At 40.5% G+C, this 72089-nt stretch overlaps 2 protein-coding genes and 4 non-coding genes across 6 annotated transcripts in view; 1 reads left to right on the top strand and 5 right to left on the bottom strand.

The window, feature by feature from the left end:
• Positions 1-686, bottom strand: part of LOC126020619 (translationally-controlled tumor protein) — a 772-nt gene extending 86 nt beyond the window's left edge. The window contains exon 1 of the mRNA XM_049782117.1: positions 1-686. This exon is cut by the window's left edge and continues 86 nt beyond it. Within this exon, the coding sequence (XP_049638074.1) occupies positions 121-639 (519 nt within the window). The 5' untranslated portion in view covers positions 640-686 and the 3' untranslated portion in view covers positions 1-120.
• Positions 687-12558: 11872 nt separating this feature from the next.
• On the bottom strand, positions 12559-12722 carry LOC126021557 (U1 spliceosomal RNA). The gene has a single exon (XR_007500062.1). It is a non-coding gene; the product is annotated as a U1 spliceosomal RNA (small nuclear RNA).
• Positions 12723-31676: 18954 nt separating this feature from the next.
• TRNAE-CUC (transfer RNA glutamic acid (anticodon CUC)) lies at positions 31677-31748 on the bottom strand. The gene has a single exon. It is a non-coding gene; the product is annotated as a tRNA-Glu (tRNA).
• A 1178-nt stretch (positions 31749-32926) lies between these two features.
• On the bottom strand, positions 32927-67447 carry LOC126020125 (Fc receptor-like protein 4). Its single transcript, XM_049781596.1, has 11 exons — positions 67372-67447; positions 66808-67059; positions 63766-64017; positions 61833-62117; positions 59107-59388; positions 47862-48057; positions 44837-44910; positions 44556-44621; positions 35216-35402; positions 35001-35058; positions 32927-33100 (listed from the first exon to the last, which is right to left on the bottom strand). The coding sequence occupies exons 1-11, from the start codon at positions 67445-67447 to the stop codon at positions 32927-32929; spliced, it is 1902 nt and encodes a 633-aa protein (XP_049637553.1).
• TRNAE-UUC (transfer RNA glutamic acid (anticodon UUC)) lies at positions 35442-35513 on the top strand. Its single transcript has one exon. It is a non-coding gene; the product is annotated as a tRNA-Glu (tRNA).
• On the bottom strand, positions 44317-44422 carry LOC126021628 (U6 spliceosomal RNA). Its single transcript, XR_007500128.1, has one exon. It is a non-coding gene; the product is annotated as a U6 spliceosomal RNA (small nuclear RNA).
• Positions 67448-72089: the final 4642 nt, after the last annotated feature.

The raw sequence follows: 72089 nt of genomic DNA, 5'->3' as shown, positions 1-72089 counted from the left end.
GTCAAAATAAATGAAGTGCTCGAGATGACATCGGTTCCTGTTGTCTGTCTTGGTGTGTGGATAAAAAGCAGCAGCCAGTAGTGATGACAGGTGATATATCCAAATTAACTGCCGAATTTATTAACATTTTTCCATTTCTAAACCATCTTTAAAGAAAATCATATATGGGGTCACACCATCCTCACGGTAGTCCAGCAGAGCAACCATACCATCTGGATTCATGTTCTCTCCAATAAAGAACTGGTAGTTTTTGAAATTAGCAAGGATGTGCTTGATTTGTTCTGCAGCCCCAGTCATAAAGGGTTTTACTCTTTCTGGTTTCTGTTCTTCAAGTTTGCCTTTAATTGATTTCATGTAATCTTTGATGTACTTCTTGTAAGCTTCCTTGGTGAAAGTGGTTTCCTGCAAGCGATGGTTCATGACGATGTCAACACCGGAGATCACTGTGTTTTCGGTTCCTTCGCCCTCGGGACCTTCGGCGGAGGCATTGCCACCAATGAGCGAGTCGTCGACTGACAACTCTGTCCGACTGACCATCTTCCCCTCCACCTCCAGGCACAGGCCGTCCGCGATTTCCGTGATCTTGTAGATGTCGGAGAACATCTCGTCACGGCTGATGAGGTCTCGGTAGATGATCATGATGGCGGCCGGGCTGGGCGAGGAGCGCTGGGGAGCTCGGAGCGAGCCGCAGCGGCCGACGGGGGAGAGGGGGCGCGGGCGGAAAAGCTCTCTTTCTTTTTCTTTCTTTCTTTCTTTCTTTCTTTCTTTCTTTCTTTCTTTCTTTCTTTCTTTCTTTCTTTCTTTCTTTCTTTCTTTCTTTCTTTCTTTCTTTCTTTCTTTCTTTCTTTCTTTCTTTCTTTCTTTCTTTCTTTCTTTCTTTCTTTCTTCTTTCTTTCTTTCTTTCTTTCTTTCTTTTTTCTTTCTTTTTCTTTCTTTCTCTTTCTTTCTTCTTCCTTCCTTCCTTCCTTCCTTCCTTCCTTCCTTCCTTTCTTTCTTTCTTTCTTTCTTTCTTTCTTTCTTTCTTTCTTTCTTTCTTTCTTTCTTTCTTTCTTTCTTTCTTTCTTCCTTCTTTCTTTCTCCCTTTCTTTCTTTTTATTTCCTTCCTTCCTTCATTCTTTCTCTTTTTTTCTTTCTCTCTTTCTTTTTGTTTCTTTCGTTCTTTCTTTTTGTTTGTTTCTTTCTTTCTTTCATTCTTTCTTTCTTTCTTTTCGTTCGTTCTTTCTCTCTTTCTTTTTTCTTTCTCTTTCTTTTTCTTTCTTTCTTGTTTCTTTCTTCCTTCCTTTCTTTCTTTCTTTCTTTCTTTCTTTCTTTCTTTCTTTCTTTCTTTCTTTCTTTCTTTCTTTCTTTCTTTCTTTCTTTCTTTCTTTCTTTCTTTCTTTCTTCCTTCCTTCCTTCCCTTCCTTCCCTTCCCTCCCTTTCCCTCCCTCTTCTCTCCCTTCCTTTTTCCCTCCCTCCCTTCATCCCTCCCTCCCTTCTTCCCTCCTTTTCCTCCTTTCCTTCCCCTCCCCACCCCTTCTCTCCCTGCCCCATCCCTCATTGCCCCACCCCTCCTTGCCCTCCTCACCCTCCCTTCCCTCCTTTCCCTTCCGTCCTTCCTCTTTCTTTCTTTCTTTCCTTCTTTCCTTCTTTCCTTCCTTCCTTCCTTCCTTCCTTTCTTTCTTTCTTTCTTTCTTTCTTTCTTTCTTTCTTTCTTTCTTTCTTTCTTTCTTTCTTTCTTTCTTTCTTTCTTTCTTTCTTTCTTTCTCTCTTTTCTTCCTCCCTTCTTTCTTCCTTTCTTCATTCCTCCTTCCTTCCTTTTTTCTGTTTCTTTCTCTTTGTTTCTTTCTTTGTTTGTTTGTTTGTTTGTTTCTTTCTTTCTTTCTTTCTTTCTTTCTTTCTCTCTTGTTTCTTTCTCTCTTTCTTTCTTTCTTTCTTTCTTTCTTTCTTTCTTTCTTTCTTTCTTTCTTTCTTTCTTTCTTTCTTTCTTTCTTTCTTTCTTTCTTTCTTTCTTTCTTTCTTTCTTTCTTTCTTAATCTCTCTCTTTCTCTCTTACTTTCCTTCCTTCCCTTCTTTCCCTTCCCTCCCTTTCTTCCCTTCCCTCCCTTCCTTTCCTTCCCTCCCTTCCCTCCCTTCCCTCTTTTCCCTTCCCTCCCCTCCCTCCCTTCCCTCCCTTTCCTGTCTTTCCCCCTCCCCTCCACTCCTCCCTTCCCCCCTCCCTCCCTTGCTTTTCTTCCTTCCTTCCTTGCTTTCCTTCCTTCCTTGCTTTCCTTCCTTCCTTGCTTTCCTTCCTTCCTCGCTTGCTTTCCTTCCTTGCTTGCTTGCTTGCTTTCCTTCCTTCCTTGCTTGCTCCCCTTCCTTCCTTGCTTTCCTTCCTTCCTTCCTTGCTTGCTTTACTTCCTTCCTTCCTTACCTTCCTTCCTTGCTTGCTTTCCTTCCTTCCCTTCCTTCCCTTCCCTTTCCTTCCCTTCCTTTCCTTCCCTTCCCTTCCTTTTCCTTCCTTCCCTTTCCTCCTTAATTTTCCTTTCTTCCCCTTCCTTCCTTCCTTCCTTCCTTCCTTCCTTCCTTCCTTCCTTCCTTCCTTCCTTCCTTCCTTCCTTCCTTCCTTCCTTCCTTCCTTCCTTCCTTCCTTCCTCCCTCCCTCCCTCCCTCCCTCCCTCCCTTCCTAAACATCTTTACCCCATTATGTCTTTTCCCCCTGAGAAGCCCCTTGATCCAAAGGATACCCAAGCCTTGGAGAATGAAACTGCCCATTATCATGACCCTGACCGGCTGCTTCAAGTGGCTGCACCATTACAGCCTCCTCCATATCCCCCTATTCAGGATTTTTGTGCCCCGACCTTCATTAATCTGCCGCCTTCTAAGGTTATAGAAAAGGAATTACTTGGCCATATTGAAGATCTTAAACAAATTTTGAGCCTTCAAGAACAGGTTGCTTCCCTTAATTTGCAAGTTTCTGCCCTTCAGGCTTTCCCCCGCCCTCCTGAATCTAAAGTTGTCTGTCCTATGCCCACCCGATCCCAAGGGCCAGGCCCCCCTCTTGAGAATCCAGAGGGACAGGCTGATGAGGGTAAGGCTGAGTGCTATAAGGCAGAAACCACTGCGGCACCTACAAATAATTGCAAGTGTGCAGTGAGCAGGAGAATTACAGAATATCAGCAGCTAAGCCATAAAACCTTACGAGATCTGCACAATGCTGTTAAAACTTATGGGCCTAATGCACCCTTTATTCAGTGCATTCTCGATGCCCTTTCAGCTGGGGGGCTGTTGCTCTCATGTGAATAGATTAAAGTTACCTGTGCTGTCCTCACCAGAGCTCAATTTCTTACTTGGCAGGCCGCCTTCCTGGAGCATTGCCAAGGCATCGCTACCAAAAACCCAGGGCCTCAGGGCACCCCCTGGACTTATGAACAACTAAATGGACAAGGTCGCTTCTCTTCCAAGGATATGCAGAAGTGCATGTCCATGGGGGTGTTAGCCCAAACCACCACCGCAGCCCTGGGGGCCTGGAGGGCAATCCCCTTTAAAGAGTTGGCTATAACCCCCATCACCCAAATTGTGCAAAGTTCTCAAAAGGATTATAGTGAGGTTATTAATCGCCTGCTGGAAGCAGCTGAAAGAGCCTTGGGGGAAGAGGCTATTGATAAGGATAAGATCTTAAATGAAATGATTTGAATGTGTAGTGAGGCCGACCCTTTTATGCATAAAATGTCTCAAGCCTTTCATATGCCTGTTGGTACTGCCCTTAATCATCCTGGCAGCAAAACCTACTTTAAGTGTGGAAAAACGGGACATTTTGCTCCCCTATGTCCCAGGGGGAAGGACCGCCCTCCAACCTTGCAAGCTGCTAGGCCCCCGTTGCCAACTTTGGTCTGCCCCCGCTGCAGACACGGCCAACATTGGACCAATACTTGCCGTTCTAAAACAGATGTGGCTGGAAATTCTCTGCCTTCCCTTCAGGAAAATGGGCAAAGAGGCCAGCCCTGAGCCCCTCTTTCCTGCTGGCCTCAGGGAACAGCCAGCTCAGGCCCTGCCACTCCCACTTGAAGCCTTTCAATTCACCTTGAAATACCCAAATTTTTTTATTCAAAAGAAATCTGGAAAGTGGCATTTCTTGCATAATCTTAAAGCAATTAATAAGACCATGATCCCCATGGGTGCTTTTGCAACCCGGACTCCCCTCCCCTGTTGCCATCCCTGTAAAAAATTTTAAAACTAGTTATTGATTTAACTATTGATTTTTTTCCCATTCCTTTACATTCTGCTGATTGTAAAGCAATTTTGGCCTCATGGTGATTAACTGTGCTGGCCCCTCCCTGCGTTATGAGTAGAAGGTTCTGCTTCACTTTGTCAGCCTTACACTTTGTCAAATATATGTAGCACAGGTGATAAATTTTGCAAAAAATATTTTAAAAAGGAACCTAATTATCTTATTCAACCTTATAATAAAACAGCATATTAATTGGCTGATGCAAAATACAAATAACTGGCCTTTGGCATGTGCCTCCTTTAAGGAAAAAAGTTGATATTCATTCCAGCAAATAAGTTTATACAGTTTTTTAAAAGATGCATGTTTGTATTTTTCCCATTATAACACAATCCTCTCCTATTAATAATGCAAATTTCATATTTATGAATGGGTCTTCTAATGAACATGCTGCCTATATAATTAATGATGTGTTCACTTATCACACTTCTGCACAGTTCGTAAAATTATGAGGTTTTAAAAGTATTTAAAAAAAGTCATATTGAGCCCTTTAATCTATGCAGAGGCAGTATATATGTGGCATATTCTATACCTGTATTTGAGACAGTAAGTTTCTGTGTAGTCAAAATGCAGAGAAAAATTTTGGAGAAAATATCACCTCCCCCTTAACGTTGGTAAAATTTGGCTTTAGTTCAGCAAAAATAGTCTGTGTGTGTCTTTGTAGATGCAAGTTTGATCACTCTGCTAAAGATGGCAGATAGCTGCAGAGATAAAAAAAAAATCAGCAGGACCTGGAGAAATAGTACAGCGGCGTTTGCCTTGCAAGCAGCTGATCCAGGACCAAAGGTGGTTGGTTCGAATCCGGGTGTCCCATATGGTCCCCCGTGCCTGCCAGGAGCTATTTCTGAGCAGACAGCCAGGAGTCACCCCTGAGCACCGCCGGGTGTGACCCAAAAACCAAAAAAAAAAATCAGCAACCCTGTTTATGTAAAATTTATAATAAGAATTATTTTCAGATTTGTTTGTAAATTAAATTATGTGGCATGAATGTGCCTTTTCTAAAAACATTTGTGTAATTAAGCTTTGTGCATTGGGTGGTGTAAAGTAATTATTAAAACATTGAAAATTAAAAAAACTTCTAAATTCAGGTCTGTAAGGGTTAAAAATTTCTCTACGGAGAAAGAGCAACAGAGAGATAAGGGCACTAAACTTTCTTTGTTTATGCCTCAGGAATTTTAGAGCAAGATAACAACTCTAACACTTGTAAAAAAAAAAAACTTTGGTGTTTTAAAATTCAAATAGACACAAAAATGTTACAAATTTGAATCTTTTATATTTCATTTCTTTCGAGGTGGGGAAGGGATCATACGGGGGCTGGAATCCAGGTTGCTAGTGTTTTGGCTAGAGGGCCCCAGCTTTGCCGATCCCATATAGTCAACGCAGGGTAGGATGCATAGCGAGTACTATGCAAAACTTAAAAGAGCTGAAAACCCAAAGCAGACACTTCGAAGACCTTGCGAAAACTTAAGCCTATTATTATAAACCAAGGAAATCAGTGCTAAATATTATCCAGAAAAGGGATTCTCTTAGTAATCTTCGGTGCTGGGATTTCTGAAAAGAATTTGATTGAGGCCCTATTTTTGCCTCAGAATTTACAAAGGAGAGATAGCCAAATAATGACAGAAAATGTAATACCAAGCATGAATTTATCTGTTTGAGAATTCCTCAACTATCCACGCAGGGGAAAAGGCATCCACAGAGGGCCTTTTGAGGAACCCCATAGGGAACACCTCAGATCTCCACATCAGGGAAATCCAGGGACACATCTGATGTACTGAGTTCTTCTAAAATGGAGATGTTTTTGCATGCCATGGCAGAATGATTCTCCAGGACCTCAACACTATTAGTATAGAAATATGATTTTTTTACATCCCATAAATGAGTGAGATTTTCTATATTTATCCCTCTTCCTCTGACTAATTTCACTCAGCATAATCTCCATATCCATCCATGTATAAACTAAACTTTAATTGTATATGTTTTCTTACAAGATTTTCTTATTTTGGGGCCCGGAGAGATAGCACAGCAGCGTTTGCCTTGCAAGCAGCTGATCCAGGACCAAAGGTGGTTGGTTCGAATCCCGGTGTCCCATATGGTCCCCCGTGCCTGCCAGGAGCTATTTCTGAGCAGACAGCCAGGAGTCACCCCAGAGCACCGCCAGGTGTGACCCAAAAACAAAAACAAAACAAAAAAAGATTTCCTTATTTTCTTAGATAAAATCAGAAATGTGTAGTGATAATGGATCAACTGCATAGAGATATTTTCAATTCATAGACAATTGAGTTTTCCCAAGAAACATCAAAATTGACACCTAAAATCATATACAGGCAGAGATAATATTTCAGGTTAATATGTTTGATTTTTATTCAGTTAATCAAAGGGGGATACGTACAATAATACATGGTTCCTTGAATTCTTCTAGGAGTGAAAGCTGAGCATGGAACGAGAAGTCAGGCCCGAATCATGTAAATTGTACAGGCCCCAACTCAGAAAACCATTATGCAAAAATAACTGGAAATGGTGTTGTCTAGGAGAGAAGGTGGAACATCCTTTAAGTAGAAAAACTTCCAGTTAGTTTCCAAAGTCACATGTCTCAGTGGCTTTTTGGTTTTTGTTGCTTGTTTGAAGTAATACCTGGCAGTATATGATGTCACATTGTTCCGAGCTCATTGTTCAGGGCATGTACCTAATTGTATTAAGGATCCATGTCTTGACCACTCAAAATAGCATCTGCCAGTGAGTTAGCACTCTGAACCGTTCTTGAGAAGTGTAGGAGATAAAGATGGTTACCTGTGTCATTATGTTATGATCGAAAGTAATGAGTTTCCCTGGTAGTCATGAGAACAGGTGCTTATAGGTCAGGAAGATTATTTGCCTGCTGGAGGTCCAGGTTCGATCCTGGCTCTTCATGATGCAGAACACCAGTCTGGGACTTACCACAGACTAATACCAATTATCTGCTCCCTGTAGCATTCAAAATTCCACTATTACTGCAGCTCTCATTTCAGGGGATAAATATGAAAATCAACAGATGACCCTGTTTGGGACACATACCCAACATTCTCAATCAAAAAACCAGAATTGTAATGGTGACATGACTCTATAGTTCCCCAAGACAGAAAAAGATCTAGTCTCTATAAACATGAGCACCTGTGGAAGATGCCTTGGAATACTTTCCACAAAGCTCAGTTGGTGATCAAGAAACCTATCCGACCAACAACCACGTACACAGCCACAGGTTCTGACCTGCTTTGCCCTTCTGGACCCTGGTGGAAAATGTTGCATGAACTGCACACCTCAGAAATGGGCAGTGGCAAAGAAACTTCCCTGTGCTGGAATCACACCATGCCTCAGCTGCCCAAGTACCAAATTCCAACCTCTATCAGGGGTCCTCAAACTTTTTAAACAGGGGGCCAGTTCACTGTCTCTCAGACCATTGGAGGATCTGACTATAGTAAAAATAAAACTTATTAACGAATTCTTATGCACACTGCATATATCTTATTTTGCAATGAAGAAACAAAACAGATACAAATACAATATGTGGCCCGCGGGCCATAGTTTGAGGACCACTGCATCAGGAGGAAATAAATGTAACTGTTGGTCCAATGGACTGTCCAGCACTCACAGCCACTATCCCACACGAGGTGTCCACAGAGTCACTCAGAACACACAACCAAGATGTGTGTTAGAAGAGGTACAAAGTCTCCTTCTGAGGTGACCCACTCATCCAAAAGAATCCAGGATAGGACTTTGATTTCCCATTCCCACAGCACTTCCATGAGCAAAGCCTTTGCAGAGACACTGGCTGTGGCTGGGATTTGCTGGCAATTGCTCCAAACATGCCTGGGTCCATTGCTGCTCTCTGCAGTATCTCATATCTGGATGAGTGTGGAGACTTGACAGGCTATTGGATATTCCCAGAGGGCAGGTTTGATGACACTGGGAGCTGATAGAGGTCATTAACATGGCTGGGCTGAGTGTGCCAGTCATAGATCCCAGGGAAAGAGTTGGCAGGGCTCTGTATGATTGTTGTTATGTGTGTGTTGTGTGGTTAAAGCAGGATTTTTACAGCAGTCACATACAGGAGTAGAAATTTCCTTCATGTGTTTGCTCTGACTGGGTATCCTTAGTGACCTCTGAGAATCACAGGCTCCCTGACATAGGAACTTTCAACCTCATGAGATGATCAGGAAGATTGGAGGACTGACCTTGGTTTTCAGGGTTACCTGCTATTCATGAGGTCCCCAGCATTATACAGGAACAAGAACATCAGGCCAAGCTTGACTCATGCTCTATTTCCTTTTGGGTCATTTGTTTACCTATTGTCTGTACTGTGATCACATTCTTCATGACCTGATCTGCTTAGCTCAAACTGAAATCATGTTTGAATGTTCTGTTATAATTTCCTTCTTTACTTCATTGCCCCAAAGCATCTAACAATCTGTAAGAATTATCCCAATGCCAAATATATCAGCTCCTGAAATAGAGAAATATTCTGAGTGATTCTTAGTGATTTTTCCCCAAGACTAATGTGTTACCAAGCCTACTTTCTTCTTTATTTGTGATTTCTTCTCATGCATACCCAGGAAAAGTGAATTTTAGAGTGAAGATGGGCCAGCCCTATCTAGTGTCACGATTTTCTACATGATCCTTCTTGGACTTTGGAGAGAACAACTTTCCTAGTGTGCATTTATATAACACAAAACATGTTATGGTGGTGCTCAGGGGTTACTCCTGACTTAGTGCTTTGAAATTGGTTTTGCGTGGCTTGGAGGACCATATAGGTTGCTGGGGATTAAGCCCAGACATGTCCCAGGTCTGCTGTGTGCAAGACAAACACCCCACTGCTATGCTATCGCTACAGCCCATCTCCAGATTTCTTGATGAAAATCATGTTGTATGTGCATGTATGCATGAACCTCTAAATCTTTTTCAGTCTCAACCTTCAGTTGCTTTTATTCCTGCTCAGAAATCTGCGGCTTTCTGGGGACCCCGGGCAGCAGGGTGAAGGGGATGAATGCCACGACTTATTCGTGGATTTGCTGAAGCCGACCTGATCCGAAATATCTGTGGAAAAACCTGTAGAGGTTAGAAAGAACGGCCCAAGTCTTGTTGCTGATCAAAGGCAATTTTATTAAGCGTGGGCAAGCGCTTATATATTTTTTACACAAAGGGAGGCATGTCTCAAAAACTATTGGTCATTTCGAACCAGCTCTTATCCAATTATATTCCAAGCATAAGCCCATAACCAAAAATGGATAAAGGTACTTAACATTAAACCTATGGGGCATACAAGCATTGGTTAATTCAAACAAGCTTTTCACCAATTATATGCTTACTATAGGTATTTGGCCAAAAAGGGAAAAAGGATAGAGTGTGCTTTGTTAAGCACAGCCCATAGGAGGTGGGGAGGGGTAAAGGGGAAGGCATAACTCAATGGCTGATCCTAGCAATCTTTAACTTGACCGGAATCAGAGACATATAAGGAAATCCTATCTACACCCTGTCCTTGGCTTCATGGCCCTGTGGTTAGCACAAGGGGCTATCTTTTGTTGCAAGATTTCCTATTTGCTCATGGGCTAAGAACCTGCCGACAGTCACGTATACAGCTCAGTGGAACTTTCCACAGAGACAGAGGCTAAGGTTGATGGCATCCATTTTGTGCAGGCTAGACCAGTCTCCCACAGAAATCAGGGTCAAGAGTAGCATTCAATATCCTCTATCTGTCTGTAACTCTCCAACTATGTGAGGCATCTCACTAACCTGCCTCCCCTTCAAGGATGGATCCAAGCAGGCTGAGGAAGTTACCACCCAAGCCTTTTATTGTGGACCCAGCCCTGTTGGCAAAACCCCAGGATTCTCTCAAAATAGCTTGTTCCTTATGCAAATCTCTAGTTCCTGAAAACACTTGTCAAACTTCTCATATACAAAACCTGACTTTGACAAATAATGCAAGTGAGTAATGCAGGAAGATCATCTAGGATGAGATGTGTCTGTCATGTGTATGGCAGCCCATGTGCATCCTCTTGGGTACCAAGAAGTTGGTTATCCTGTTGGTAGAGCCCATGGGAAAGAGTCTTCTTAAGGGTGAATTTGGAATAAGGACCATGTTTAGTATAGTAATTTCTCTGAGCTCTTCATCTCCCATGCTTCTGTTTTATAGCTACAGCTAAAGTTTATATTTCTTTCAATACGGTAACAAACATTTCTCCACAGACTATTTTGAGCAGTCTGAGTCTCCATAGAATCAATATACATATATATGTTTATACATGAATATATGTATGTGTATATAGGTCAATCTGGGGATCTATAAAATAGTGGCTGTTGGAGTCACATTGTGGAGGTTTTAATTTTATGCAAAGTCTAAAATTTTAAGGTGTAAGTATTAATATCAAGTTCTGCCTGAGAAACATAATGTTTGAAAAATCAGGCAATCCTTAGAAGAATGATGCCCCCAGTCCCTAGGAGTCAGGTAGCACAATGCAAGTTTCTAAAGGGATCTGCTACCCACCCTCCTTCCTGGTGGCAATCAAATCCTCTAGGAAGGCAGTTGTCTCATCCCTACTCTTCGTGCTCTCTGCGTTTCTTGTCTCTGTAGATTTCTGGAGACACACGTGCGCCCCCCAAAGCCCACTGCCTGTGGGGTCCCCAAATGCGGGCCTGAACAAGCAGCTGATCCCCGAGAGGGCCTGGTGGAGGCAAAACCTTGAGTTGGGGGGCCGGGCGGTGGCGCTGGAGGTAAGGTGCCTGCCTTACCTGCGCTAGCCTAGGAGACGGACCGCGGTTCGATCCCCCGGCGTCCCATATGGTCCCCCAAGCCAAGAGCGACTTCTGAGCGCATAGCCAGGAGTAACCCCTGAGCGTTACCGGGTGTGGCCCAAAAACCAAAAAAAAAAAAAAAAAAAAAAAAAAAAAAACCTTGAGTTGGGCATCTCCTGAATCCATGAACTCAAATGACTTGGGGAGTGGCTCAGTTGCAGAGCAGTTGCCTTGCAAGGAATCACAAGCACAGCAGATATCAAAGCAAAAAGCAAAGTGGCTGGAGAGCAGAGATGTAGATGATGCTGGTTTGGGCAATGTGGGTTCCACTCACCATGGAGATCTAGCTGCTTCCCCTACTGAATGCCCAAAAGGCAACAGTTGGGTGCAACTTTGCTCCCTCTGAGGGAAAGGGAGAAACTCACCACCACCACCACCACCACCACCACCACCACCACCACCACCACCACCACCACCACCACCACCACCACCACCACCACAGCAACAACAACCACACTCTTTTAATTAGTCATTGCTTTTCTGCCTGCAATGGTTCTGCTAACTCTATAATTTTTGTACACTTCCAAAATGCCTTATTCTGTATTATGGAATACCATACTGCCTTTCTTCTCACCAAGCAGCATTTGACAGTTGACCTAGGATCCTGCTCACTGCCCTAAACTGGGGTCTCCCGGTAGAAGAGTGACATGTCACCTCGAAGATTTGGGTTTTGTGCTAACTGGATAGTATCTTGAAAATCTGGGTAGCACCTGACAAAATGGTATTATGTTCTAAACACAATATATGGTGCTATTTCATCCAGGTTCAGGAATAAGTGGTCAAAGTGAGAGGGGCATCTCTCATTATGATCTGAAGTAATACACCAGGGCCTGAGAAATATTATAGTGGGGAGGGCGCTTGCCTTGCACATGGCTGACCCAGGTTTGATCCCTGACATCTCTTATGGTCCCCTGAGCCTGCCAGGAGTGATGTCTGAGGCAGAGCCAGTAGTAATCCCTGAGCATTGCTGGGTGTGGCCCCAAAACAAATCAAGAAAGAAAGAAAGAAAGAGAAGAAATAGAGAGAAAGAAAAATAGAGAAAGAGATAAAGAGAAAGAAAGGAAGGAAAGAGAGAAAGAGAAAGAAAAAGAAAGATAATTATAAAAATAAATTTAAAAAAGAAAAAAGAAAAAGAAAGAAAAAAAGAGAAAAAGAAAGAAAGGAAAGAGAAAGAAAAAGATAATTATAAAAATAAATAAATTTAAAAAAAGAGAAAGAGAAAGGAGGAGAGAAAGAAAAAGAAAGACAGAAAGAAAAAGAAAAAGATAATTATAAAAATAAATTAAAAAAAAAAGAAAAATAAAGAAGGAAAGAAGAAAGAAAAGAGAGAAGGAAAGAAAGGGGGGGAGAGAGAGAGAGAGAAAGAGAGAGATGGCAGATAGGAAAGTAACCTAAACAAACCTCCTTGAGTCAGGGTCAAACGTTGAAAGATACCTGTCGGTTAGTGGCAGAAATAAAGATAAAAAGATCTTTTCTTGAGACCAAATTGCCAGGGGAGAGCGCGCACGCAGTCCCCCACTACCACAAATTACGCAGTCGAGTTTCCCGCACTTGGGGAAATCGCAGGGGTCAGCACGCCCGCAGTGCAATGGGCGAGCCTCACCCTGGGGAAACCACCTTCGTGATCATGGAATCGCCCCTGCCAGGTAAGTATGACTTAGGACGCTGCCCTCTCGCACCAGCCACAAGGCCCGTACACTGTAAGCACACGGTGACTTGACACAACAACTCTCAAAACCCTGGCCATACTGCCTTTAGAGAAGCTGCTCTCAGCCGTGATCTTCAGCCAAGAAAATGCTTGCACGGTGTAGGAAACGGCGGAGAATTGCGACAGAAATCACCAGACATCAGCCCCCGCGTCGCCTCATCTGCATCGCCCCGCCCCTTAGGGGCCTAAAGGAAGGGCTCCTCCCGAAGGTGGTTTGCAAACTAGAGTCTGGACGCTAGGCCGCCCACAGACGCACATTTGAGTTGCTCCCTCCTAGTCTTCGTGGAAGGACTTTCCGAGGGAGTCCTCCAGGTCCTTCAGAAGTTGGCACGCATGGAGAAAATGTAGGAAACGGACTTCCCCTCTTTGCTGTTCAGCAAGGGTCTCAAACTCGCGGCCTATGGGCCGCAAATGGCCTTCCCTACAACATTCTGTGGCCCTGCCCTAGAGGAATCTCTTTTTGTTTTGTTTTGTTTTAGTTGTTTCGGTCACACCCCTCCAATGTTCAAGACTTACTACTGACTTTGCATTCAAGGATCACCCCGACTTTGCCTCCTGCGGCCCGCAGGTAAATTGAGTTTGAGACCCCTCCGGGTTAGGAATCAGAGACTGACCAGACATCCCAGGAAGGGCTGGAGCTGCAGTGAAGGTGGGAACTGTGCTCCAACTGCATTTTCCTTCCCCTGATGTTCTAAGCATTTGCCTGCATCTTGGTTTTGTCTTTGCTGGGGAGGGAAACGGAAGGAAAACTAGGGGTAAAAAACAGCTGGCAAGGATTTTCTGCACGCAGATACTCCCATAACCAAAGCTTAGCAGCAGCAGCTAGATATATTCTAGGAGAACACTTTTTCTCAAAGCCAGCCACAGAGGCTTGGATGGCAATTTCCTTGAATGTTGACTTGCTTGATTATTAGGATGAAAGAAAACGGTGGGGACCATTTGTTCAAGGCCATGAGTCTACAGAGCTATCTGAGTCCTGGTCTACGCCAAGAAACTCCTTTCCCTTCCAACATCTTGGCTGCAATCTCGATTCTTGAGCCAGTCGCTAAAGTGATGTTTGATATGTCATCCCCACAAGCTCCTGCTAAGGTGTACCAGCACATGGAACCATGGAACCAGTCCTCTGCTGCTCAAATTCAACTTCCAATAACATTGTAAACCACAGTTCCTTAATTATAAGAATAATGAAAAGCAATGAAAAAACCCTAAAACCTAAAGTTCACAAATAAAAATAAAGATAATGCATGGCAGCAGAAGGGTAACAAATGGTCAACATGTAATAGTCGGCCTCCGTTGAAGACAAGAAAGTCAAATGAACACAATTAGCCTTACAAAGTACAGATAAACAAAGAAATTGAAATGAAAATTTATAGAAAAAGAAGAAAAGGTGTTTTGAACAGTCTCCTGAACAACAATGAGATCTAGCATGTTTTAAAATTGACTACAGTTTGTTTAAGCATTTCATGTAGGCCTGAGATATATTACAGTCATGTGGCACTAGGCTTACTTCAAGCTACTAGGGTTCAATTCCTGTTACCAAATAAGGGCCCCTGAGCACAGAGCCAGAGATATACCTTGAGTATAGTCAGATGTGGCCCCCACACTACACTCTGCCCCTAAAGTTCTGCCAGTAAATAGTACTAAAATAGGAAAATTCAACAAAGGAGACGGAAATAAGTTTTATAATAGACATCTCTATTCTCAACCCCCCATCCTATTTTTTTTACTCCCACACCACATTTGTATTTGGGTGTATTCTCTGACTCAAATAAACATGTCCCTTCATTTCCTCCTTTGTAAAAAAATTATTCTAACTATGACTTTTTAAGTTGTTCAGAATTTAGTTTTTCAGGCATTAAATGTTCAAATACCAATCCCACTACCACTGTGACCTTCCCTCTATCTTCTCCTCAATCTCCTACCCACTATCCTAACCTACCCCTTGTAAACACAAAAACACATTTACTTTATCTTGTTTGGTCCAACAAAGAGAAAAAGAAAATGATCAACATTTAGATCATTAAGAGCCTTTTTTATAATAATTATCCTATAGCTCAGTTATGTCACTAAAGTTCTTTTCTAAGGTTTTACTGGGCTGTGGTTGGTGCTACTATTCATGCTCAGCACACTTGTGGTCTTCTGTGCAAATGTATCATCAGATTTTCTGTGATACTACTAGGCTGACACTGAAATTTTTTATTTGTTTGTTTTTGTGTCACAGCCTGTGGTGCTCAGAGGTTACTCCCGGCAGATACTCAGAACTTGCCCTTGGCAGGCTTAGAGGACCATATGGGATGCTGGGATTTGAACCCCTGTCTCTTGGGTTCACTGTGTGCAAGGCAAATGCCTACTGCTTGTACTATCTTTGCAACCCTAAAATTGAAATTTTGATGTGGTGCTGTGCCTTGTAGCCATCATAATCCAGTGTCTACAGAATGATCTGGAACAAATTTGGTGGCTAAGATTGATAAACTTAAACTTTGTACTTTTTCTGTCACTGGGTGTAGGGTTTCATGTGGGCTGCTGTGCCTTTCTTAATCTCAAGAAAAATGAAAAAAAGATCATGGAAACACATCTCTTGTTCATGATGGGGTTGGTTAGCATCATAAAAGTGGCCATATTTCCCAAAGAATGTGCAGATCGTTTGAAATCCTGGTTAGGATACTGATAACATTTTTCTAAGAAATAGACCAAACACTCTTGAAATTCATATGGAATAGTAAACTTCCACTAATAGTTAAAGAAATCCTTGAGAAACAAAGAAAGGAGGCATTACTTCAAACTGCTAATAAGCAGTAGTCATAAATACATAATACTATTGGGAAAAAGGCAGACCCTCTGATCAGTGGAATAGAGTTGACTATTCTGAGACTGATCACAGGTATATGATCAATTAGTCTTTGTTATCAAAGAGATAAGAAATAGAAAATAGATCAAGGAAAATGTCTTCCATAGATGAGAACATAGGTAGAACACTTCATGACATTAACATAAAGGCATATTCAAGGGTGAAAAACCACTGGCCAAGTAAGTGGAAGGAGAGAGAAACAAATGGGATTACTTTAATATAAAAAGATCAAAGGAAAAGGAGACTATATACTATGAAAACACATGAAACAGGAGAAACTACTCATTCAATACTTATTTGTTAAAGCATTAATATCTAAGAGATACAAGGCACTGGTAAAACTTAGCAAAAATCATCTACGCCATCCAAAAATGGGGAGAAGAAATGAACAGACATTTCCTCAAGAAGAACTTCAGATGGCCACAAGCATATGCTAAAATGGTCCACATCATTATCCGTCAGGGAGATGTAAATTGAAACAACATTGAGATATCTTCTCACACCACAGAAACAGGCACACGTCATAAAGAACAAGAACAAACAGTGATGTTGCAGATGCTAGGAATTAGACAACCTGAATACTGCCAGTAGGCATACCAACTAGTCTACCCTTTTCATTAAACAATATAGGTATTTTTCCAAAAACTAGAAACTGAGCTTGCATATGACCCAGTAATTCCACTCCTATGAATCTAACCTAGGAGCCTAAAAACACAATATAGAAATGCCCTTTGCGAAAGACTTCATCATAAGCTCCATTCCTTGACCTGTGCAGATACCAAGATTTCTAGATATAGAGGTCTGATTTTATCATCCATGATGGAGCAGATGTCTTCCATATACCACAAAGGCACCTAGAGGAGAATAAATGAACACGCAAGGAGTCTATAGTTGTTCCCATGACAGTATACTTCAAGGGTGAAGAAACCCTGTATCTCTTAGGCCAAGGGAATTCCCTTTCTAATGTCCCCAATATTTACTGTGCCTATGTAAGTGGAAAAATCAGCACAAAATAATCTTTTTTATTTATCTATTTTTATTTTTTTGTTTTGGTTTGGATATTGAAGTTGTTTTCTCTAATTTTTTTCTTCTCCTTTTTGCATTCTGTTATGTTTTTATTTCAGGACCATGGTTTTAAGTGGTGCTTGTCTTTATTGCTGTAGTGCTCACTGGATTTTTTTGATATTTCCTTTTGTATTTCTGTGGTGTTTCACTTTCTTTTTCCCTGCCTGCTCACAAACTGAGGTTGAGAGCCTCTAGAAGGACTCCGTCCATATTCGGCTTATTTGATGTTTACCCCATTGTATTGCTTTTCTTTTCTTCAAACAAAATCACATAACTTGAATTACCTAGTTCCACCTCTCAAATAGAGGGGGAAATAATGGAGAGTACCAAGACCAAACAGTTGTATGATCACTAAGTAGTAAGCTAGTCACAGAGGAGACCATTTATATTAGTAGCCCGGTGGGTGAAGGTGGGGGATATGGGATGCAAGATGGGAACGGGGGTGGAGGGAGGACAACTTTGGTGATGGGATTGCCCCTGATTTAATGTGAATATGTACCTAAAATATTACTGTGAAAGATATCTAAGCCACTTTGGTCAAAATAAAAATTATTTAAAAAAAGATTTTTTTTGATAATTAAAGAAAAGAAAAATGCTGTGAGTTTAAAAAAAATGCCCTTTGCATTCCAATATTCATAAGTGCACTATTCACAATAGCCAGAATCTGGAGACAGTCCATCTACCTGAGAACAGATGAGTGACTAAATAAATGTTTTTCCTTTTCCTTTTCCTTTTTCTTTCTTCTTTCTTTCTTTTCCTTCCGTCCTTCCTTCCTTCCTTCCTTCCTTCCTTCCTTCCTTCCTTCCTTCCTTCCTTCCTTCCTTCCTTCCTTCCTCCCTCCCTCCCTCCCCCCCTCCCCCCTCTTTCTTTTTCTCTTTCTTTCTTTCTTTCTTTCTTTCTTTCTTTCTTTCTTTCTTTCTTTCTTTCTTTCTTTCTTTCTTTCTTTCTTTCTTTCTTTCTTTCTTTCTTTCTTTCTTTCTTTCTTTCTTTCTTTCTTTCTTTCTTATTGGTCTTCTTGTTCTTCTCCTTCTTTTCTTCTTCTTCTTGTTCTTCTTCTTTTTCTTCTACTTTTTCTTCTTCTGCTGCTGCTGCTGCCACACCCAGCGGCACTCAGAGGTTACTCCTAAGTCTGGGGTCAGAAATAACTCTTGTCAGGCTCTGGAGAGCATTTGGGATGCTGGGAATCAAACCATCATCAGGCCTGTGTCGGCCGCTTTCAAGGCAAATGCTCTACTGCTGTGCTGTCTCTTCAGTCCTTAATAAATTAGTTACAAATGCACAATGGACTACTAAGCAGTTCTTAGGAAAATGAAATCTTAAATACACTTATAAATGGATGGATATGGACAGTATTATGCTGAAATAGATGAGTCCAATGGAAACAAATAGATAGGAGTAAGCACACTCATTTTTAGGATACCAAAAAAAAAAAAAAAGATAGCATGATGATAATATCCAGAAAACATAGAAATAAAGACCAGGAAGACCATAGGAAACTTGTCAAAAAGAATGGGTGGGTACATTTAGGACAGAAAAGGATCACTATGACAATAACAGTTGGATATGATATTTCTGGACAAGAATTGGGTGCTGAAAGAGATGAGGAGATATGCAAGATACACCTCGGTAACAATATTTTAAAGCACAGAGTCTAAAAGGGGTAGATAAAAAAGGAGAAAGAGAGTGGAGAGAGCTAGTAAGAGAGAGAAAGAAGAAAAATGTTGGCATGGGGGAGGGCGGGAGGGAACTATGAACTTTGTTATTGGTGGTCAGAAATTTTCACTGGAGACTGTTGTACATTGTATGCTTCAAACTGAGTCATGAACAACTTCGTATTTGAGGGGAAAGATTGTAATTATGAACAATCCTGTGCTGTGACAAGGCAGTGCTCAGAGAATGACGCCTATCCTGCAAGCCACGAAGTGGCTCAAAGAGCTCTTAAAAGGATAGGATGGGATAGGGCCCTGGGTTTCAGGAATTACAGATCACCACTCTTCATGGAGGGGCATTTTGGGGTGCATAGTTACTCCAGACACATGCCACTGTTCATCTCGGGACCACTGGTACAGGGGACTTCAGGGGCCGCAGCATGCAAGGAGCATGTCTTCCCCCTACAGCAAACATTTAAAGTCAAACTGTTTGTGGTCAAACGTTATGAGGATGCTGTGGACGATGACTCATGTGAAATACAAAACACAGATTTGCCATTTAACCAGCACAATTGGCTACTGGAACATCAGAGCGATTTCAGTTCAGGTCAGTTTAAACCTCCACGTCAAGGAACGACCTTAAGAGCTAAACCAGTAAAGGACGCAGAGCTCTGGAGTTTCCCTGTGACTCTCGCGAGAACACAGTCCCCAACGGCCAAACTGGACCCGTTGGGATCTGGAAAGCCTTGGAGGACTCTGGAGCCTCGACTGAGTCACTCGAAAGAGAACAGAGATGCCACCACAGTTCACTGGTGACCTATAGCCTCTGACACTACCTATATATATTGTCAACCCTCCCCAGCTACCGTGGTAAGTCCCCCTCGTCTGGTGCTTCCCTCCCCAGGTCGGAATTTCCGTTGGTTCTTCGTGCACCTGCTTAGGTTGGCCCCAGGCATGGCAGTGTGGGAAGGTTCAAGAAGGGCAGTCCCGTAATTCTCTCTTAGCACAGGAGGAGGGAATCCCAGAGGCAGAACTACAGAATGGCTGCCGTATTTCAGAGCACACAGCAGCAATAAGCCACTCAGTTAGTGGTTTTTGTTTATTTTGGGGGGGGATTTGTTTTTTGGGTCACACCCAGCAGCGCTCAGGGGTTACTCCTGGCTCTACGTTCAGAAATTGCTCCTGCCAGGCTCTGGGGAACATATGGGATGCTGGGATTCAAACCACTGCCCTTCTGCTTGCAAGGCAAACACCCTATCTCCATGCTATCTCTCTGGCCCCCAGTTAGTTTTGATGTCCTTCATGACTGCTAAAATTGTGGCATGAAATTCACAGAAATTACAGTTGGAGAACTGAGGTTAGGAAAAGCTAACACTGGCCCTCTAACTACATAGAACATGTGTTTTAGGCTACCCAGGTGGCCTGCTTAATTGATTTTTCTCCCTCTTCACTTCCCCCTCTTTCATATTTTCTTCCTGACTCCTCCTTTCTCTCTCCTCCATATAGGTTTTCACTGCAATTAGTCATGCACAAAGAAATGAAGAAATTAAGAAGCATTCACTGAAGTATGGTTAAAAAGTTCTGTACTTTTCTTAAAATGAAATCCAACAAATTTTGCAATATCAAGGGTGAATGCTTTAATATATGAATTTGTGTACTAGCCTGTTCTTTCTTTGCTAAATGGAAGTCATTTCTCATTTAAGGATAGGGTTTATTATTTAAGGGTAGTACAAAACTGTAGAAATATTTTTTCTAAAATTTTAGCATATATTTCCTCTAGTTGAATCCTTATATATACTCCAATATCTGTCCTGAGGACATCTGGTCTTCTAGTGCACAGCCAGAAACAAGAGATGCTCATGTTAACCAAAACATTAAAAGTTGGGAGGGACATCTGTTGTCTCCTCAACCATGTGATTCTTACAGAAGAAAACCTGGGTAACTCTTAGGAGCAGGCCTTAAGGCAGAAAATGGCTGAAATGCAGAGACTGGTAGAGCATCTCATCATTAAAGTCTGTCCAGGTAAGATGGTCATTTCACCAATTACATTCAACCCGAGGTCATCTGCTCATTATCTACTACAAATTCCAGGGATGAATGCTGTAATCACTTGTTTAGGCTTTCAAATCACACTTAAGTTGGGATCTGAGAGATAATATAGCAAGCAGTGTGCTTGACTGGTATGTGTTTGACCTGGTATCTGGATCCCTGGCTTCCTAAATATCTCTGAGTCCCAACAAGAGTCTTTCCTGGGTGCAGAGCAGCTGGAAGACCTGAGCAAGCCTGATTCTGATCTCAAAATTCTCCATTCCCACTTGGGGCTTTGACAGAAGTTGGGTAGGCTGAGTGGGACAAGAAAGAGAAATTGTCAGAGTGCTCTACATGAACTACAACTAGCATATCAGTTGGTGCATAAGGTTCATTCCTGGGTCAGTGCTCAGAACTCACTTTTGGCAAGTTAAGGGGACTATATGGGATGCTAGTGATTAATCCCAATCAGTCCAGAGTCAGCCACATGCAAGACAAATGCCCTACCCCTGTACTATGACTCCAGCCCCCAAAAGCATGCATTCTCTTTTAACAGATTCAAACATATATAAAAATCATTTTTCTTTCTCCAAACTTGAATCAGGTCCATAGTGTGAAGTGACTAATAAAAGGAATTTGTCAAGAAATAATGAATCCACTTAGACCAGACCATTGACATAGATATTATTTCTGGGATGATAATAAGTCACAGAATGCACAGATTCATTTGGAGTCTATTCTATTCATTATGAGTTATAATATCAAGTACATTGCAACTTTACTCAAAATATCTGAGTGAGAACGTAGCAAACCTATTATGGTTCTTTTATATATATGTATTTTTTTCTTTAAACACCTTGATTACATACCTGATTGTGTTGGGTTTTCCCTGGAGGTGAGTTGATACACCCAGAAAGGGGAAGCCGCTGAAGTCTGCTGGAACGCTGATGCCAGCTATTATGGTTCTTCAGCTTTGATGTGTGTTTCAGTTGTCAAATACTGAAATAACGTGAGTCTACATTCTCCAAGGGAGATTATATGTTAGTGCACTGAACAGCTATTCTTCCATCACTCATCGATACTGGGAGCCAAACTCAGCTGAGAACACTAACTATGATTTTCAAAATCTCTTTAAGGTGGTGATATCCCCTAGGATGTCAACTTTATTATTATAAAAATACAATCTTTTTTCTTACATCCCATAAATTTTCTATAGTTTAATATGCTTTCTTTGTATTCATCTAACCAAATGAGGGATACTTACAATAATATATGGTCCCCTGAATCCTTCTAGGAATGAATGCCGTGCATGGAACCAGAATTCAAGATTGAATCGGTTAAATTGTGCAGGCCCCAACTCAGAAAACCATTATGCAAAGGTAAAATGAAATTGTGTTGTCTGAGAGGGGGAGTAGAAGTGATAGAAAACATTCTATAAATAGAAAAACTTCCAGTTAGTCTTCAAATTCACTTGCCTTAGTGGCTTTTTGGTTTTTGTTGTTTGTTTGAGGCAACATCTAGCAATATTTGATGTCACATTGTTCCCAGCTCCTTCCCAGCTCATTGCTCAGGGCATATACCTGATTGTATTATGGATTCATGACCAGCAAAAATAGCTTCTGTCTGTGAGCTATGTCTCTGAACCCTTCTTTAGAAGTGTGGAGATAAAGTTGGTTACCTGTGTCATTATTCTCTGACTGAAAATAATGAGTTTCCCTGATATTCATGAGAACAGGTGCATACAAGTCAGGAAGATCGTTTGCCTGCTTGGAGACCCAGGTTCAATCCTGGCACTCCATGATGCTGAATACCAGTCTGAGTCTGACCCCAAAATAAGACCAATAAACTGCTACCTATGGCATTCAAAATTCCATTATTACAGAATGTTTCTTCTGCAGCTCTCATTTTAGGGGATGCATGTGAATATTAACAGGACGACCCTGATCAAGACACGTACTCAACATTCACCATCAAAAGACCAGAGTTGAAATGGCAACCTGACTCTCTAGCTCCTCAGGACAGAAAAAACTCTAGTCTCCATAAACATGAGCATCTATAGAAGATATCTTGGAACATTTTCCACAAAGCTCAAATGGTCATCAAGAAACCTGTCTGAACAATGACCATCTACACAGCCACAGGTCCTGACCTGACTTGCACTTCTGGACCCTGGTGGAAAATATCATATGAACTGCACCCTTCAAAAATGGCAGAGGCAATGAACTTCCCTTGCTGGAATCACACCATGCCTCAGCTGACCAAGTGCTAAATCCTAACCTCTAGATAACCAGGGAGCAAGCAAGCACTACTGTTGACCCAAGGAACTGACCAGCAGCCACACCCATTATCCCACACTGGGTGTCCACATAGTCACTCAGGATACACAATCAAGATCTGTGTTAGCAGAGGTACAAAATCTCTTTCTGAGGTGGCCCACTCACCCAGAAGAATCCAGGATAGGACTTTGATTCCCCCCTCCCACAGCACTTCTATGGGCAAAGCCTTTGCAGATATACTAGCTGGCTGGGATTTGCTAGCCACTTGCTCCAAACATACCCTTGGGTCCATTGCTGCTTTCTGCAGTATTTCAGATCTGGATTAGGGTGGAGACTTGACAGGCTGTTGAGTCTTCCCCAGAGGGCAGGCTTGATGACATTGGGGAGGTGATAGAGGGCATTAACATGATGGATTTGGTGTACCTATCATAGAATCCAGGGAAAGAGTTGGCAGGGACTTTTGCTTTGTTGCAAAAACAAAGGGGATTGAGGTAAAGGAGACAGAGGGAATGGAGGTGGCACCCAGACAGGTCACACGTATCTTTCTCTGAAGGATAGTAACAGCCTCGACCATTGAATCCAGTACATTCACAGGATCCACCATGCACATCCACTGAATCCAATAAAGAATGAATTATGGTATCTACCTACTCTACTGATTTGGTTTACTCAATTCTATAAAACAAGCTAAAGGCTGCATGACTTGGTTTCCTCTATTACTTTCTCTGTATATCTAGGTGCTGATATTTGTCCTTTTCCTCTGCTTGCAATGAACAGGAGTTTCTTGAACACCAAACATCATGTGCCCTCAGACACCTGACCACATTGACTACAAGACTGATGTGGGTTCTTGATTTCTGAATGTATAGTGAATGTGGTTTTATTTGGGTCATTGTCTTTGTCTTTTTTTTACTCTTTTGACTCTAGTCACTTGCATGCGTATACACCTTGCCAAGAGTGAGCATAATTCACCATAAAGAGTTGGAAGGAAGACTGCTATCGCAGAGAAAGATGGGGGAAGACAAAAATGAACAACATCCTGGAAGACACACTGGGGTAGAGCTTTTGACTCCAGAGTGCCTGGTGTTGAACATTTGCACAGATATCCCTAGAGAGAGAGACAACAATCCCCCCACTTTCACATGGTCATGCCATAGAACACAAATTCCAAAGGCAGAGGTGGAGGAAGATGGGAGTCCCAGAAAATGACTGAGTAGGAATGGTTTTGTGACAGATCTGGCCATCATCTTCTCACCCAGCTACAAATTCTCATGTCTTGCATCTTGCAGGCTTTCATTAATTCTGGAATATAATCAGCGGCAGCAGCAAAAACAGCAAAGCAAAATCCCCTTCCAGCCCATTATACAGGTACTTGCTCTGCCTTCATAGGTGCCGGGACCCTGTTCTCCTCCTTCCAGTCAGCAGAAATGTCCCTCTGTGCAGCCTCCTCCATGCTAGCATCAATATATTCAAAAGCAGAAGTGATTCCACTGCCCTTCCACTGACACATATCTACTGTCCTCTCTCTCTCTCCTTTCCCTGAGCATACACAGCAAACAGCAGACGCCCAAAAGATTCTGCCTTGCAGTGAACTTAATTACAATGACATCGATTCTTACCACTTTGCCCAGCACATACCAACATTGGCTTTGTCCAGCATTTGTTAATCAGAAACCTCTGAACTTCAAACTTTAGAATCCAGCAATAAAGTTTTGAGAGTACTGAGCTCTCAAGGCCTTGTTTAGACTCATCACTGTGGATATGGGTTCGTCCAGGAAGACCATTTCTTTTGCTGTTGCTGTCATGTCATCTTTGCTGTCGCTTTTGAACTGAAAAGCTCAGAAGAATAGCAGAAGAGTCCTCTTTTCTAGTCAAATTCTTGGATGCTTTCACTTGGAAAACCATGATGATCCCCTCTCTTTTGGACAGGAGTGATCCCTGGGCTCAGAGTCCACAATCAAGCCCTGTACATGATCAGATATGGCCATAAACAATAAATTGTGGAATTTTATAACCAACTATGTTGTATAGCTGTCTTACACTATGTTGATGTGTTGAATTTTTATGTCCATTTTGAATGTCACACTCTGAAGGAAGAACAATATTTGATAAAGTAAACATATAAATACGTGGAATAATTTTTGAAACAGCTAAAAGACAGAAAATTAACACATCTCTAGGGGAATGAAGATAACCCCAAAGCAAAGCATGGGAATAGTGAGGCAGGTGGTAGCTACAGAAGTGAGAATAAATAGAAGCCATACTCTGAAAACTGAAGGGAATTTTAGGATTGCATACAGAATCCACCTAAAGAAGCTACTACCCGGGGCCGGGCGGTGGCGCAAGAGGTAAGGTGCCTGCCTTGCCTGCGCTAGCCTTGGACGGACCACGGTTCGATCCCCCGGCGTCCCATATGGTCCCCCAAGCCAGGAACAACTTCTGAGCGCATAGCCAGGAGTAACCCCTGAGCGTCACAGGGTGTGGCCCAAAAACAAAAAACAAACAAACAAAAAAGAAGCTACTACCCCTCCTGAACAGTGAATCTTATGAAGTAATTAGACCTTTAATGAACCTGTAGAGCAGCAGAGGAGAGCCAGATGATGTCTGGTGCTTGGAGTTGGTGCTTTCCTCATGAATTTAATGGAAAGTACCAAATCCATGAGGAACTATGACCGTGAATCTTCATCTACCCCAAAGCCTGTCAACATCTTTAATCTGAACTCACTTCAATGAACTCAAGTAACTGTGGACTATAGAGTTCAGATGTCCCATGAATTGTGCTTCCTAGAAAGTAGAAGTTCATGGGCCAGACCAGTGGAGACATGGGTAAGGTATGTTACTTGGATCCTTCCTATATCCAGGTCTGGTGCCTGGATCAGCATGTGTTTCTGTCAGAGTCCCATGAAGAGTGATCACTAGCTAGAAGAAAGCCCTGAAATAGGTAGGGTGTGTCCCGCAAACCAGAAAACTCAAAAGCAGAAGCTATGTTTATCATAGGACATCATTTTAAACTAAAAATCTACTTTAGATGAGTGATAAAGATTTGCAATTCTTATGTCTACATCGTGCTCATTCAAACAATCATTATATAAATCATTCATAGTAACCATTAAACAAGAGCACAGTGCACTAAAATTCAGAAGGGTCCCAGAATGTCCAATGCCACAGCATATGTGCATATAGCCAATAAATACATAAAATCACAGGGGTAATATACACACACAACAGAAAAGTTAAAGTCTAAGATGGAGAAAATACTAAATACACATGAAAGCAGAAGGAATAAAATCAACTAAACTTGTCATGAAACGTAAATAACAACAGTTGAAATATTTTTGACAGCTTCTACCCAATCACCAAATAATTCTGCCTCAGCTATAGATACTCAGGAGAAGAATATTCTACATTCGCATAACCCAATGGAAGTCTGTCCATTATTAGGAAAACAAGTTATGGAGAGAGAGCCTTCCTCCATCAGGACTCTAAAACAAATTATGAGAAGCTTAGAGCCATTTTCTGGTTCAATGGAACTGACCATTGCGTCGTTACCTCAGACTAGCGTGGCATTTCTGCCCTGATAAGGAAACCATGAAGGCAGACTGGCCTGGAAACTTGGAGGGCATCTACTATGAGCTGCCTCACTGCAAAATGGTGTGATGTTACCAAGAGATACCTCAAAATGTCATAACTTCGTGAAGTACTTCTTCTACATCTTGAAGGACTTTGACCTGACTGCAAATACTGTATTGGAAGATGCACCTGGTGGGGGACTCTTAGGTAAAATGAAGAAAAGCCTTGGAGTTAAACAAATTAAATTACTTGAAGCCTGTAGTTGATCTTATGGCAGAAACTTTGGGGTTTGGGACATCCTGTGGTGTTAGGCCAAAAGCTTTTTGCTTCCTATTTCCAGCTTTTGCTGCGTCTATGCAAAAATATTGTGCTATCATTTTTAATTTTTAGAGCTATTCATCTTCTCCCTAGTAACTCCCTTCCCCTTGGAAGTATGTGGCCTCATGCTACCTCTCGTTTCCCCATTTGTGAGGTCCCGTTTACTCCTTTGTTGGGTATTTGTGTATCCTCAAAGAGCTCCCAGAATGAGAAATTGATTTCCAACCCCTTGTCCCTTTTTGGTGGGAGATCTTGGTAATATTTATCCACAGCAAATAATCCACACAGACAGGAGGGTTAAGGGTAAAAGGTTGGGCGAGGAGAGTCCTTTGTTTGCCTGCTGCAAGCTCCAAAAAACACCTCAAGCCAGCCAGCTAACTCTGCTAAAAGACCTTGAACACTTTGATCCCAAACTATTTTTTAGGCTCTCAACATCGCCCCCACCTGGAAGGTCAAGGTGGGACAACAGGCAAAGAATAATCTTATGGAAATGTTTTCATATAACACCTCTTATTTTTACAGTTTTTCTATAAAGTCAAAGGGGGGAAATTTGAAGTTATGCGATATGTGTGTATCTATTTCAATCTTTCTGTTTTGTTTCTCATTGAATCTTTGAATGTAGAGCCTTGGATACGGATGAAAATCCAGATGTTCTACCTTAAAGGTGTGACATTTTTTTCTCAGATAAAAGGCTTGATTGGATAGGAATAAAGTTCTTTACTTCTTGTTTTTGGGAACTTCAGGAAGCGGCTTGGATTGCTGGCCAGCTAATCGGATTTCATGGTAATGTGGGAATCTTTTTTTTTTTTTTTTTGGTTTTTGGGCCACACCCAGTGACGCTCAGGGGTTACTCCTGGCCATGCGCTCAGAAGTCGCTCCTGGCTTGGGGGACCATATGGGACGCCGGGGGATCGAACCGCGGTCCGTCCTAGGCTAGCGCAGGCAAGGCAGGCACCTTATCTCTAGCGCCACCGCCCTTAAAACGTTTTCTCATTACATGCTTGTGTGTGAATTATTTTCTAGACCGTCCTCTGACCCCAGACCTGCTTGCTCACCATCGTTCCAAGGGTGGAACCCAAGGGATTAATTCAGTAACACAGGAAAGAACTGGTAGCTGAGGTGTGATGATGTGCTCAGACTCATCTGAGGCCAGAATTTATTGTGGGGTGGTCAGGCAGGAGGGAGAGGGCTGATTTTCTCCCTCTTCACAGTCTCACTCATGGAGGAGTTTGAGACTAACACTAGTAACTAGAATTACTCATTTTTTTTATATTGACCTCTTTCAGGATACCATTTTAAAATTAGTCATTTCATAAGAATGAATATGTACTGCAACAGCTTCTGTTATAGGAACATGAGTTAAAGAAAGGCTTGAGGCTGCATTCTTCACGCCACTGCCTTATTACAAGAAAAGGTTGATAGTTTGAAATAAATAAATTGTTAACCAGGTTATTTAAAAACTGACTCAAATTAATATAGGAACCTGACACCAACAACAGCTAAAGTGTGAAAAAGTTTCATCGGGACCACCAAGAATGACTTGGGCTGGACAGACTGGTATACCTGGAGCCCAGATTCGGTCTTATGCCAATAAACGTCGAGGGTGAGGCCTTCTTGTAAGCAGGCCAAGGATTTTTTTTTTTTTATTTTCCCCATATTTTTCTGGACCTATGCAAATAATGACAATTGCCACTGTCACATCTTTACTAGTTTTTTTTAAATCCTTATCCTTTAAGAAAAAAAAAAAACCATTTACTGAACTTAAAAACAAATAACTGGGGCTGGAGAGATAGCATGGAGGTAAGGCGTTTACCTTTCATGCGGAAGGTCATCGGTTTGAATCCTGGTGTCCCATATGGTCCCCCGTGCCTGTCAGGAGCAATTTCTGAGCACGGAGCCAGGAAAAACCCCTGAGCACTGCTGGGTGTGACCCAAAAACCATACACACACACACACACACACACAAAAACAAAACAAAACAAAACAAAACCAAAAACAAATAACTGTAGTAGAATGCCTGTTTCTATACTGGCAGGGATGGGAAGGAGGGGGTGTATTGGGAGGGGGGGAATGTTACACTGGTGAAGGGGTGTGTTCTCTTTGTGACTCTAACCCAACTATAATCATGTTACTTAAATAAAAAATATATTTAAAAAATAGCTTTGAGAAGAAATGGATTTAATGGCACCTTTCCTTCCATGAATAAAAATGTGCTAAGTAAAAAACACAATTAACATGTACCATTAGGAAATGATCAAGGTACTTTGAATAAGACTTATTTGTCTTACCTAAAAAAAATGACTCAAATAAGGACCCATTATATTTATAGTAAATGCATTCAAGTCCATTACCAAAAATGAATGCAATATAAGTCCTATTAAATTCCAAATAACCTATGGCGTTTCAGGGGAATTACATCCACATACGAAGTGAATGTGTGAATGTCATATTTTATTGCTGTTTGATTTTTATGCTATGTGCTTGAATACATTTGTAATAATATATAGTGAATAAAGATTGGATACATTCATTTTTTCTTTAAAAATACTTTTTCAGTGCCTGAGCAGTGGCTAAAGAGGTAGGGTTTTTGCCTTGCATGCGGTAACCTCGGACTGACAGTGATTCAATCCCATAGCATCTCATCTGGTTCCCAAAGCTAGGGACAATTTCTGAGTGCATAGCCAGGAGTAAACTCTGAGCATTACAGGGTGTTTGCCAAAAACCAGAATAGTCTCACTCATCTACAGGTCTCAAGAAAAATAAAATATATGATTGTAATAATGCCCAGAGATAATAGAGATGAGGGCCAGAAGGACCAGATCATGACAAAGAACGATAAATGCAGTTAGGCAAATAACTACTACCAACTATCATGACAAAGTTAATGAGTGAGAGAAGTACAGTCCTGGTAGGGTTGGGGGAGTTTGGAGATGGAGGGCATAAGTAGTGGGAAAGTTGCACTGTTGAAGGGGGGGGTGTGTTCTTTTTATGATTGAAACCAACTACAATCATGTTTGTAATCATGGTGTTTAAATAAAGATATTATTTAAAAACCCTAAAAAAAATTAAAACCTGGAAGCTGATTTCTACTGCGTGACTACTTGACATAGGTTTTCTGGTGTGCTGGGGAGTGGGGGGGGGGGCACTGTGCAACATGTTATATGACCACCTTTCCTAGAATAAGTTTGCTGATGATCAGCTAGGTCAGTCTGTGTGTCCAGGTATTCTTGAATGAGATATCCATTCTGTTTTGTTCTTTGTGATTTAGATTGACCAGAAGATTTTTCTTACAAATTGAGAAAAGAAAAAAAAAGTGAATGGGACCTGTTGCAATATTGCCCTTGATGGGGTTGACTGATGGAGGGATGGAGGATGATGCCTTTCTCCTGCAGCTCAGACCATGCATCTGTTATCCTGTTCAGCTGGCAGTTCTGAGGTGAATGTGGCGGGAAGAAAGCTAACAGGCAGTCAGGCTTCTGAAGAAAACAGCTTTTATTCTGTGGAAGAGGTTGAAGCCAAAAGGCCATAATCAGCCCCAGGAAAAAAGCCCTCACCTTCCACAGACCCTTGCTTTTATACCCCAGAATCAGGTAACACCCTAGGGTGGGAGCAGAATGCCAGGTCACACCCTAGGGTAGGGCACAATCACAGATCAGGATAGGGTCAGTAACATAATAATCCCATTGAAATGTTTACATACACAATAGGGACCCAGAGGCCAAGTGGTCTCAGGAGCATTGAGTGGGGATAAAGAATGGTCAGACCTAACTAAATACCCGAGCCAAAGTCAATGACAGTAGAATCAAGAGACCCAAAGTATAACAAGCTAAACTCAAAATGAACCTATTACACGAGTAGTCCAAGAGGTTAAGGGTGGAGGTATGGTATACATGCTGGGAATTCTGGCGGAATCAGCAACTCTTGTGGTAGGAATGATCCTAGTTCACTATCAGTATGTGCCTGAAAAACAAATATGGATGACTTGTAACTCACAATGGTCTCAATAAAAATATTAAATTAAAAAGGATAAGTGACAGGTTCTAGAATTTTTTAAAACAATTTCAGTGGAATGTTTGCAGTATGTTTTAAGAGAGAATTTGCTATGTGAGGGGATTTCTGCGAGGAAAAAACTAATAGATTGTGCAAGGCCTTATTTGTCTTAGAAAATTTGCCCATGATTTCCTGGGTGCTATTTAACTTTCAGATGAGGGTCTGAGGCCATAGAACAGTGGGTAGGATGCTTGCCTTACACACAGCCAACCTCTGTTTAATCTCCAGCACCCGTTATGGTCCCCTGAACCCAACAGGAGTGATCCTTGAGCACAGATCCAGCAGTAAGCTCTGAGCATTGCCAAATGTAGCCTGCACTCAAAAAGGAAAAGTTATATCTTTGGGAGAATAAAAATAGTATAATTTACTGAGTCAGGTCATGAATGCAACTGACCAAGATTTGATCCCCAATATCTCCTATGGTCTCCTGAACCTGCCAGGACTGATTACTGAAATCGGAGCATTGAAGGATATGCCCCCCCGCCCCCAAATAGAACTAAAGAATGAAAAGAAAAATTTGAAAAGTAGAATGTGACTGCCAGAGGTCTTAAGAGAATGAACTCATGCCTCAGGAGCCCAGATGAGGTTTTCGACAGAGAGAGGCCACCTGCCAGCACCCCGGGGCCTGGAACCCACCGGCAGCTCTCCCAGGGTCGTGCAGGGGCGGCGTCGAGCCCGAAGGAGCAGGAGGGTCCGAGCCCGGAGCAGCGACAGGCCCCGAGGGGTGGTGCGGGTCCGAGCTGCGCAATGAAGAGAAGCCACAGTGGCTGGAGACGGGCTTGGGCGTGTCCGGCAGGAGGCACCTGGCCGAGGAGGAGGAGGCGCCCCGAAACCCCAGGAGGAATTGCCCCCCGAAGTGAAGCCCCCAGGCAGGAATGGCCTTAGCAGCCCCTGGGGAGTCCGGCCTAATGTCCCGGTTTGGGGATCTGGAAATTCACTGCTTCCCTTGGTGGAGAAACTGCCCTTTCCTTGGAGCTGAAAAGTGACCCGAATGCCCAGAGCTGGAGGCACCCATTACTCCTGGCACAGTTCGTAGGGGTTGGGGGGCTAGAGTAGAATGAAACATAGTTTAGCCCCCCCTCCTCCAAAAAGAGGTTTCCCTGACCGGGAATCGAACCCGGGCCGCGGCGGTGAGAGCGCCGAATCCTGACCACTAGACCACCAGGGAGCGGGGCTAGCCAACTTCAGGCATCTCAGAGAAGGTTCCGAGACGGAAGCTCCGCGGGAAGGGCCGGAGGGAGGCCGGGCACACCCAGCCTCGCCCCGCGCTGCCTCTCGCGCTCGTGGCTGCGCGCCCGGTCCGTCCGAGCTTCCCTGGACTCTCGCGACGCAGAGGCGAGCGGACAGGCTCGGTGCGACTTGAGCGCCACTGCGCGCCTGTGCGCGCGGGTTCAGACGCGCTCGCTCGGCTGCCGGCACCAACTGTGCTCGGTTCCCTGCAAGCTTTGAGTCTGTGGCGGAGTTGCGAGCATGCAGGTGGACGACAGCACTTGGCGATCTTGAATGTGGAGGCTGGAACGGAAGGCTGGCGGCCGGGACAGGGCGGCGTTGCAAGGTGGCACCAAGTGTGCGTGCGTCCAGGCGGCCAGAAGAAAGCGAGACTTCGGGGCCCGAGCGATAGCAGGGTGGTGGGGCGTTTGTCTTAAATGCGGGCCAGACAGCACGGAGCCCAGTTCGATTCTCAAAATACAAAAACAAGAAAGCAAGATTTCGGATGAGGTAATCACTTCGACCTGCGACCAACTATACAGCAAGTAAAATAGGAAAACCTAAGAACAAATTACTTTGTAATCAAAAGTATCTGTCAAGTGCTGAAGAAAGTTTTACAGCGAAGTTTGGTATAAAGCTTACACTAGCATAGCGAAGGATAAACTTCACCCAGGAAATACAAAGTTTTACAAAAGGGCATCCCCAACTAAGAATTAGGTTGCTTCTGTCTTGCATCATCCGTGTCATAGGTGCACTGTAAATACACGGTTACTTCATACACCCAACCTTCAAAACTCTGCCGATAGTCGTCTTATAGTAGGTGCTCTCAGCCAGGTATCGCTTGCACAATGTAGGATTCAGCGGAGTATTGTGGCAGAAATGACCAGACTTTAGGCCCTGGGACGCTTCATCTCCATACGCCCCGCTCATCAAGGATTACAGTGGCTTCTTCTGATGTTTAGCAAACTAAGGAGATTGGTCACTTGTCGCACAGATGCACTTTCGAGTTCGATCTCTCCTAGTCCACGTAGAAGGACTTTCCTAGGGAGTCCTCCAGCTCATTCGAAAGGTTTCATGCTACGAAGAAAATGAAGGAAACGGACCTCCTCTCTTTGCTGCAGAGCCTCTGGTTAGGAATCAGAGACTGACAGCCAGACATCCCAGGAAGGGCTGGAGCTGCAGTGCAGGTGTGAGTTGTGCTCCAAACTGCATTTTCCTTCGACCCTGATGCTCCTCAGCATTGGGCCTGCATCTTGATGTTGCCTTTGCTGAGGTGGGATACTGGGGTGAAAAGCAGCTGGCAAGGATTTTCTGCAAGCAGAAGCCCCAATCACCAAAGCTTAGCAGCTGCCGCTAGATAGATTCGAGGACACTTCCTTAAAGCCAGCCACAATCACTTAGATGGTAATTTTGTTTGTGTAAGAATGTTGACTTACTTGATTATTAGGATGAAAAAAAAAAAAGGGGTGCGGACCATTTGTTCAAGGCCAAGAGTCTTCAGGGGTATCTGAGTTCTTGGTCTATCTACAGTAATAAACTTCTTTCTCTTCCACATCTAGGTCAATTCTTGATTCTGTCCCTAAAATGATCTATTTGATATGTCATCCCAACAAGCTCCTACTAAGGTGTACCAGCACAAGTCATGGTACCAAAGTCAGTCCTACGGTAGCTCAAATTCAACAACCAATAACTTTGTATACCACAGTTCTTTAAATAATTATAAGACTCTTGAAAAGCACTCGTGAACAACCAATAAACTCATACACCCGGCAAATTAAGTTTATAGAATCTGGAATAATAATGACGGCAATTAGGTATTACACTTATGCACTGTACTCTTTAATTTATGCTTTCATTATCATTATGATTTTAGCTTTTCGCTATACAGTACAACCTTCAAACTTACTCCTGGCTATGGACTCAGAGAAGATATGGCTGTGCTCTAGGAGATGTTTTGCTGGAGACTTAACCCACTTTAGCATTGTACAAGACAAGCATCTCCTCAGCTGAACTATCCCTACAATGTACTCTTATAACTCTTAGAACATTTAAGTACTTGCTCATTTCCCCCCAAAGTCTAGGCAAGGACTAAAAGACTGTCCAAGAGGACTCAGTGTTCCAACATATGATAGTTGTTTTATGATCTAACAAGCAAAGAAACACAGAGACCACCAGGATGATATTGCGGTTCTCCAGGATGTTGCTAAGGTCACTAGGCCTACACCCCACAACTAGGGATTGACCCCCGGATTCTGACTGACCGTGCAAGATAGATACTAAAATCTAATTCACTTTAAGGAAAAATATCAGGGGGCCTGAGAGATAGCACGTTGGTAGGGCGTTTGCCTTGCATGCTGCCAAAATGAGAGGAACAGTTAGATTCCAGGCATCAAATATGGTCCCCAAGCCTGCCAGGGGGCGATTTCTGAGTGCAGAGCTAGGAGTAATCCCTGAGCACTATTGAGTATGACCCAGCACCCATCCACCCACCCACCCAATCAATCAAGTTCAAAAAACAAAAAGAAGGGAACTGGAGAAATATAGCACAGCAGTAGGGCATTTGCCTTGCACGGAGCTGGTACAGGACAGACTGTGGTTCAAATCCTGGCATCCCATACGGCCCCTCTTGTGTACTAGGAGCGATTTCTGAACGCTCAGCCAAGAATACTGAACGCCTCCAGGTTTGATTAAAAAACAAAACAAAGAAAAAAAAAACACTAAAAAACAAAAAGAAATTTCAGGGCAGGAGCGGTAGTAAAACTGGTGGCTCTTGACCTGCATGCGGCCTATTTGCATTCAATCAACTGTCTGCATCCGAGGCCCCTCAGGCCTGCCATGATTCTAGAATTGCGAGTGACACCATTTTATATCTATATCTATATCTATATCTATATCTATATCTATATCTATATCTATATCTATATCTATATCTATGTATATATATGTATGTGTATATATATGTATGTGTATATATATATGTATGTGTATATATATAACATGTCCTGGGTATATAATAATAGCTAAGTAATTCTATAGATTGGGATATCGCTTGCACCAAAACTCCCTAGAAGCACTCATGGCTGCCTGAAGGAATATTTTTTCCAGTTTGGAGAGCAGCACAAGTAGCAGAGTTCAGAGACCAGATGAGGGAGGATTGGAAGAAACGGCAGACACCACAAGCATGAAAAACCTCTGCTTGACACTAACTTACTAGATAAGAGCGCACACGCAGTACCCCACTGTGCAGCTGTGCAGTCGAGTTTCCACACCTGGGGGGGAAATTGCAGGAGTCAGCACACCGGAGTGTGCTTATTCCAACTGGCATTTTTGTACTAGCATCTTGTTAAGTCTCCTGCTCCATTCTAGGTTCATGTCTGCCCCCCTGGATGGCAAGCTTTGCTTTCTAAGAGCGCGACCTAGCCTTACACAAACTTAGTATTTCCCTTGCACGCCGCCGGTCGACCCGGTTCCATCTCCAGCTTCTTCATCTCCAAGCTCCCTGGCCCACGCTTCCCGCCGCCTGTGCGCTCGCAGCATCGCCACCAGACGCAAAAGATTGCGAGCAAGTGGAGGAATCGCACCCAGAAGGTGGATTGCGGGGCGCGGTCTGGCCCTTCCCATGGATGGAGTCTCCTTCGCGGGAACTCTCAGCTCCCTGGTGGTCTAGTGGTTAGGATTCGGCGCTTTCACCGCCGCGGCCCGGGTTCGATTCCCGGTCAGGGAAGTTGCTCTTTTAGGGAGTGGGTGCAAGCTACGTTTTAATCTGTCTAGGCCCCCACGTTCCCAGCGGACTGTGCGAGGAGCAGCGGGGTCAGCTACAGCTTTGGGCATTCGGGTCACTTTTCAGCTCCAAGGAAAGGGCAATTTCTCCACCAAGGGAAGCAGCGAGTTTCCAAATCCCCAAACCGGAACATTAAGTCTGACTCCCCGGGGAGCTGCTAATGCGCATTCCTGCCTAGGGCAGTGGTCGGCAACCTGCGGCTCTACATTTATAATTTGGCTCTTCTGTGCGCCGGGCGGCCGCTCCAGGAGTCAGGACTCTGGACTCTGCTCCTAGCCTCTGTCAGTGCGCGCCCTGTGTGGCTTTCAAAATAAATTTCAATCGTGGTTTTGGCGAGATTTGGCTCAGTTGGAAAAAAAAAAAAAAAAAAAAAAAGGTTGCCGACCTGGGGTGGGGCACTTTCTCCTCGGCCAGGTTCCTCCTGCTGGACACATGCCCAAGCCTGGCCCCAGGGGTAACATCTGCCCTTTATGCAGATGTTCCAGCAGCTCTCTGGTCCTCCAGGCAGTATTTGGAAGTGTAGTTTTTTGCTGAAGTGGCCATGCATCTATTACCTCCATCTCCTATTCTTCCTTTGTAAACTTACCTGCTAGCAGATTTTCTGGGAGGGGTCTTTGGGAGATACAAAAAGGAAGGAGGATTGGGAGAAAAGATGGAGGGAGAAGCAGCAGGAGGAGAGATGGCTGAAAGAGATTGATTGCAGGGCTGATTATGAATCTGGCTTGAAAGGTTATAATAGATCACACATGTTGGCTAGGGCCTTGAATAAATAAAGCTGATGTTTCCTGAAACCTATCTGTGGATCATTTCCCCGCCACTATCCTGAACACTCAGACCTCCAGCTGAAGAGAGTTGGAGACACATGGCCTGGGCTGGAGGAGAAAGGCCCCCATCCATCCCATCACCATCCTGCCCCATCCAGGGCTGCTATTCAAAACTCAGATAGCCCTGAAGACTCTTGGCCTTGAACAAATGGTCCGTGCTGTTTTCTTTCATCCTAATAATCAAGCAAGTCAACATTCTTACACAAGTAAAGTTGCCATACAAGGGGATGTGGCTGGCTAGGAAAAGTGTCCTAGAATTAATTTATCTAGAGGCAGCTGTTAAGCTTTGATATTGGAAGGTCTGCGTGCTGAAATTCCTTGCCAGCTGTTTTTCACCCCCAGTTTTTACTCCATTTCCATCCCCAGCAAAGGCAACTCCAAGATGCAGGCCCAATGCTGAGGATCATCAGAGAGAAGGAAAGTGCAGTTTGGAGCACAGCTCCCACCTCCACTGCAGCTCCAGCTCTTCCTGGGATGCCTGGTCAGTCTCTGATTCCTAACCCAAAGGCTCTGCAGCAGAGGGGAGGCCCATTTCCTTCATTTTCTCCAGAGCGTGAAAATTTTTGAATAAGCTGGAGGACTCTCTAGGAAAATTCTTCCATGCAGACTGGACTAGGAGATCTATGTGCCTCTGTGAGATGAGTGACTAATTCCTCAGTTTGCTAAACACCTGAAGGAGAAGGCAATTCAGTTAATCCAGGAAAGGGCGGAGCGTATATAGATGAGTGGAAGCAGGCCTTGATGTCTGGCGATTTCTGTCACAATACTCCCTTGTGCAAGTGAGACCTGACTCAAAATCGCAGCTGACAGCACTATACTATACTATACTATACTATACTATACTATACTATACTATACTATACTATACTATACTAGGAGTATCGGGAGAGTTTTGAGGATGTGTGTGTGTGTGTGTGTGTGTGTGTGTGTGTGTGTGTGGAAAGTTACCGTATGTTTACAGTTCATTGATGAAATAGGTGATGCAAGACTGAAGCATGCTAAGTCATACTTAAGCATTGCTGGTTATTCTTTGAAAAATTGTTTTCCTGCCTGGAGTTTACTGTTTTTGCAATGAGTCTTGGGATACCTATGAGTTTTGAGAATGTTGTGGAATTGAATGTACAATTTGTGGTATGACTTTCATATGCCAACATTTTATCTGATAATCTTTACCACAAAGGGCTGTTTCCTATGTTTCATAATTCTTTGTAGTTGTACATATAAAGCTATTTACTTATTTGCATTCTGCACTTTTGGGTACAAGTAGAAATTCTCCTGCAAGACAAGTGCCCCATTGCTATCTTATCATTGTCCTGAAATTTTGTGTTCTTTTTTTTTGTTAGTATCTTTATTTAAACACCTTGATTAAAAATATAATTGTAGTTGGGTTTCAGTCATGTAAAGAACACCTCCCTTCACCAGTACAACATTCTCATCACCAATGTCTCAAATCTCCCTCCTCTCCACCCCACCCCTGCCTGTACTCTAGATAGGCTTTCTACTTCCCTCATTCATTCACATTGTTATGATAGTTCTCAATGTAGTTATTTTTATAACTGCACTCATCATTATTTGTGGTGAGCTTCATGGAGTGAGCTGGACCTTCCAGCCCTTCTCTCTTTGTCTCTGAGAATTATTGCAAAAATGTCTTTCATTTTTCTTAAAACCCATAGATGAGTGAGACTATTCTGCATTTGTCTCTCTCCCTCTGACTTATTTCACTCAGCAAAATAGATTCCATGCACATCCTTGTATAGGAAAATTTCATGATTTCATCTCTCCTGATGGCTGCATTATATTCCATTGTGTATATGTTCCACAGTTTGTTTAGCCATTCATCTGTTGAAGGGCATCTTGGTTGTTTCCATAGTCTGGCTATTGTAAATAACGCAGCAATGAATATAGGTGTGAGGAAGGAATTTTTGTATTGTATTTTTGTGTTCCTAGGGTATATCCCTAGGAGTGGTATAGCTGGATTGTATGGGAGCTCAATTTCCAGTTTTTGGAGGAATCTCCATATCGCTTTTCATAAAGGTTGGACTAGACGGCATTCCCACCAGCAGTGAATAAGAGTTCCTTTCTCCCCTCACCCCAGCACTGCTTGTTCTCATTCTTTGTGATGTGTACCAATCTCTGTGGCGTGAGATGGTACCTCATAGTTGTTTTGATTCACATCTCCCTGATGATTAGTGACGAGGAGCATTTTTTCATGGGCCTTTTGGCCATTTGTATTTCTTCTTTGGCAAAGTGTCTGTTCATTTCTTCTTCCCATTTTTTGATGGGATTAGATGTTTTTTTTTCTTGTAAATTTCTGTCAGTGCCTTGTATATTTTGAATATTAGCCCTTTATTTGATGGGTATTGGATGAATAGTTTCTCCCAATCAGTGGGTGGCTCTTGTATCTTGGGCAATATTTCCTTTGAGAAGCTTCTCAACTTAATATATTCCCATCTGTTTATCTGTGCTTCCACTTATTTGGAGAGTGCTGTTTCCTCCTTAAAGATGCCTTTAGTCTCAATGTCATGTAGTGTTTTACCTACATATTGTTCTATATACCTTTTATGGTTTCAGGTATGAAACCATATATATATACATTTGGATTTTACCTTTGTACATAGTATTAGCTGGGGTCCTGAATTCTCTTTTTTGCAAGTGGCCAACAAGTTGTGCCAACACCTCTTGTTGAAGAGGCTTTTCTTGCTCCATTTAGGATTTATTGCTCCTTTATCAAAAATTAGGTGATTGTATGTCTGGGGAACATTCTCTGAGTATTCAAGCCTATTCCACTGATCTCAGGGTCTGTCTTTATTCCAATACCATGCTGTTTTGATAAGTATTGTATTGTAATACAGTTTAAAGTTGGGAAAATAATGCCTCCCATATTCCTTTTCCTTTAGCTATTTATTCGAGGGTGTTTTTGGTTCCAAATGAATAGATGCAGGAAAAGCATTTCATAAGGTCCAACACCAATTTTTGATAAAAACTTTCAGAAAGATGGGAATGAAAGGAACTGTATTCAAAAGGGTGTATGCCATAAACCACAAGCCAATTGCAAATATTCTCCTCAATAGAAAAAAACTAAAAGCCTTCCCTCTAAATTCTGGCACAAGACAAGGCTGTCCTCTCTCATCACTCCTATTCAACATAGTACTGGAAGTACTTGCTATAGTGATTAGGCAAGAAAAAGATATCAAGGGAATCCAAATAGGAATGAACAAAGTCAATCTCTCATTTTTGCAGATGACATGATACTATACTTAGAAAACCCCAAAGATGCTACCAAAAAGCATCTAGAAACAATAGATTCATATAGCAATGTGGCAGGCTACAAAATTAAAGCACAGAATTCAATGGGTTATTATTATTGTTATTATTATATTATCATTGTTATTTTGCTCACATCAAGTTGCTCTCAGGGGTTACTCCTGGCTCTGTGCTTAGAAATCTCTCCTGCCAGGCTCTGGGGACTATATTGGATGCCAGGAATCAAACTCAGGTCTGTCCTGGGTAGGCCGCGTGCAAGACAAATGCCCTACCGCTGACTATTGCTCCTGCCCCTAAACTTCATTTTTGAATCTAGCTGGTTTCATGACTTTCTTTGATAGTGGCAAAAAAAATTGTGCAAATTTTGACCCTGGCTCTTAAGATTTATGAATGTACATTTTTATTTTTATTTTTTTTATTTCTTTTTTTTATTAATTATTTTTTTTATTATTTTAATTATGACAACAAAGATGCAAAGAAAGAGGACAGGGTAAAGTTACAGTGGAAGCCCAATCACCCATAAACAGGATTCTCAGTAGTTCCATCGATGATATCCCAGCCTTGAACTTTCAGCCAAAGAACATTAAGAAAAACAAAACTGAACCCATGTACAATACAATTACTTTGTCCCTCAAATCCCCAGTTGTAGTACATATTGTTTCTTAGCAGCACACCATATAATCTAAAGATATTAGACTTATGTAACTCTTTAAACATTGAGGGCAAAGTACATTTATCTAGTTCCATGCACATGCTTACTAGTTTAAGTTAACCTCAAAAGTTTTAATGGGTTGTTTTTCTTAAGGATTGGAGTCAAGAGAACATAGTAAAAAACGATATTAAAGTGGCATTTGTTTGCATAGGCCCACCAAAACATAAGGGACATGGAAAGACAAATTATGGTCTAAATACATGGGAATGTACATTTTTATTATCTGCAGCACTTCCATCCATACTAGGTAAGTACTGAAACCTGATGTTTCTAATCAGGTTGTATTTCTTACTGAACTCAGCTACACGAGTGACCTTAGCTGGGCCACTATCTAATCCATAGAAACATTGCTATTTTAAGTAACAGATTTTTAAATAATTTACTATCCAACAATAGATAACTGAGATGACCTTATTTTGCGCTTTCCTGAGAAGTATTTTCTTTATCGTCATAGTTCATTTTTTTTTTTTTGGTTTGGTTTTGGGGCCACACCAGTGATCACAGGGGTTAATCATGGTTATGCACTCAGAGATCACTCCTTGCTTGGGGGACCATATGGGATGCCGGTGGATTGAACCGAGTTCCATTCTACCTGGGGGTCAAACTGCAGTCTGTCCTAGGCTAGTGCACGCAAGGCAGATGCCTTACTGCTTGCGCCTCTGTTCCAGCCCCATATCATAGTCCATTGATCTACAATAATGTTTACTAAGCCGATGTTCATTTTGCTTGTTATAAAAATTTTGTTAATCCTTTTATTCAAATCTATTCATCCTTAGTAATTTTTAATATACTCAATCTATTGATTTTTTATGGAATAGCTTCTACTTTTCATGCATCGAAATTTTCATATTACCTCATTATTTCTGATCCTTATTTTATGTTCTATCTCTTGGTTGTGTTTTACTGGATACAATTAAACTGCTGTATGTGAAACATTTTCTTTTTGCTATGTAGTAGAGGACCTTGAATTTCAAGATGTACAGTGTGTGTGTGTGTGTGTGTGTGTGTGTGTGTGTGTGTGTGTGTATCAGTGTTTCTGCCATCTCTCTATCTCTCCAAATCTTGCTTCTAAGTAAGGGGTTTCTCAATATTCAGGACTTTTATCTGCTTTTGTAATGTGAGTGTATGGTCTATCTTCACCATTGGAATCTATTTTACCATGATTCAGCTTTGAAATTGAATTTTGCATTTCACTATAACCTAAGGCCATGAGTATGGGATAAGATATTTTAAAGCTTCATTGAACATGTTTTATTTTCCGTTATTTTTGTCATTTGTGGTTTGGTTCAGAAAATAAACTGTAGTAATAATCTTCTATTTTGAACTAAAAGAGATTCTTATCCCAATAGCTAGTGCACATTGATGCTAAATCTAATTATTTTTCCACACTACACAACATACTGGCACCATGTTACTTAAATTTTGCATTAGCAAACAACATTTTTTGCAATGTTCTTGTATACCTATTTAAATGTCCACATTTCACTAGTCAATGAAGAAACTAAGTCTAGTGAACCACAGAGGTGTTGAAAGAGGTGTTGATAAGAATTCAGAGCTAACTGATCATGACTCTAGAAAATTCAGTGAGAACATTCAACAATTATTACAGAAATATAGATACAACTTTGTTCTATATTTAGCTGTAGTAACAGCAGTTTTTATGCCAAATGATTATGTTACAAGAAAATAGTATTATTTATTTATGTTTATTTATGGTAGGTTGAAAATTACTCTGGAAAATCATTTTTAGCAGGACATAAATATTTCTTTCAAAAAGGCAATTAAAAATCAGTTTATATACTGATATTTAACTCAAATTTTGATCTTTATGCTACTTAACTTTAGCTTTTCTTACATTTTTTTCTCTAATGTCAAAAGTCTTGAAATTCAATTTATGTTTTAATTTTGGAAGTTCACTCTATAGAATGCTTCTATAGTTATTTTGATGATTTTTGTAAAGCACTTAACCTATAGTTTAAATTGTTTTTCTTTGTCAACCATTTGGAGTGAACACTTTTATCTGTAATTGTACCCAGCGAGAGTAAATAAACTTTCTTCAACATTTTACTCTTATAAACTGGCCCCTGTCCCGCATACCAATCCTCAGACTAGCAACAATGGTTGAACATGGTAAACAGTCAGTGGGAAGGAGGAGACTATATCTTTGCAGTTATTCATCATTCAGGCAGTGAATGTGATTTTTCCCAAGTAGGAGGGGCAATTGTTGACAGAGATCAGAACCTGTCAATCTTTTTAAAATTAGTAAATTCCAATGCATCAATTTTATACATCTGGTTTTTAATAGTCCTTTATCCTCCTTCTTTCTTTCACTAAAACCCTTTCAGTCTTTCAATGAACCATCCTTATCACCAAGTCAGAGTGGATGAGTCAAAACTGGACAAAAATAAGTACAAATTTGTAAAATGTTGATTACTTCAGGGACCTTGACTTTATTAAATGAATGCTTTGAATTTAGAACAAGTCACAAGAAGGCCATTTCTAGAAACTTTCCATTGTATCTTCCTCCTTAGAGAAGACTTTTACTGATGGCTCATCTGGGAGTTGCATTTGCTTTATCTCTGAGTATATAACTGAAGAATGCTGGAATGGAAAGAAATAAAGAAGTTCTGGAAAGAGACAGGGTGGATGGGTAGGAAAAGGAGATAAAACAATACTCACGATGTCCACTGTAGATGTATTCAATACTGGAGAGAAAGAGAAACATAAAACCAGATCCATTAGAATTCTTTAAGAATCCAGTCTTCTAGTTTATTTCTCAGAGGCTAAGTGCCACTGAGCCTAAAATTTGAGGTATTTTCATTTATTAACATTACTTCCCACCCTGAACTTACAATATGTCCTATAACACATATAAATTTCTGTTTTACCATTTCTAAACACAGAATTTTATAAGTTCTTTTCATATTTCATTGTTAAAATCATCTCATAATGCCACATCAAGAAACTCTTCCTTTCCTTTATCAGATGCTATGATCTAAGCTTTAACTCTGGCCTTTTGTCATTTACAGAACATTCACAATCTGGGGTGAAGTATTTATTCCCTGATTACTCTTCAAGTTGGCTTGAGAGTTCTCCATGCTTATGTTCCATGAGGAATACTTTCTTTCAGATGTTCTCCCACTTCTCTTCAAATATATATATATATATATATTTGGAAGAATATATATGTATATACACGGTCATGATAGTGAAATATAAAAGCTCTTATCACAAAGTAGGTGCTTTTTACCATTATTCACTGCAGCTCTTAGTACAATAGCTAAGATATAGTATCAACCTAGCTGGGTGAAGCAATACAGTGCTGTAAAAGGGGATGCCCAGATAACCCTTGAATTAAGAGTATAGGAAGGAGAAATACAGGAGGAAAGCAATCAAGGAATAGGGGAAAAGATAAGAAAATTAAGTAACGGGGAGCAAAGGTCAGGGGCTTATAGTATATTGGCAATGGGGGAGTGATAAAAAACTATATATCCAAAGTATAGGCTCAAGAATGCTGAAAACATCAGATTCAAACTACAGCCATCAAAGTTTAAAATGTATCTTCCAAGATGTCAGGCTGGAGGAGCAGAGGAGAAACTTGGTAACATTTGTGGAGGAAAATGGACACTGGTGTTAGAATTGGTACTAGAACATTATATGTCTAAAATGGAACTATCTTAGTATTACTTAGAAAGTATTTAGTAAAGTAATACTTAATATTACTTAGTAAGTTATAGTTGATTAAATACCAATTTCAAATAAGGTGCTCTTAAAAAGATTCATTCATTACTCAAGTGTAATTTTCATACTCATTTGCACACAATCACAATAGTGATTAGAAGGATGTTTAGCTTATTTTGATCACCAGTAAAATTTCTGTTAGAATCTAAGTACAGCTTTGTAGAGAATTTTATTTATTTATTATTATTTTTTAAATTTTATTTAAAAAATATGGGAATGCTTCCCAAATTTGTGTGTCATCCTTGCGCAAGCCCATGCTAATCTTCTCTGTATTGTTTCAATTTTAGTATATGTGCTGCCGAAGTGAGCACTGTAGAGAATTTTAATAGGTTTTTCTTACTGGTTGACTCTGCACTTGAAATAGTACTTAGCAAATGAGGTAGTAAATAATATATATTGAGGTAGAAAATAAAGTTTGCAGCCAGTATTTGTCTAGTAGCTTACCATTCTCTTCTTTGAGATGAATCATCTGGACCTTCGAGTACACCAGGTCTTCCTTTTTGGGTTGTGCTAGAAAGAAAGAACAACATTTCCTAGACTGCGGCTCTAGTTAATGGCACTTGTAGCAGACTCATCTTTAGGAACCTATTCCTGAACACAGATGAAGTAATTTCTAGGTTTGGGACAAACTAGGGAGACCAAAAGTCTTTGCTCAGCTCTGCCACAAAGCACATTTTATTCCCCTTGTTCAGATCAGGAACATCTTCCTGCCTGGGTATCCTCACCATTGCTATCCAATAGTTGTAACTCCAAGGAGGCAGAACACGTGGCAGGAGGTGCACTTGATGTGGGAGGGGTTCTGTAAAATATAAAAAACCGTATAATTATACCTGGGCTGTTATATGCAGTGAATAGGACATCCAGAGAAAACAGGGTGGAGAGAGGCTGGGTATTGTAACAGTCACTGGAAACTGGAAATCCTAATGGTTTAAATGTAGCTTTATTAGTCTACTTGGAATGAGATTATTATTTTGAAAGAAAAACTGAACCTGTGGTTTGGGCTGGCAACCTGAAATAGAGCTCCTAACATCATTGTAATAATTATAAAGGAATGATCAGTCAACTGTTTTTATTAAAAATAATCTAGCCTCCATAAAATAAAAATAATCTAGCCTCATTATCAAAAGACAGTGATTTGGTGTCTTTATATCACTCTGGACAGTTAAAGGAGAAACTAAATATTATTTTTCCAAATATGTGACCATGACCTAAAACCAAATATTGCCATGACCCTAAAAGAGGGTAAGGTATTTAAAAATTGATGTGTAAGGTACAGACTGATGAATGCATGAATATGAAAAGAGATAAAAAAGAGAAAGATCAAGAAAAAAGAAAGGAAGGAATAAAGAAAGCAAGGAAAGAATGAAAACAGAAGCTGATAATTCTGCATACAGCTTGAACAAATGATCATTTGACACAATTATAGTAAAATAGGATTATTTGCACAAGGAATATTCTATGCTGACTTAGAAAAATCTGTCATCTTTGGTATCATCCATTTGGATGCAAGAATACATTTTCAAATGAAAAACAGATACATTCATGTAAAATATCTACTAACAAAAAATAGAAATAATCAGTGCTAACGCAGAGTGTGGAAAAGAAAAGTGGTGGGAATGCCACTTTCATGAAAGAGTATAAAAACTACTTAAAAATTAAGAGCTGAGCTTCTATACAACACAATAACTTCTTATCTTGGAGATGTATACCAAGGGCCTAAAAAGTTTATTTGAAATATATTTGTATACCTCGCTCATGTTAGCACTATTCAAAATAGCCTAAATATAGAAACAATCCAAGTGTCCAAGAATAGATGACTGGATAAAGATACTGTCCGGATACATAAAATGGAAATACTACTTAGCTATAAGAAAGGTTAATAAATATCATGCAGTTTTCTGTTCAGTATCAAAGGGGAGTGAGCTGTGTAAAATCAGAATGCATAAATATAGAATGATTTCTCTTTTATGTGGAATATAAAGAAACATAAAAAGAAATAAGGCAATGATAAATGACCAAAAGCAAAAGAGCCTAAGACTTAGCCTACAAGTGACGGGTGGTGTGTGTGGTGGGGTTGAAACTGGATGGAAAGAGACCTTGAGACATTGGTGAAAGGGAACTGGCACTCTGGTAGTAGTAGTGAGAAATTTCTTCAAAATTACGTAAGAATTTTTGGAAAATATAGTTTATATTATTTCAAGGAGTGTGAAAATGGGATAATTTAGCTATGGGATATTCAAAAACTATCTTGATCTAGCATTATAACCCCACCGTTATTGCATTTAAGTGTGTGTGGTAGGGGATGGGGAGGGGCAGAAATTTGATATATTACCTTGCTGTATTTCCTGGAAAATTGGCTCCTGCAAAAAAAAAAAAAAAAAAAAAAGCACAGAGAGTTGTGTCAGCAGAGGGAGCAATTTCTCAAAAACTCACAAGGAATCTGTGTAAAAGGAAAAATCAGTTAAAACCGAAGCCCTGACCTGATTTCCTGAAACAATGATGCAAAACAGTATTTGACAGAACATGATATAGCATACTGGGAACAGAAATGCATAAATATGTTCAAGGCTGTTCAATTGTTCAAGGCAGTTTTGCTACTTTGGAAATACCAATTAAAACTAAATGTCTCCTTGCAAAGTAGTGAGGGGCTGGCTATAGGACTGGATATCAAACTTCGTTTGTAGCTAAAACGTAGGGAATTATAAGCTTTCACTCAGGATGGTTAAGATTAATGGCCAGAGATTCAAATATCCAGGCCAGGTCAGGCACAGATGTACTTATAGAGAACTAAATTGAAGTAAATTGAATTGAAATAACAGACAGACTCAAATTGTGTAGCTAAGTGTTCCAAATCCAGAACAGTTTAATTATATATCTGCTATATCAGATTTTATGACTTCTCAAACTATCCTGAACTAAGTCAGAAGCATTAAAAAGTAGGGTGCAGGGTCCATAGGACAGACAGTTTTAGCCTTTGCTTCAGTGAAGTCTGTAGGGAGGAAGAAGAATGATTGGTGAATACTCATTTTGTATTTTTTTTAAAAGAACTCTTTGGCTGGGCCCGGAGAGATAGCACAGCGGTGTTTGCCTTGCAAGCAGCCGATCCAGGACCAAAGGTGTTTGGTTCGAATCCCGGTGTCCCATATGGTCCCCCGTGCCTGCCAGGAGCTATTTCTGAGCAGACAGCCAGGAGTAACCCCTGAGCACTGCTGGGTGTGGCCCAAAAACCAAAAAAAAAAAAAAAAAAAAAAAAAAAAAGAACTCTTTGGCATGTTATGTTGTCCATTTATAAGATATTTATAGTAGCCTGAAATATCCCGTTAACTGTTTTATTAAGGAAAATGCTGAAGGAAATGCTAAAGAAAATGCTAAAAGAAATTTAGAGATTTTATAATTTTACTTAAACAATTTTACTTTCTCACTCACTTAAAATTTGTAAAACATACTAGATATAAAGAGCCTTAACCTACCAGCGGCCGTGAAAAAAATTGAGTATATATGTGCATATTGAGTTGACAAAGTAGGGGATGGTGGTAGGACAGAACCTCAGTTTGCAATAAATTACCATTTCTGAGTCAAAACAGGACAGACTCCAAGGAGGTGAGAAAGGACACAGACCTGATTTCCTCTGGTACCAGCGGTAAAACAGCAGGGTCAAGATTAAAAGAAGAATGCACAACAGTCCACAAGTGACTCCCACGGCAATGGCAACACTTCCATTCATGGCAATGCCTGAAGGAAAGAACTTACTTTAGCTCCAGCAAGAGAAGGTTGTACCTGGGATCTTTCCTCAGTTTGGCTCTAAATACGAGATCTGGGACGAGGGAAAGCAAGTGATTTGGAATCATGAGACCTCCTCGAGAGCTAGGCTGAGGGTGGGGGCAAGAGCATTGCTTTCTACTTGTAGGCAGCTCGTCCTTGAGCCCCTGTGTAAGAGGGAGTGAGGCTATGTAAAGTGGTAGAGGCAAGAGTGAAAAGAATCTGATAACCCAGAGACTCTGGATAGTTTCAAATGTCAGCTATCAGAATTTTCACTTTAGATAAGTTTCTATTAAAATCTTCTGTCTATATTTTTGAGTTCAGTATGTGGTGTGTGTGTGTGTGTGTGTGTGTGTGTGTGTGTGTGTGTGTGTGTGTGTGTGTGTGGTGGGGGAGTGGGAAGGCAGCCTGGAAGGAGACAGAGCAGATGAGTTCTTTATCTACATTGGATATTAGTCCTTGGATATATGTATGGTGTGCAAATATCTTCTCCCATTCAGTAGGCTGTCTTCCCATTCGTTTTGCTTTTTATTTTGCTGTACAGAAGCTTTTAAATTTAACTTTGTACCAATTGTTTATTTTGCATTCATCTTTCTTGGAGATGCAGTCAAGATTTCAGAGAAGTCTTTGACATTGACATCACAGAACATTAAAAAGAGAAATGTAGTGTTGAACGATTGCAATGTTAGTTTAAATTTCATAAAAATTATAGGTTCAGTGCATCCCTAACACAATTCCAATGGCATTTTAAAATAATTCCCTTTTTAGAATTTTGATATTTGTATGAAATTTAAAAGGTCCCAAGTACCCTTTGTATTTCAAAATAAATGAAAAAAAGCTCGAGATATCATACTTCCTGATTTCAAACTACATTACATGCTCTAGCAACCAAAATAGAATGGTAATAGTATAAAGAAAACACAAGTGAAATAGAATCAAGTTTAGAAATTAACCTTGCATATATAGTCAACTAACATTTTACAAAGGAGCCAAAAATATTTTATGGGAAGAGATATAACATATTTAGTATGTGGTATTAGGAAAACTGGATATTCAAATGCAAAAAGAAACCGGGTCTTTGTTGCACAATACTCATAAAACTCAAATGGGTTGAAGATTTACATATAACTTTCTGAAACATAAAACTATAAAAAATTTGAAAAAATTCCTTGATATTGATCTTATAATAATGGTTTTATAGAAATAACACCAAAAGTGCAAAAACAAAAGGAAAAAATATATGAAACTACAAATAAAATTATTCTTTATAATAAAGGCAAGAACAAAATGAAAAAGCAATGTATGAAGCAAAGTTAAGATGTTTGAAAATTATTCATTTGCAAGGGATTATTCTTAAAATAGGAACTCAAAAGTAATCTATTTCATAAATGGAAACAGATACTCGATATACTTTATTTTTCCTAAAGAAAAATAAAGAGGATTTCTGCTGTGTGTCATAAGCATGGCAGATATCTTGGGCCTTTTCTCTGCTCTGCTTCGGCCTGGGATTTTGATCCTCTTCGGCATTCTTCCCTGAGGGCTCATTTCTTTTTTTTTTTTTTTTTTTTGTGGCTTTTTTGGGTCACACCCGGCAGTGCTCAGGGGTTACTTCTGGCTCCATGCTCAGAAATTGCTCCTGGCAGGCACAGGGGACCATATGGGACGCCGGGATTTGAACCGATGACCTTCTGCACGAAAGGCAAACGCCCTACCTCCATGCTATCTCTCCGGTCCCTGAGGGCTCATTTCTTCAGAAGTGAGAAGTCCCGCCCACAAACGGTGGAGCCAGAAAAGCACCTCCGCTTTGCTTTGTGGCCATGCACATCATCTAGTCTAGTGGATGAATACCATCACAATACATAGAAAAATCCACAATACAAATGTGACAATGGGGAAACGACATAGGCCAACACCAGGCATAGAAAATGAAGATGGCTATCTAGTTCTGCCTCTCAAATAGAGGGGGGAAATAAGGGAAGGTACCAGTACCAAACAGATATATGATCACTAAGTAGTAAGCTAGACACAGAGGGGACCACTTATTCTGGCAGCCCGGGGGGGGGGGGGGAGGTGAGGGTGGGGGATATGGGGTGCAGGATGGGAATGGGGGTAGAGGGAAGACAAACTTGGTGACAAGAATTCCCCTGATTCAATGTTAATATGTACCTAAAATACTATTGTGAAAGATATGTAAGCCAATATGGTCAAAATAAAAATTACATATAATAAAAAAAAAAGAAAGAAAATAAAGATGGCAACTCTGATGACCCCAAAACAGCCAACCACCTAGTTGGTCCCTCAGATATGGAGGTTAGAGAAGAAATATGAAGGATGTTCACAGAAGTCAAAGAAAATATAGATTGAGTTGAACTAATGAAAATCAAGAGGATATGAAGATAGAAAACACTAAACTGAAATAACAGGTCTGAAAAATTCAGTAGATTGAAAATCTCAGTGAAAAGCTTCTCCAACAGAGTAACAAAAGCTGAGGATAGAATCAATGAGCTGGAAGATGATGCATAGCAACTCCATACAGCAGACGAGATTGGAAAAAGGCCTTAAAGAAAATGATCAGACAATGGAGCAATTACTCAAAGAATGTGAACAGATAAAAATACAAGTTTTGGTAAGATCAACAGAAACAACTTAAGAATCATTGGCATCCCAAAGACCCAGGAAGAAAATCCCCAGGAAGAATCAATAGTCAAGGACACCATTACAGAGAAACTACCAGAGCTAAAGACTACATGCAACCAAATCTTGCAAGCCCAAAGAATACCAGTTAAAGAGAAGAAAGAGACCCAAGGAAAAGCACCCCAAGACATATCCTAGTCACAATGATGAATTCCACAAATAGGGCTAGAATACTAAAAGCAGCAAGACCAAAAAGTGAAATTATGTTCAAGGTAGCATCCTTAAGATTTACAGCAGACTTGTCACAAGAAACCTTCAAGTTCAGAAGGCAGTGGTAAGACATAGTGACAAAACTCAATGAAATAAATGCTTCGCAGAGAAAACTGCACCCAGCAAAACTCACTTTTAGGTTTGAAGGAAGTATTCATAGACAAACAAACAAACAAAAAAAGCTCAAAAACTTTGCAGACCCAAAACCATCCTTAAAAGAAAAACTGAAAGGTCTACTTTAAGCCAAGACAGACCAACAGACACACCAAACTTCTACACAAAGATGACACTAAATCCCATGACAATTACCTCTCTCAATGTCAATGGACTAAATGCACCAGTTAAGAGACACAAAGTGGTTAAACTGAATACAACCTTCTGCTGCCTGCAAGAAACACACCTGAGTAGTCAGAACAAACATAGACTAAAAATTCAAGGATGGAAGAAAATTATTCAAGCAAACAACACCCTTAAAAAAGCTGGAGGGCCATACTAATATCAGATGTCACAAACTTTAGACTCAGAAAAGTTGTAAGGGACAAAGATGGACATTTTGTACTAATCAAGGGATATGTACAACAGGAAGAATTCATACTCCTAAACATATACAACTAGTGAGGGACCAGAACATTATTTAATACAATTGTTGACAAATATAAAAAATATATCAATAATAACACAATAATCATGGGATACCTAAACATTTCCCTGTCACCCTTGATAGGTCAGCTAGAATTAAACCCAACAAAAATAGACTAGCTTTGAAAAGAGAAATGAAAAAATTGAACTAGTGTATATATATGGCATGCCACCCCCAGAAACCTGGATATACATTATTTTCCAATGCACATGGGTCATTCTGCAGGATAGACCACATGGTGGCCCATAAAACATATCTCCATAAAATCAAGCAGACTACCTTTTTCCTATACGTGTATGTAAATGAATCTATTATGCTGGGTGAAGTAAGTCATAGGGAAAGAGACAGACACAGAATAGTCTCATTCATCTATGGGTTTTAAGAAAAATTAAAGACATTATTGTAATAAAGCCAAGAGACAATAGAGTTAAGGATTGGAAGAGACAGAAGGACCAGCTCAGAGATCAAACCCATGTCCATCCTGGGACAGCTGCATGAAAGGCAAATGCCCTACTACTGTGCTACTACTCCAGCCATGAAAAGAAATTATGTATATTTGAAAGTTGCAGAGAAATAGGTTTTAAGATCTTCCACTCCAATTATTATTATGCAAGTTAGTTAATGTTAACTAACCTTATTGTGTAAATCATTGACACATATATATGCAGTATAATATTATGCTTTGCACCTTAAATTTGCAGTTTTTTTTTTTTTTTTAATTTTTTTTTTATTTAAACACCTTGATTACATACATGATTGTGTTTGGGTTTCAGTCATAAAAGGAACACCACCCATCACCAGTGCAACATTCCCATCACCCAAGTCCCAAATCACCCTCCTCCCCACCCAACCCCTGCCTGTACCCTAAACAGGCTCTACATTTCCCTCATACATTCTCAATATTAGGACAGTTCAAAATGTAGTTATTTCTCTAACTAAACTCATCACTCTTTGTGGTGAGCTTCCTGAGGTGAGCTGGAACTTCCAGCTCTTTTCTCTTTTGTGTCTGAAAATTATTATTACAAGGGTGTCTTTCATTTTTCTTAAAACCCATAGATGAGTGAGACCATTCTGCGTTTTTCTCTCTCTCTCTGACTTATTTCACTCAGCATAATAGATTCCATGTACATCCATGTATAGGAAAATTTCATGACTTCATCTCTCCTGACAGCTGCATAATATTCCATTGTGTATATGTACCACAGTTTCTTTAGCCATTCATCTGTTGAAGGGCATCTTGGTTGTTTCCAGAGTCTTGCTATGGTAAATAGAGCTGCAATGAATATAGGTGTAAGGAAGGGGTTTTTGTATTGTATTTTTGTGTTCCTAGGGTATATTCCTAGGAGTGGTATAGCTGGATCGTATGGGAGCTCGATTTCCAGTTTTTGGAGGAATCTCCATATCGCTTTCCATAAAGGTTGAACTAGACAGCATTCCCACCAGCAGTGGATAAGAGTTCCTTTCTCTCCACATCCCCGCCAACACTGTTTATTCTCATTCTTTGTGATGTGTGCCATTCTCTGGGGTGTGAGGTGGTATCTCATCGTTGTTTTGATTTGCATCTCCCTGATGATTAGTGATGTGGAACATTTTTTCATGTGTCTTTTGGCCATGCGTATTTCTTCTTTGTCAAAGTGTCTGTTCATTTCTTCTCCCCATTTTTTGATGGGGTTAGATGTTTTTTTCTTGTAAAGTTCTGTCAGTGCCTTGTATATTTTGGAGATTAGCCCCTTATCTGATGGGTATTGGGTGAATAGTTTCTCCCACTCAGTGGGTGGCTCTTGTATCCTGGGCACTATTTCCTTTGAGGTGCAGAAGCTTCTCAGCTTAATATATTCCCATCTGTTAATCTCTGCTTTCACTTGCTTGGAGAGTGCAGTTTCCTCCTTGAAGATGCCTGTAATGTCCTGTAGTGTTTTGCCTATGTGCTGTTCTATATATCTTATGGTTTTGGGGCTGATATCGAGGTCTTTAATCCATTTGGATTTTACCTTTGTACATGATGTTAGCTGGGGGTCTAAGTTTAATTTTTTGCAAGTGGCTATCCAATTGTGCCAACACCACTTGTTGAAGAGGCTTTCCCTGCTCCATTTAGGATTTCCTGCTCCTTTATCAAAAATTAGATGGTTGTATCTCTGGGGAACATTTTCTGAGTATTCAAGCCTATTCCACTGATCTGAGGACCTATCCTTATTCCAATACCATGCTGTTTTGATAACTGTTGCTTTGTAGTACAGTTTAAAGTTGGGAAAAGTAATTCCTCCCATATTCTTTTTTCCAATGATTGCTTTAGCTATTCGAGGGTGTTTATTGTTCCAAATGAATTTCAAAAGTGTCTGATCCACTTCTTTGAAGAATGTCATGGGTATCTTTAGAGGGATGGCATTAAATTTGTATAATGCCTTGGGGAGTATTGACATTTTGATGATGTTAATCCTGCCAATCCATGAGCAGGGTATGTGTTTCCATTTCCGTGTGTCCTCTCTTATTTCTTGGAGCAGAGTTTTATAGTTTTCTTTGTATAGGTCCTTCACATATTTAGTCAAGTTGATTCCAAGATATTTGAGTTTGTGTGGTACTATTGTGAATGGGGTTGTTTTCTTAATGTCCATTTCTTCTTTATTACTGTTGGTGTATAGAAAGGCCATTGATTTTTGTGTGTTAATTTTGTAGCCTGCCACCTTGCTATATGAGTCTATTGTTTCTAGAAGCTTTTTGATAGAGTCTTTAGGGTTTTCTAAGTAGAGTATCATGTCATCTGCAAACAGTGAGAGCTTGACTTCTTCCTTTCCTATCTGGATTCCCTTGATATCCTTTTCTTGCCTAATCGCTATAGCAAGTACTTCCAGTGCTATGTTGAATAGGAGTGGTGAGAGAGGACAGCCTTGTCTTGTGCCAGAATTTAGGGGGAAGGCTTTCAGTTTTTCTCCATTGAGGATAATATTTGCCACTGGCTTGTGGTAGATGGCCTTCACTATATTGAGAAAGGTTCCCTCCATTCCCATCTTGCTGAGAGTTTTGATCAAGAATGGGTGTTGGACCTTATCAAATGCTTTCTCTGCATCTATTGATATGATCATGTGGTTTTTATTTTTCTTGTTATTGATGTTGTGTATTATGTTGATAGATTTACGGATGTTAAACCAGCCTTGCATTCCTGGGATGAAACCTACTTGATCGTAGTGGATGATCTTCTTAATGAGGCATTGAATCCTATTTGCCAGGATTTTGTTGAGGATCTTTGCATCTGCATTCATCAGTGATATTGGTCTGTAATTTTCTTTTTTGGTAGCGTCTCTGTCTGGTTTAGGTATCAAGGTGATGTTGGCTTCATAAAAGCTATTTGGAAGTGTTTCTGTTTGTTCAATTTCATGAAAGAGTCTTGCCAAGATTGGCAGTAGTTCCTCTTGGAAAGTTTGATAGAATTCATTAGTGAATCCATCTGGACCTGGGCTTTTGTTTTTCGGCAGACATTTGATTACTGTTTTAATTTCATCAATGGTGATGGGGGTGTTTAGATATGCTACATCCTCTTCCTTCAACCGTGGAAGATTATAAGAGTCCAAGAATTTATCCATTTCTTCCAGGTTCTCATTTTTAGTGGCGTAGAGTTTTTCAAAGTAGTTTCTGATTACCCTTTGAATCTCTGTCATATCAGTAGTGATCTCTCCTTTTTCATTCCTGATACGAGTTATCAAGTTTCTCTCTCTCTCTTTCTTTGTTAGGTTTGCCAGTGGTCTATCAATCTTGTTTATTTTTTCAAAGAACCAACTTCTGCTTTCGTTGATCTTTCGGATTGTTTTTTGAGTTTCCACTTCGTTGATTTCTGCTCTCAGCTTTGTTATTTCCTTCTGTCTTCCTGTTCTTGGGTCCTTTTGTTGAGCATTTTCTAGTTCTATTAGCTGTGTCATTAAGCTACTCAGGTAAGCTCCTTCTTCCTTCCTGATGTGTGCTTGCAAAGCTATAAATTTTCCTCTCAGTACTGCTTTTGCTGTGTCCCATAAGTTCTGAGAGTTTGTGTCTTTATTGTCATTTGTTTCCAGGAACCTTTTTATTTCCTCCTTGATTTCATCTCGGACCCACTGGTTATTGAGCATGAGGCTGTTTAACTTCCAGGTGTTAAAGTGTTTCTTCTGAGTCCCTTTGGAGTTCACAAATAATTTCAGAGCCTTGTGGTCAGCGAAGGTAGTCTGCAAAATTTCTATCCTCTTGATCTTATGGAGGTATGTTTTATGTGCCAGCATGTAGTCTATTCTGGAGAATGTACCATGTACATTGGAGAAGAATGTGTATCCAGGTTTCTGGGGATGGAGTGTCCTATATATATCCACTAGGCCTCTTTCTTCCATTTCTCTCCTCAGGTCTAGTATATTCTTGTTGGGTTTCAGTCTGGTTGACCTGTCCAGTGTTGACAAAGCCGTGTTTAGGTCCCCCACAATTATTGTGTTGTTGTTGATATTATTTTTCAGATTTGTCAGCAGTTGTATTAAATATTTTGCTGGCCCCTCATTCGGTGCATATATGTTTAGGAGAGTGAATTCTTCCTGCTCTACGTACCCCTTGATTAATATAAAATGTCCGTCTTTGTCCCTTACAACCTTCCTGAGTATAAAGTTTGCATTATCTGATATTAGTATGGCCACTCCAGCTTTTTTATGGGTGTTGTTTGCTTGGATAACTTTTCTCCAGCCTTTTATTTTGAGTCTATGTTTGTTCTGACTATTCAGGTGCGTTTCTTGTAGGCAGCAGAAGGTTGGATTGAGTTTTTTGATCCATTTAGCCACTCTGTGTCTCTTAACTGGTGCATTTAGTCCATTGACGTTGAGAGAAAGAATTGTCCTGGGATTTAACGCCATCTTTATTTCAAAATTTGGTGTGTCTTTTGGGTAGTCTTGTCTTAGATTAGGTCTTTCAGTTTTTCTCTTAAGACTGGTTTTGTGTCTGTGAAGTTTCTGAGCTGTTTTTTGTCTGTGAAACCATGTATTCTTCCATCAAACCGGAAAGTGAGTTTTGCTGGGTATAGTATTCTGGGTGAAGCATTCATTTCATTCAGTCTTGTCACAATATCCCACCACTGCTTTCTGGCATTGAGCGTTTCTGGTGACAGGTCTGCTGTAAATCTCAGGGAAGCTTGCTTGAACATGATTTCCCCTTTTGATCTTGCTGTTTTCAGAATTCTGTCTCTATCTGTGGGATTTGTCATTGTGACTAGGATGTGTCTTGGGGTGGTTTTTCTGGGGTCTCTTTTGGTTGGTACTCTTCGGGCATGCAGGATTTGATCACATATATTCTTTAGCTCTGGAAGTTTCTCTTTAATGATGTTCTTGACCATTGATTCTTCCTGGAAATTTTCTTCCTGGGTCTCTGGGACTCCAATGATTCTTAAGTTGTTTCTGTTGATCTTATCATAGACTTCTATTTTCGTCTGTTCCCATTCTTTGACTAATTTTTCCATTGTCTGCTCATTTGCTTTAAGTTTTTTGTCCAATCTCTCCTGCTGTATGGAATTGTTATGTATCTCATCTTCCACAGCACCAAGTCTATTCTCAGCTTCTGATACCCTGTCCCAGAGCTTATCCATTTTGTCATTCACTTCGTTTACTGAGTTTTTCAGGCCTGTTAGTTGACATGTTATTTCAGTTTGGAGTTTTGTCATTTCTGCCTTCATATTTTCTTGGTTCTTATTAGTGTTCTGTTCAACTCGATCCATGGTTTCTTGGAGTCTGTTGAGCACCTTCCATATTGCTAGTCTAAAGTCCTTATCTGAGAGGTTGATTAGTTGTTCAGTCATTATCTGGTCCTCAGAATTGTCATCTTCATTCTCTATGTCTGATGCTGGCCTGCGCTGTTTCCCCATTGTCACATTTGTATTGTGGGTTTTTCTACGTGTTGTAGTGGTATTCATTGTCTATATGATGTAGGCAGCACACTCCTCTGGCTCCTCCCTTTCTGGATGGGCTGACTTGCCTCTAAGGGAGGGGAGTCCTCCGTGGATGAAGCCTCACACTGGGTCAAATCTTAGGCCCGAGCATGTAACAGAGAAGACAGTCCAGAGAGAAATGTTTGCTTCTGTGATATAGCGCCGTTCTTAGTGTGATTTTTCCTTCTTGTTGCAATGGAGTTCTTTCCTTAGAAAGAGTGCACGGCCGCGTAGTGAAGCGGAGCGGCCGTGCTCCTCTGAGCCTCTTTTTGCCCCACTCGCAAGAGTTTCACGCAAGAGGACAGTAGACAGACATAGACAGGTCACACTCACAGTCTTTCACAGCTGAGCCCCACTGGGCCGGTGTACTTTCGCGGATTTTCCCCGCCTGGTGTCACACACAGGGAGCCAGCTTTTGCAAAGGATAGCCGGTTTTTATGCTCTGAAGTCCCTCCCTGAAAATGGCGTCTGGGCGAGCGAGGTTTCTGGAGGCTCTTTTTGCCCCACTCGCAAGAGTTTCACGCAAGAGGACAGTAGACAGACATAGACAGGTCACACTCACAGTCTTTCACAGCTGAGCCCCACTGGGCCGGTGTACTTTCGCGGATTTTCCCCGCCTGGTGTCACACACAGGGAGCCCTTAAATTTGCAGTTTTATAAGCCTAATTTATGTTATTTATGAGTAAAACTAAAGGAAAAGAAAGCACAGACCAGACTGCTGGGTTACAATTCTAATTCTTTCACTTATTTATCTATGGCTATGGAAAAATACATACTCTCCCCAAGGGCTAGAGAGATAGTACTGTGAATAGGACACTGGTTTTGCATGGACAATGGACAATCCAGGTTATCCCCAGCACCCCATATGGTCTTCGAGCTCCACCAGAAATGATCCCTGGAGAAAGAGCCAAGAGTAAGTCCTGAGCACTGCCAGTGATTGCCCTACACACATACACAAACAAAAAAAATCACCCGATCAACAAAAAGGAAAATCAACTTAGACATCAGTGTTTCTTGTCTGTAAAATAAGGATAATAATATTTTAATAATAATATTGTTGATGGACTGAATTAATATACTGAAGTGAGTTGAATAATTATGAACACTTGAAAATAGAAATACAGGAAAACACAACTATCCAGGAGTTCCTCAATAAAATCTAGCCTTATGGGAGATCCAGGGATGCAGCTGGGAATGCAGTAGAAACCATTAGCTTAGTTTCAAGGGATATGAGGGAAAATATGACCAGCCTGATGTGACTTATTGAAAAAAGTGCAAGAGAAAAGTTGTGTTAGAACTATGGGGTTCTTCAGTGGAAATAGCATGCTGCATGGCTCCTTTTCATCTTGATCTGCTTTTTATAATCTGCATAATTTTGCTATTGAAACTCTCCTATGTCTCCAGTGGTGTAGTAGAGAAAGTCCTTTTGAACTTAAAGAGACTGACTTGATGTGCGTTGGATGATTTACTAGACTTCACATGTAGGCTGATAGCCACACCCTACCTTTAAAGACCTTTAAAATGTAAGAGCTTTTATTTAAAAAATTAACCTTTAAAGGGTTAGAATAGTGGTACAATCATCTAAGAGATGTGTTGATCCTGGCCAGCATTAACTCATTGTAAAAGAAATCATTGTTATTCCACTGAAGAAACAATCTAGTACAATAAAAGCTAATAAAATAGAAACAGAAAGAAAATGTGACAAAGAATAGAGTCATCCCATCCTCAAAGAAATCAGAGAGTAAATAAGGTCAATGGATAGTAACACTCACCGCTTATCGTGACATTCACAGGTACACTGTGGATGGGGCCATAGCCATTGTCCGCTGTACAGTAGTAGCTCCCTGAATGGCTCTTTACAGGGGTCTCCAACTCTGCTCTCTGGAAACGCCCACTTTTCCTTCCTAGGCTCTCCTTTGTGTCCTCTCTGTACCAGAAAAACGTGGTGATCCCTGTGCCATTTGCCACAGAACAGACAAGGACTAATGTCTTCCCTTGAAATGCATGAGCCTTCTGGGGTCGAGTCTCCAGAAGTGCACCAGACACAGGGATTCCTGTGTGAATATGAGAAAATAAGTGAGGTCTGAGTGGGGAGAATGGGGCTGGTTATTGAACAGGGTCATTTTTTTGGTTTTTTTTTTTTTTTTTTTTTGGTTTTTGGGCCACACCCGGTAACGCTCAGGGGTTACTCCTGGCTATGTGCTCAGAAGTTGCTCCTGGCTTCTTGGGGGACCATATGGGACGCCGGGGGATCGAACTGTGGTCCGTCCAAGGCTAGCGCAGGCAAGGCAGGCACCTTACCTCTTGCGCCACCGCCCGGCCCCTAACAGGGTCATTTTTAATGTAACTTTAAGATATATTATTCTTCAGTAAATACTACCTTTATGACCTCTAGACCGTGGATTTTGGACATATAAGACCTACCTATAATAAACTTTTCATTATATTATATAGGCACCAGGAAAGGAAAATGGAATATTTCTAGAGAAGCCTTTATGTGTGTGATAACCTAAGAGAGCCCAAGCTCTTTTCAGGAATGGATGATAGCAATAATAACTACGGTGGGCTGTGGGGTCACATTTGCTTTTTCTTTCTTTCTTTCTTTTCTTTTGTTCTTTCTCCTTTCTTGTTTTGTTTTGTTTTTGGTTTTTGGGCCACACCCGGTGACGCTCAGGGTTACTCCTGGCTATGCGCTCAGAAGTCGCTCCTGGCTTGGGGGACCGGGGGACCATATGGGACACCGGGGGATCGAACCGCGGTCCGTCCTAGGCTAGCGCTGGCAAGGCAGACACCTTACCTCTAGTGCCACTGCCCGGCCCTCTTTCTCCTTTCTTTTCCCTTCCCTTTTACTTCCTTTTACTTCCTTCCTTCCTTCCTTTCTTTTATTCATTCATTCATTCTTTCTTTCTTCTTTTTCTCTCTCCTCTCTTTCCTTCCTTCCTTCTTTCTTTTCTTTCTTTTCTTTTCTTTCTTTCTTTCTTTCTTTCTTTCTTTCTTTCTTTCTTTCTTTCTTTCTTTCTTTCTTTCTTTCTTTCTTTCTTTCTTTCTTTCTTTCTTTCTTTCTTTCTTTCTTTCTTTCTTTCTTTCTTTCTTTCTTTCTTTCTTTCTTTCTTTCTCTCTCTCTTTCCCTCTTTCTCTCTTTCTCTCTTTCTCTCTTTCTTTCTTTCTCTCTCTCTTTCTTTCTTTCTTTCTTTCTTTCTTTCTTTCTTTCTTTCTTTCTTTCTTTCTTTCTTTCTTTCTTTCTTTCTTTCTTTCTTTCTTTCTTTCTTTCTTTCTTTCTTTCTTTCTTTCTTTCTTTCTTTCTTTCTTTCTTTCTTTCTTTCTTTCTTTCTCCTATATATAATTGCTTTATTTAGGCACTGTGGTTACAAAACCTTTCATGTTTAGGTTTCAATCACATAATGTACAACATCCTTCTCCAGTAAACCTTTCCTGCCACCAGTGTCTCCCCATTTCCCCCCACTGTCACCTCCCTTGTCTCCGGAAAGACATTTTGCTGCTTTCTCTCTTTCCTTTTTCACATGTGGTTTGCACTATTGTTAATGAAGGAGAACTATGCATGTCACTTTATTTCCTTTCAACACCCAGTTTTTGTCCAGAGAGATCAGTTCCAACTATTATTTCCATAGTGAAACCTTCTCTACTCTAGCTTCACTCACCAATTTTATGGCAAGCTTCCTACCATGAACTTGGCCTCCTAACTTTCATGTCAATTGTCTCTGGATATTAGTACCATACTGTCTCTTATTTTTCTTATATTTCACAAATGAGTGAGTTTATTTTTATGTCTATCCCTCTCCCACTGACTCAGTTCATTCAGCATAATAATCTTTATGTCCATCCATTTAAAAAAGACTTACTACAATGCTTAATATATGTGATATTTACTGTATATTTTATTGTACATGTGCCTATCATTCTCTTTTGCACACCACAGTTGTTCATGGTTGCCCATTATTGAAGAAGAAGAATGGAAAGATAGGGGCTGTAGTGATAGTGCAGTGGTAGAGCATTTGCCTTGCATACTGCTGACCCAGGACAGACATGGATTAGATCCCTGGCATGTTATATGGTCTCCTGAGCCTGCCAACAGTGATTTCTGAGTGCAGAGCCAGGAGAAACTCCAGAACGCTGCTGGATGTATTCCAATAACAATAACAATATCAATAATAATAGAATGGGAAGATACCTTTTAAATAATTTGCTCCAGAATCCAATAATCTGTAACCCAATAATTCAATAGTTGTATAGTGTTCTAATTCTTACTTAAAACATATATGAATCAACTCTATTATTTCCAAAAACGGAGTTTCAATGGAAGATTAATTCTTAGGGAAAGTGAGATAGAAACGATGTATTTCTTTTGTTATAGCACCTTCCTTCTTCTTAGACTATGCTTGATGCTATCAGGGCGACAGAGTATCTGTGATGGGCAGTTCCCACCCTCACAGAGCCAAAAGAAAAAGCCTCATCCCTGCCCAGAAATCCCAGTGCTCACTCTGCACATGGATCTGTCTTGGAGGGCTGTACTTGAGAATACTGTCATTCACAGTTTCAACACCACATTTATAAGCTCCTGAGTCTTCTTTCCAGATGGTGGCGATCTGGTGTTCTGGAGAGCTGCTCCATTCTGACAAGATGACCTCATTTTCTCTGAAGAACATGAAGTGGAGCAGAGTATTGCGCCTCTCCAGTGGAAGCTGTACTTCACAGCTGAGTGTGACAGAGCTTCCCTCTTCCGGCTGGAAGGCTGTGATTTTTAGTGTTGGAAGTGTAAATAGTTCTAGAGAGAAGGGGCAAATCATGTTTCAAGCACAATGGTACACAGAGCCCTAGTAAAGATAGGCTTAATACTTAATAATAGGGGCTGGCGCGGTGGCGCTAGAGGTAAGGTGTCTGCCTTGCCAGTGCTAGCCTAGGACGGACCGAGGTTCGATCCCCCGGCGTCCCATATGGTCCCCCAAGCCAGGAGCGACTTCTGAGAGCATAGCCAGGAGTAACCCCTGAGCGTCACCGGGTGTGGCCCCCAAAACCAAAACCAAAATAAATAAATAAATAAAAAAAATACTCAATTATAGGAAATTTCATACACAGAGAAAAACCAACCTACAGTATGCTTCAAGGGCAGATAAAACCTGTATCTCTTAGGCCAAGGGAATTCCTTTTCTAATCTCCCCAATATTTATTGTGCCTATGCAAAAAAATAAAATAAAATAAAAGCACAATTTTTATTTTTTAGTTTTGTTTTATTTCAGGATCGTGATTATTGTTTGGTTGTTGTCTTTATTGCTGTGGTGCTTTTCGGGTTTATTTGTTTGATTTTTTGGGGGGGTTGGTCACACCCTGCAGCGCTCAGGGTTTACTCCTGGCTCTATGCTCAGAAATCGTTCCTGGCAGGGGGACCATATGGGATGCTGAGATTCAAACCACCATCCTTCTGAATGCAAGGCAAACAACTTATCTCCATGTTATTTCTCTGGTCCCTTTGTTTGATTTTATTTATGTTTTCTTTTTGTTGTTGCTGCTCGATTTTTTGTTGTTTTTGTTTTCTTGTTTGTCTGTTTTTTTTTTGTTACATTTTTCTTCCTTTTTTCCCTCTCTTCTCTTAAATTGATATTTATAACCTCTAGATGGAGTCCTCCCGGATTTTTATTTGTTTCATTTTTGCCCCCCCCTTTTTTCTTTCAAACAGAACCACATAACTTGAATCATTTTGTTCTGCCTCATATATTGAGAGGAAAATAATGAATGGTACCAAGACCAAACAGGCATATGAGCATTGAGTAAAAATAAAAAGTGATCAGACTTAAACACCAAATTCAAAGCCAAAGACAACAGAATTGATAACCAATCTACAATAATCTAGACACAGAGGGGACCACTTATTCTAGCAGCCTGGGGAGTAAAAGAGGGGAATATGGGATGCATACTGGGAACAGGGATGGAGGGAGGACAACACTGGTGGTCGGAGTACCCCTGATTCAATGTCACTATGTACCTAAAATGCTACTTTGAAAGACTTGCAATTCACTTTGGTCAAAATAAAAATTATTAATAAAAAACAACCTACCCACCCTCTATCATATTTTATTCTGAAGTTACATAAAGTCCATTCACTCAATTTTTCTCTGTTGCCTAGAGAACTTAGGCCTCTCATTTACCTGCAATTTATCTATCTATCTATCTATCTATCTATCTATCTATCTATCTATCTATCTATCTATCTATCTATCTATCATCTATCTATCTATCTATCTATCTATCTATCTATCTATCTATCTATCTATCTATCTATCTATCTATCTATCTATCTACATATGTATATATTTGAAAACATATTTGATGTCAATATCTAATAGAATGCTCCCTTGCATACCCTATTTTCTCACTTTAAGATTACTAAGTAAATCCATGTGAAACAAAGTACTTACCTTGAATTTTAATAATCTTTGCATTTGATTTAAATTTATACTTGTTCATAGTGCCAGAGCACTGGTACCTGCCATTGTGTTTTGAACTAGCTTGAGGTATCAAAAGATCCGAGATGTTGTTAGGAATAGAAATACTTTTTCCATAATAGGTATATTGCACAGCAGTCAATTTCTCTCTTGCCCTTTTCTTGCATCTCAGAAGCAACCTGTCACCTTCAAACACAGAGCTTGGTGCTTGAAGGATAAGGGATTCTGGAAATCACAGGGAAATAAGACACGTCATTCAGGGCACACTTCCTCCCTATGGTGTCATGCATTACAAAGTTTTGGGAAATCATTTATCAAAAATCATTTCCACCTTTGTTACACCCCCCAAGAACTGGATCCAGGTCCTTGATTTCCTCATTCTGTGGATCTTCCCAGGCTTAGACTTGAGCAGTGAACTTGTCACAGTAACTGCTAAAAGTAACATCTTTTGAGATGATGCACTCACACTCCGGGGGACTCAGGTTTTATGTTCCCTCAAAGTACTGGAGACCACCAAAAAACCAATCTATTATATCTTGAGCTTAATTGAGAATAGATAGAAAAGTACATAAAAAAAAGTTTGGTTTTCTTCCACAAAGTTTAGTCTCCTGATCCCTGTTCACATATTTTCTTCCAAATCAGTATGACTGGCTTTAGTTGCAACTCTGAAATAAATTCCAAGCACATTTCTTCAAGTATTAAAAATTATAATTTAAGTAGAGTGGTAGCTTAGCAGTAGGGCTCTTGCCTTGCATGTGGCTGACCCAGGACTGACACGGGTTCCATCCGTGTCATCCCATATGGTCCCTGGGTCAATAGCAATCTCTCAGTATAAAGCCTGGAGTAACTGCTAAGCATTGCCAGTTGAGGACCCCCAAACCTACACACACACACACACACACACACACACACACACACACACACACACACACACACACACGGATTCTGAAATGGAGAGCAACAACTAGGATGATGTGATCATGACCTCCAATATCACTAAATATGCCAAAAGTCCACACTCTTACCAATCACAGAGCAAGGTTCATCTAAGGAGAAGCATTAGAGAAATATCCTGGAATGTGCAAATGACACACTTAACATAGACCAAAATACATGATGTAAGCTGGTGAATATGGTTCCCTTGAACATTCTCATGCTCTTTAGATTCTAATTAGAGGCAAAGCTATCCTTTTGTGACTAAGTGAATACCTCTTTTATTATAAAAGTACCCATGATGTTTATAAAGTTGGCAAAACTGTAAAGGAAAGATCAGGAGCTCATTCTAGTTAGAGAGAAAAATGGACATAGAAAAGAGACATAAGACATGCATGAGGTTGGATATTACTTACCACTGAACGGGTGTTTTATGGCACTTTCACATATAATATTTATGTATTTGTAATTTCTCCCATTGAGTGCTAGAAAATTCTTGTCAGGTTTTAAATACAGTTTTATTTTGATCACTTAAGACAAATTCACTAATTCAATTGCTGTTAACAAGTGTGTAAGAATGGTAAGAATGTACATTGATTAATCCAGAATCTGGAAACAACCCAAGTGCCTGAGAACAAATGAAAGGCTAAAGGAACTGTGGCACATCTACACAACACAACTGTTAAGAAAATGAAATCATGAAATTTGCTTATACATGGATGAATGAGAGGAGTATTATATATATATATATTTTTTTTTTTTGGTTTTTGGGCCACACCCTGTGACGCTCAGGGGTTACTCCTGGCTATGCGCTCAGAAGTTGCTCCTGGCTTCTTGGGGGACCATATGGGACGCCGGGGGATCGAACCGCGGTCCGTCCTAGGCTAGCGCAGGCAAGGCAGGCACCTTACCTCCAGCGCCACCGCCCGGCCCCGAGAGGAGTATTATATTAAGTGAAATGAGTCATAGGAAGAGGTATAGATATAGAATAATCTCACTCATTTATGGAATATAAGAAAAATAAAAGATTGTGTGGAATAATATCAAGAGTCAATAGAGAGGAGGGCTAGAAGAACCAGTTTATGGTAGGAAGCTTGCTATACATAGTGGAGCAGTACAGTTAGGGCAGAGAAAGACCACTATAATAATGATATTTGGAACTGATCACTCAGTACAGTTTATCTCGGGATTCAGATAAACTGATATGCACGGTATCACTTCATTAACAATAGTGCAAATCCAGTGTCCAAAAAGGAAAAAAGGAAGATAGAGAGCAAAATGCCTGCCCCAGAGGCAGTCATGGGGAAAGGCAGGAAGGAAACCAGGGACATTGGTGGTGGGAAAAGCTCATTGGTGGTTGGTGTACATTGTAAGATTGAAACTCAATTATGAACAACTTTGTAATCATGGTGCTTAAGTAAAATGCAGTTATTAATATTATACATTTATTTATTTATGTATTTTTATTATTTTGACCACATCCAAATGTGCTCAGTAGCTGCTCTTCACTTAGTGTTCAGTAGAAACTACTAGTATGTTGCTTAAGGCACTTTGAAATACAGAGGTCAAACTTGGGGCCCCCACAATGCAAAATATAAAATCCAGCTTCTTGAGTCATCATCCAGGCCCCAATATCAAATATTTAAAGTTTAATTTTAGAAGTAATTTGAAAATATTTACAAAATGAGGCAGAGGGCCGAAGAGATAGCACAGCAGTAGGGCATTTGCCTTGCACTCTGCTGACCTGGGTCAGGCACAGGTTTGATCCCCGGCATCCCATATGGTCCCTAAGCCTATCAGGAGCAACACCTGATTGCAGAGCCTGTAGTAATCCCCGAGCCTTATGAGGTGTGGCCCACCAACCAACCAACCAGCCAACCAGCCAACCAACCAACCAACCAACCAAACAAACAAACAAACAAACAAACAAACAAACAAACAAAAAAGACAGAGAATATGAAGCTGAAAATAGTAGAGGTCAAGTAGAATGAATAACCTTAGTTCTTAGACACTTCAGAAAGCTAAGATGTTTGTTTGTAAACCATTTCCAAAGTTTTAACTAGAGTTAATCACTTTTCTCACCTTTAGAAAACAACAAATTCACTGGCTTACTTTGGAGTGAGCCTGGCGCCTGGCATTTGTACTGTCCAGATACACGGACCTGGAGGGTTTTTCCTGTAGCTACATGTGTTTTTTTCCCATGATACCAATGATATTTTGATGTTTCCCCTGCTACATAGTCATGAGATCCATGGCAAGTCATATTCACTCTCTCTCCTTGGAAGAAGGTAGTCCATGGAGGATTGAGGAAGATCACTGACTGTTGTGCAGCTGCTAAGGAAATAAAAAGAAAGGAGTCTGAAGTGGAGTTGCTAGAAATGCTGGAGCAATTAGCCTTTTAGAGGAGAACTTCAGGTAGACAATTCCCCATAGAAGATCAGGGATGGGGCATCCCAGATTCCTTATCATTTTCAGATAGTCCAAGGTCTCAAGTAAATTCCTCTTAGGTTCCTTAAGCTACTGGCACCCCTCAAAACTGAGCATTTGTATGGCCTGGATATGTGTGGTAGAGTGAAGCTGTAGATAGAGGGGGCACAAGAATTAAGTTGAATTATACACGAGAACCTGAATTGTATCTTAACTCACAAGAAGTAGGTTGAGGAGATATGAGTAAGCTGATGTCTAAAGGCTGAGAGAAAACTGAGGACTTTGTTGTCCCCATTGACCCCCTAGGCTTCAAAAATATTATTTTATAATAATAAAATAGTTATGCTTTTGAAACATGGACAAAAATGGAAGGAAGGAAAGGTAAATACAAATTAAAACCAGAGGTTTATTTATCCCTGTTGACAGATAAAAACTATTTGTCTCATTTTTTTTTCCTGCTGTTTAGATTTTTTTCTCTGCCCTTTTCAGATATATATCCCAAGTGGCAAAACTAGTCTCTTCTATCATTATAGCTCAAGAAAAAAATCTTGTCAAAGAGGAAGTATTGGTCTGGAGTAATAGTAATAGTACATTGGGTAGGGTGCTTGCCTTTCATGCCATGTGGCTGTCCTGGGTTCAATCCCCACACTCCCCAAAAGTGATCTCTGAGTTCATAGCCAGAAGTATGCTCTGAGCTCTGCCCAGTGTGGCTCCAAAGCAAACCAAAGCAAACCAAACCATAAAATGTATTGTTTTCTAAATGCAGGCATGTAAGGGAATATGTTTCAATTTCTGTGAAGGAGAAAAGCTGTCAATAGAAACCTTATTCTAACATAAAAAACCACCATCAATCCCTAAGAGCTAAGAAGTTTATCTGTCCATTTTCGAAGTATTTGATTTTTACCCCAGTTTACCACTTTTCTCTTCTTCAAACAAAACCACATAACTGGAACTATCTAGTACCGCCTCCCGGTTAGAGGAGAAAACAAGACCAAAACAGGTGTAGGACCACTAAGTAGTAAGCTAGGCTCAGAAGGGACCACATATTCTAGCAGCCCTGGGGGTGAGGGAGGAAGATATGGGAGGTAGGATGGGAATGGAGGTGTAGGGAAGACAATTAGATGATGGGAATCCCCCTGATATTATGTTAATATGTACCTAAAATATTATTGTCAACAATATGTTTTTTCTGAATATAAATATAAAAATATAAATATAAAAATGATTCCTCAAATAAAGTTATTCTTATTCTATTTAGGACTTAAAACACAAAAGTACTTCATAGGAAATTTAGGTTGTTTTCATATCTTGACTACTATACTATGTGCTTCAATAAACATATGTGTTCAAATATCCCTTTGAATTAATATTTTTTTATTTTAGGGATAGATATGAAGAAGTGATATCTTAAGATGGCAAGGGAAGTTTCTTTATGCCTCTTTTTTTCTAGGTCTCTCTCATATATGTGATCTAACATAGAAACAAAGGACCAAAGGATATACAATGGAGAACTGATTCATATAACTGAGTTGACTGGTATTGGTTGAGTGGGAGGTGTTTGAAAGGGAAGGGTGTTGGAATCCTTGGGGGAGGGAGAGAGGAAGGAATAATGGTAGTGGGTGTGATGTTGCAATTATATTTATGAGAATTATCATTAACAATGCAAATCATAGAACCTCAATCAATATAAAAGTTTCAAAACAAACAAAAAACCATTATGTAACACAGACGTTCTCTTTAATTAAATATTATAGTTAGAATAAAGTAATCACAACCGATGTATTATTAAGTTCTCTTGAGACTGATGAAGGCTTATTTTCAATCAAGTTTGTAGTTAATTGTATTTGATTTTTTGTATAAGAGTATTCCTTTCAGCTTTTACAATCTTAGCAGATTGCTATGGGGCACATCAGTCTTGATTAATTCTTATTCTTTTAAGTATTTTGTTTGTTTGTTTTTATTTTTGGGTATCACCCAGAGGTGCTCAGGGGTTACTCCTGGCTCTGTGTTCAGAAATCAGTCCTGGCTCGAGGGACCATATGGGATGCTGGGATTCAAACTAATGTCCATAATGGGTTGGCTGTGTGCAAGGTAAATGCTGTACTGCTGTGCTATCTCTCTGTCCCCTTATTTTTTTATGTTGACCTCTATCTCTACTACTTTAGTGAAGAGGAATTATGGATTGAGTCATACATTATTTACATTTGCCCCCAAAGAAACAAAACTAAAGATCATTTTGATCCAGGAGTACTTTTTTCCCGAGTTTTATAATTTTTGTTCTAAGGGCTACTTGGAGGTGTCCATAATATCCACTGTGAGATAAGTTATTTTGAATTTTGTGAGTTAGTTTTTTTTTTAATTTTTATTGTGACCAAAGTGCATTACAAATCTTTCACTGCATCATTTATGGTACAGAGTGACAATGAATGAGGGTCATTCCCACCACCAGTGCTGTCCTCCCTCCACCCCTGTTCCCAGCAAGTATCCCATATTTCCCTCCTTTACCCCCCATAATGCTAGTGCAACTGGTCTCCACTTTACGTAGATTGAGCATCCATTCCACCATCATTGGAAATAAAAAGGATAAGAAAAAAGGAAGAAAAAAATTTGGTAACAACTACCAAAAAAGAAGAAGAGAAAAAAAAAAAAGAAAAAAAATGCATCTGGCAAAGAAAAATAAAAAAAAAATCACCAAATAATAACCACAAGAGTGAAAAAGAAAGAGAAAAGTGGAAGAAAAAAGAGAAGGAAAATAAAGTAAAAAACTAACAAGTCAAAACAAGACAAGAAAAAGAAGGGATGCTGGAGTGGCAGGGTTTGGCATTCCCCCCACTTTTTTTTTTTTTTTTTGCATAGGCACAGTAAGCATTGGGGAAGAAAGGGAATTCCCGTGGCTTAAGAGATTCAGGGTTTCTCCATCCTAAAGCATACTATCATGGGATCAACCCCTGGCTCCATATATACTCATTACCCTATCCCAAAGTCTTTTTTGTGGTGCCAGGAAACTTTCCTCTCAGTTGTGGGTGAGAAAATCAAGCCACTGTAGCTAGCGATCTTGGTATTTGCTCAGGTCATAGGACAGGGTCTAGGATAGAGTCTCTAGGTTCTAGAGGTTCCTATTCATCGTTGTTGTTGTGTTCAGTCTTCTGTAACAATTGCTCCCTGTTTTCGTTCAGTCCCTAAGCCGAAGCCTAGAATATTATGCATCCAAAAGTTCTGCTCAGTCTCTGTTGTCCAAGTTGGGCCTCTGCAATAAGACATCTTTTTTGTTTGTTTGTTTTGTTTCTTTTGTTTTTGTTTTTTTTTTTTATAAGTGTCCTGGGCTACAGCCTAGGGTAGGGTTTTCCTTATTGGTCCCAAGGTAGGTTCTGTTCAGTCATGGTTGTCAAAGTCAGTTTTCTGTTGTTGATGCTCTTATTTTTCACTGTTCAAAGGACGATACATCTTCTGATTTCCATTTAGTGTTAGGTGATGTGATAGGACAAACTGGTCTTAGGTCAAGTTGTCATTTCCTCGTTGACATATCAAGACTGGCACAAATTGGTGCCAGATCAGTGTTATAAATCTCCCAATGGAGCTTAGTTCCTGGTGTTGTTTCCTGAAGCTGTATCAGTTCTACGTCTGGGATCTGGGGTTGGGATTGGACTAACAATGTCCAATTTCCTGGAGACTGCGTTGTATCTACATGACACATGTTCAGGATGGGAGGCACCCTTCTGTTATAAAAAGTGTGAGTTCTTATCCCTAGAAGATAAGATCTTGTTTCTGTGTCTATGGTTTCCCCTTTTTTACTGTGCCCATACAAAAATGTATGGTGTCATACTGTGTTGCTGGTGCTATACTGGGTAAGGATGACAGGCTGCATTCACAGTCTCTGTGGTCTGGTTTTGATCTGAGTTTTTATCCCAGTCAAGGCTTTTTGTACCAAGCAGCACCAAAAATGGTAAGGATAGAGAAAAAAATGTATATATTAAAATAGAACAAATAAGTAAACCTGAGTTAAAAAAGTATTAGAAGAAAACAAGTGGTGGAGAAGGCTACCTGTATATTTAGGAATACACATCTTAAGATGCAATATTATACAGGTATTGAGCTTCCATAGGCAATGTAAGACTCCCAATTAGGTGAAAGCTAGTGTTTTAAGAGTAAATTATATATATTTTAAAAGCCCTTAACTTCCTAGAAACAAAGTTTCCTAGAAAAAATTTTTTTCCCAAAATAAAAATCAATTGTCATAAGTGACTTTCCTGAGAGAAAGCAGAAAATTGCCTTGCATCATCAGAAACAAAAAATACATTGTACAATAACTGTCATACTTTTTTCTATTCTCTAAGAACCTACTTTTTCCTAAAAGTCACTTTCTTTATTGTAAGTGAAATGTCCCCTCCCATTTCCTTTATTCTGATAAGCCCCAAATTTCAACTGCCTCCTTCAGTGACAATTTTTTCTGTAGACTCCAGTAAGTATGCAGCTGATATATATATATATATATATATTTTGGTTTTTGGGCCACACCCGGCGATGCTCAGGGGTTACTCCTGGCTGTCTGCTCAGAAACAGCTCCTGGCAGGCACAGGGGACCATATGGGACACCGGGATTCGAACCAACCACCTTTGGTCCTGGATTGGCTGCTTGCAAGGCAAACGCCACTGTGCTATCTCTTCGGGCCCCAATTTTTTCTTGCTAATCTATGCTTTATTAATTTGTAGGCCCCTATTAAAATCCTGAGTATAAAGGGAAATTTTACCTATCCTGACAAAACAAAACTAATTCAACCTAGATTACTCACTGTTGGAAATATCCATTTCAACACTTTCTTCTTTAATGCTAATATTTAATTTGTTCAAGGATGAGTAATTTAACAGGCAATTTTTTATTGGTATACAATGAGAATAAGTTACAACATGGCGTTTCAGATTTCAGGAGGTGGCACTAA

This window comes from Suncus etruscus, chromosome 10 (genome assembly GCF_024139225.1).
Source record: "Suncus etruscus isolate mSunEtr1 chromosome 10, mSunEtr1.pri.cur, whole genome shotgun sequence".
Taxonomy (NCBI): domain Eukaryota; kingdom Metazoa; phylum Chordata; class Mammalia; order Eulipotyphla; family Soricidae; genus Suncus; species Suncus etruscus.
The sequence above is the reverse complement of the archived record's forward strand: the minus strand, read 5'-3'. Positions and strand labels throughout refer to the sequence as shown.

Bases quoted from the DNA above. Each gene is read 5' to 3' on its own strand.
- LOC126020125 (XM_049781596.1), bottom strand. From the start codon at position 67,447: ATGGGGACAACAAAGTCCTCAGTTTTCTCTCAGCCTTTAGACATCAGC. The intron at 48,058-59,106 runs GTGAGTGTTACT...CACTTTACATAG, and splicing joins TGTGAATGTCACGATAAGCG to CCTCACTCCCTCTTACACAG. The intron at 35,059-35,215 runs GTAAGGCTAGGT...TTTCCCCCCCAG, and splicing joins AAGGGAAATACTAAGTTTGT to GTGTGGAAACTCGACTGCAC.